General features: G+C 35.9%; 8 protein-coding genes and 2 pseudogenes across 8 annotated transcripts; 8 read left to right on the plus strand and 2 right to left on the minus strand.

Moving 5' to 3' along the window:
- Positions 1 to 1,663: 1,663 nt before the first annotated feature.
- Positions 1,664 to 3,401, plus strand: LOC117915465 (1-aminocyclopropane-1-carboxylate oxidase homolog 1-like). The gene is made up of 3 exons (XM_034831062.1): positions 1,664 to 2,412; positions 2,619 to 2,940; positions 3,041 to 3,401. Exons 1-3 carry the CDS (start codon positions 1,892 to 1,894, stop codon positions 3,290 to 3,292), a joined length of 1,095 nt encoding a protein of 364 aa, XP_034686953.1. The 5' UTR covers positions 1,664 to 1,891; the 3' UTR covers positions 3,293 to 3,401.
- Positions 3,402 to 4,407: 1,006 nt separating this feature from the next.
- Positions 4,408 to 6,710, plus strand: LOC117915466 (1-aminocyclopropane-1-carboxylate oxidase homolog 1-like). The gene is made up of 3 exons (XM_034831064.1): positions 4,408 to 5,425; positions 5,792 to 6,113; positions 6,265 to 6,710. Exons 1-3 carry the CDS (start codon positions 4,908 to 4,910, stop codon positions 6,514 to 6,516), a joined length of 1,092 nt encoding a protein of 363 aa, XP_034686955.1. The 5' UTR covers positions 4,408 to 4,907; the 3' UTR covers positions 6,517 to 6,710.
- A 3,176-nt stretch (positions 6,711 to 9,886) lies between these two features.
- On the plus strand, positions 9,887 to 12,098 carry LOC117914898 (annotated as a pseudogene).
- Positions 12,099 to 15,283: 3,185 nt separating this feature from the next.
- Positions 15,284 to 17,398, plus strand: LOC117914897 (1-aminocyclopropane-1-carboxylate oxidase homolog 1-like). Its single transcript, XM_034830415.1, has 3 exons — positions 15,284 to 16,052; positions 16,447 to 16,768; positions 16,952 to 17,398. The coding sequence occupies exons 1-3, from the start codon at positions 15,535 to 15,537 to the stop codon at positions 17,201 to 17,203; spliced, it is 1,092 nt and encodes a 363-aa protein (XP_034686306.1). The 5' UTR covers positions 15,284 to 15,534; the 3' UTR covers positions 17,204 to 17,398.
- A 2,005-nt stretch (positions 17,399 to 19,403) lies between these two features.
- LOC117914266 (1-aminocyclopropane-1-carboxylate oxidase homolog 1-like) lies at positions 19,404 to 21,491 on the plus strand. Its single transcript, XM_034829519.1, has 3 exons — positions 19,404 to 20,088; positions 20,458 to 20,779; positions 20,958 to 21,491. Exons 1-3 carry the CDS (start codon positions 19,565 to 19,567, stop codon positions 21,207 to 21,209), a joined length of 1,098 nt encoding a protein of 365 aa, XP_034685410.1. The 5' UTR covers positions 19,404 to 19,564; the 3' UTR covers positions 21,210 to 21,491.
- A 609-nt stretch (positions 21,492 to 22,100) lies between these two features.
- Positions 22,101 to 22,472, plus strand: LOC117914508. The gene has a single exon (XM_034829858.1). It carries the CDS (start codon positions 22,101 to 22,103, stop codon positions 22,470 to 22,472), a length of 372 nt encoding a protein of 123 aa, XP_034685749.1.
- Positions 22,473 to 34,996: 12,524 nt separating this feature from the next.
- LOC117914511 lies at positions 34,997 to 36,042 on the plus strand (annotated as a pseudogene).
- Positions 36,043 to 47,341: 11,299 nt separating this feature from the next.
- LOC117914512 (secreted RxLR effector protein 161-like) lies at positions 47,342 to 48,028 on the minus strand. The gene is made up of 2 exons (XM_034829862.1): positions 47,641 to 48,028; positions 47,342 to 47,553 (listed from the first exon to the last, which is right to left on the minus strand). Exons 1-2 carry the CDS (start codon positions 48,026 to 48,028, stop codon positions 47,342 to 47,344), a joined length of 600 nt encoding a protein of 199 aa, XP_034685753.1.
- A 5,153-nt stretch (positions 48,029 to 53,181) lies between these two features.
- LOC117914265 (1-aminocyclopropane-1-carboxylate oxidase homolog 1-like) lies at positions 53,182 to 55,547 on the minus strand. The gene is made up of 3 exons (XM_034829518.1): positions 54,896 to 55,547; positions 53,893 to 54,214; positions 53,182 to 53,714 (listed from the first exon to the last, which is right to left on the minus strand). The coding sequence occupies exons 1-3, from the start codon at positions 55,417 to 55,419 to the stop codon at positions 53,463 to 53,465; spliced, it is 1,098 nt and encodes a 365-aa protein (XP_034685409.1). The 5' UTR covers positions 55,420 to 55,547; the 3' UTR covers positions 53,182 to 53,462.
- Positions 55,548 to 58,152: 2,605 nt separating this feature from the next.
- Positions 58,153 to 59,818, plus strand: LOC117914264 (1-aminocyclopropane-1-carboxylate oxidase homolog 1-like). The gene is made up of 3 exons (XM_034829517.1): positions 58,153 to 58,744; positions 58,868 to 59,189; positions 59,335 to 59,818. The coding sequence occupies exons 1-3, from the start codon at positions 58,215 to 58,217 to the stop codon at positions 59,584 to 59,586; spliced, it is 1,104 nt and encodes a 367-aa protein (XP_034685408.1). The 5' UTR covers positions 58,153 to 58,214; the 3' UTR covers positions 59,587 to 59,818.
- The last annotated feature ends 1,130 nt before the right edge of the window (positions 59,819 to 60,948 follow it).

The raw sequence follows: 60,948 nt of genomic DNA on the forward strand, positions 1-60,948 counted from the left end.
CCTGGCATTTTAGTTTGTCCCCGTTAGCTATCCGCACAGTGAACCTCTCGGTTGGCACTACGGGCAACCTCAGTTCATGGGCCAACCTCTCACTGATGAAGTTGTGAGTTGACCCACTGTCTATGAGTATGATGATTTCGTGGGAACCGATCTTGGTAGCTACACGCATGGTCTTAGGCGCGGACCATCCCGTTAATGCATGCAACGTAATCTCTGGTTCGAGGGGCTCCTCTCGATTTTCTTCCACTAGCTGTTCTTTTGTGGTGTCGTTGCAGAATTCATTGTTGCTGTCATCACGTCCTTCCAACATAAGTATTCGTGGCCCTTGGCATTTATGTCCTGCAGTAAACCGTTCATTACAATTAAAACATAAACCTTGGAGACGTCGCCGCTGCATTTCTTCCCAACTCAATCGTCTGACAGGTGCTACGGGTGCTGCATGATTTGCTAGCGGAAGAGCCAAGGGAGCTCGCACTGGTGGTGCAGGTCGTGTAACCCTCCTTTGTCTCATTAGTTGGTCATCTCTCATCCGCGCGAAGCGAATAACATCTTTCAATGTCTGTGGTTTAAACATGCGGATCCCGTCAGATATCTCAGTCTTTAAACCACCCATGAAGGTTCCCACCAGAGCCTTTTGCGTCCAGCCGGTGACCCGATTGCCTAATTGTTCAAATTCCCGTTGATATTCGCGCAAGGAACCAGTCTGTCTGATCCGTGATAGAGCTTCGTCAAAATCCTCGCAATCTGAAGGTCCAAAACGTGCCCAAAGTTCATCTTCAAAATCTGTCCATGAGAGAACTCGTCCTTCTTCTTGGAACGTCCTGCGGATCCATTGCCACCATTGATTGGCCTCCCCTTCCAAGTGATAAGAGGCCAAAGAAACCTTCTGGTTATCAGGAGTGTTTTGGAATTCAAAGAATTGATTCACACGATTGAACCACTCTGTCGGGTCATCTCCGGAGAATCGAGGAAACTCTAGTTTTTCCGTTTTTGAGGATACGACAAGTCGTCCCCCATTGTGGCCTTCACGGTATTGGTTACCATGATTTGGAGGCTGCTGATCTGCAAGGAATACATCAGAGAGACGGTTAAGAGTCTCTTCCAAATGTCGCAACCTATCTGGCATGCCGAGCTCTATCCGGTGTAGCCCCTCTTGCACTTCACCGAGCCCAGCTTCCAACAGTTCAATTCGCTCTTTATTGGTGCCCATAGTAGCCTGGCTCTGATACCAATGATAGGTCCCAAACTCAAATAATATAAAAAATTAGTAAATGGGTTTCTCTTCGAGTGAGAAAGTACCACAAAATTCTGAATAGCAAGTGATTATTCTCCACTGATATCTTCCGGCTGCTTTAAATAAGCCAAGCCATACACGGAAACCGAAATAAAAGGAAAGCTGGAAATGGAAACAGAACAATACCCATACTAAACACAAACCATGACTAACAGAAATTGACGTAAAACTCGCAACCACAACGCCACTACCACAACGCCAGTGACCCAGTCCTACCCCAGCTACATGCACTTCGCCTGCGACTCTTTCCACGTACAACTTCATCCCAAATATTTGGGATTTGGCCTAAGGGCCCTTGCTGACCGTCGTGGCTTATCAGGCTGCTATCCTCTGACTTTCTAAGAAGATATGAGGTCCCTTGATCCTCTTAACCCAGGTACGTGTCAATTTATATTCCATAGGAGGCAGCATCTCTCTTGAGAGAGTTGACCACCAAAATTCAAGACGTATGTGGCCTTGAGACAAGTTGCAATTTTTTTATCTCTTCATCCATTGGATGCAGTGGCCCGTTTGACTCTATTCCCCCTCTCATAGGCATCTTTAATTTCTTTCACCATTGCCTCTGCTCTCACACCTTTGGGTGAAATTTATAACAAAATGGTGGTCACCAGCACCAGTGAATTGCCAGGGGACTACGATCGAGCAAGTGAATTAAAGGCTTTCGATGAGTCCAAAGCTGGTGTAAAGGGACTCGTTGATGCCGGGGTCTCTCAAGTTCCCCGGATATTCATTCAACCACTGGAGAAATCGAGGGCCAATGTAAACACCCAATTCAAATTTCCAGTCATAGACCTCCAAGGCATGGATACGGATCGAGTTCAGCGCAAACAGATCGTAGACAAGGTCCGGGAGGCGTCAGAGACGTGGGGTTTCTTCAACGTGCTGAACCATGGGATCCCAGTTACCGTGCTGGAGGAGATGATGAATGGGGTACGCAGGTTTTATGAACAAGATACTGAGCTGAAGCAGGAATTTTACACCCGAGATGTGTCGAGAAAGTTGGTGTATAATAGCAATTTTGATCTATACACAGCTAAAGCAGCTAGTTGGAGGGACACCTTTTATTGCCTTATGGCTCCTCATCCTCCCAACCCACAAGACTTACCAGCGGCGTGCAGGTATGTAATAAGAGACTGCCCTAAAAATGATTGCTTAGGACAAAAGTTCGTGCTTATTTTCTCTCAAACTGCATATCATTCACCCAGATGATTTGTTCCTTGAACTGCTTTCTGTCAGATTCAATGATGTAGAGGTAATTAACTTGATATTATAGTACTTTCTCACCAAAATTCCACCTGATTTAGTGCTTTAAGTAACCTTGTAGGGATATATTGATGGAGTACAAGGAACAAGTTATGAAATTGGGGTTTAAATTGTTGGAGTTAATGTCAGAGGCTTTGGGGCTCAATCCCAACCACCTAAAAGACATGGATTGTGCAGAGGGGCTTGCCATGGTGTGTCACTACTATCCAGCATGCCCTCAGCCAGAATTAACCTTGGGCACCGGCTTCCACACTGATAACGACTTCCTTACTGTCCTACTACAAGACCAGATTGGAGGCCTCCAAGTTCTTCATCAGGATCAGTGGGTTGATGTCCCCCCAATGCCTGGAGCTCTTGTAATCAATGTTGGAGATCTTCTACAGGTAAAGTTTTGCTGTAATATGCACCGGATTTGTATGAATTACTAATTATGTCATTTGTGAATCATTAAAATATAACTTCATACATCGTTGGACTTTTCAGCTCATTACAAATGACAGGTTTAAGAGTGTAGAACACAGAGTACTGGCAAACCATACTGGGCCAAGAGTCTCAATTGCATGCTTCTTTAGCACATCCGTCCAGCCATCCTCAAAGCTTTATGGACCTATCAAGGAATTGTTATCTGAAGAGAACCCAGCAAGGTACAGGGAAACCACAGTGAGCGACTATGTTGCCCACTTCCAAGAGAAAGGGCTTGAAGGGTCCACTGCTCTGCAGCTTTTCCGGCTCTAAAAAGAGTGACTACCATACTACTGTCTCAAATACTTAATGGCTAATATCCTTGTATAAATGTGCTATTGAATATCATATTTGCCCACATATTGAAACTTGCTATGTTTTTTGAAAATTTAAGGGAAAGAAAATAAAGAGGAAAAATGGAAGGAAAGAAAATATGAAAGAAAATAAAAAATAGATTTAAAATTTAAAAAATATTTTTATGCATTTCTTTAAATTCATATCACTTAATTTCCTCCGTTATATAAAAATTAAATAATTTTAAAATGTATAAATTTCTAACCAACTTTAATTATATTTATTTATTTTTTAAAATTTTATAATGAAATCAAACATGAGAAAACCATTTTCCTTTACATTTTTTTTCTTTCCTTGATACTTTTCGGGAGCCAAACATAACTAAAACCTCTGATTTTGTAGTTGGGTAGATGCATGATTACTATGTCATATTATTTCACAATCATCAGGAGGAAAAGTTCATGCCAATATTTCATATAATCACTTGTATTCAATTTCTCCTAATTCTACGGGGTATAACTTTTTGTATTTCAATAATAAATTTTTATTTATTATAATATTTAATTATCAATAATCATGTTTTTAGATGGTTAGACAAAAATATCAAATTATGAAAATAGTTGTATCCATTGACCAAAAATAAACAACCTATTTGACTGAGTTTTTAAAAATAATTTTATATTTTTAAAAACAAATTTTAAAAAACACTAACAAACAAGCGCAAAATATCTTTAACATATTGTTTTTACATATTTTTTTTTGTTGTATTTATACTACTTTCAAAATATTTTGTTCTTTAGTTTATTGTATAACTATTTTTTATTTTAATATTTTTTCTAGCCATGTAAAGACATGACCATGGGTAATTATGGAATATAAAGAATTGTACTTACTAGTAAAATTAAGAGAAAATAAATAATATAAAATATTAGATATAATTTTTTTTTATAAAAGATATATAAAAAAATATTTAAAATTTTAAGCAAACAAAAACAGCAAAAAAGTTAGATTCGGGAAAACCCTGGCCCATCACTTTCCTAGCCATCCTTTAGTTCGGGAACCATACAAAACATGATTGTGGTTAACCAATCAGATCATAGCTCCTTATATGCCTCCTTTTGCCATAAAAGGACTTTCGAGAACACTAGAGGATCTTTTTCTTCTTCCATTACTGGCAGGAAACCCTCCATGGTCAAGCATTTAAGATATTCTTTCTTTCTCTCGCTCTTTTTATTTTTTTTCGGCCGCTTTCTCAGTTCAATCTTATTTCACTTACTATCTTGTCAGGGAGATTGGGCTTCGGTCAAGAGGGTTCCACTACTGACCCAAACCCAGCCGCACCAACAGCCGGCAGATAAAAAAATTGTCGTAATTCACCGTCCGTTGGATGCAACCGTTGATCATCTTCTTCAACCATTACAGAGTTCTCACATTTTGAAGACGGCGCTTTATTCACTGCTCAATGGCCGTTATATCGATCCTTTATCTGTGCTCAGCATAACAAGCTTAGAGTGCTGGTCAGTGGTCATTGCCTGCAACTAGTGTACTGTGGATTCAGTTGGGGGAAACCAAATCGGTGACATTTTAGAACAAAATGGTAGCCACCTGTGCCAGCGAAATTTCAGAGGAATACGATCGAGCAAGTGAATTAAAGGCCTTCGACGAGTCTAAAGCAGGCGTTAAAGGTTTAGTTGATGCTGGGGTCTCCAAAGTTCCTCGGATGTTCATTCAACCACCAGATAACTTGAGAACCTGTAGCCCCCAATTCAGTTTTCCAGTCATAGATCTCCATGGCATGGACAGCGATCCAATTCGGCGAAAGGAGATTGTTGAGATGGTCAGGGAAGCATCGGAGACGTGGGGTTTCTTCACCGTGGTGAACCATGGGATCCCTGAGAGTGTGTTGGAGGAGATGATGGATGGGACACGCCGGTTTTATGAACAGGATATTGAGGTGAAGAAGAAGTTTTACTCGCGTGATCTATCGAGAAAGGTGATATATAATAGTAATCTTAATCTTTACATATCAAAAGCAGCTAATTGGAGGGATACCTTTTATTGCCTTATGTCTCCCCAGCCTCTTAACCCACAAGAGTTGCCTGCGACATGCAGGTATGTGATAATCATTCATCATCACTCTTGCATTTTCTGTTATGAATGTTATGGAATTGTGGAATGATTTTGTTCTTTCAATTGCTTTCTCTGAGGTTTAGTAGTGTGTTTTATTATCATGTTATTTTCCAAAACAAGGAACAATGATGATAGACGTCTATTTAGAGAAGCAATCTTGCATTCCATTAGTATTTTTAGTAATATTTTGCAAAATCAGCAACATTCTGGAGAAGCGGTTTGATGTAAGGATCTGAAATTTCTTACTGTAGTGTAATCTTTTCTTGATTACAATTGAGATGCTGTATGTGGATGAAATACTTTTTGAATTTCCGAAGTCCTATGTTAAGCGCTAAAGTAATTTTGTAGAGATATATTGATGGAGTACAAGGAGAAAATTATGGGATTAGGACTTAAACTGTTGGAGTTGATATCTGAGGCTCTTTGCCTCAATCCAAACCACTTAAAAGACATGGATTGTGCGGAGGGGCTTCTCATTTTGTGTCACTATTATCCAGCTTGTCCACAGCCAGAGCTAACCATGGCCAGCACAAGGCATTCTGACAATGACTTCCTTACAATACTACTACAAGACCAGATTGGAGGCCTCCAAGTTCTTCATCAGGATCAGTGGGTTGATATTCCCCCAGTTCCTGGAGCCCTTGTGATCAATGTTGGTGATCTTCTACAGGTGAACTTTTTTGTATTATGCAACTGTTTTAATCTATGAAAATACTGCATTCTTCATATTGGTTGCATTGCATTTCTGTTACTTGTAGAAAGGCTAACACTCGTGGAACCCAAAGTGAAAATTAAAACTTTGTTTATTGTTGTCTCTTCAGCTTATAACCAATGACAGGTTTAAGAGTGTAGAACACAGAGTATTGGCGAACCGACGTGGTCCAAGAGTCTCAGTGGCATGCTTTTTCAGCACATGTCATCTGCCATCCTCAAAATTATATGGACCTATCAAGGAATTGTTATCCGAAGAGAATCCACCAAAATACAGGGAAACCACAGTGAGAGACTATGCTCTCTATTTGCGCTCAAAAGGGCTTGGTGGGACTTCTGCTCTACCACATTTCAAGCTCTAAATTGGTTACCATATTTCTGAGTGTTATGATTGTTGTCTCAAACAGTTTCCTGGATTGAATCCTTGCTTAGCAGCATATATAAAACTTTAGTGTTGAGTATGATATTTGTGGGCATATTGAAACTTGAAACCTCTGGTTTTATAAGTCATCTGAAAAATGTCAATTTAAAACAAAATATCCATGTCTCTCTTCAATTAAACTGTCTCTGTGAGATGATGGATCTGCTGTATTGGTAGTTTACACGGTTAATTGGACATGTAGTTGAACCAGAGTTCATTGAGACTAGTACAAAGCTATAGGCCAGAAACGCACCAATGAAGGTGTAGAGGAAATTTCTGCTAGTCCAGATGTGTTTCTAGATGAAGGAGCAGCAATAAAAATGTTTCCTTCATATTCCCCAATGCAGCTCCCATTTCCCCAACTAAAAAAAATATGGAAATCAGCTAGCAGCAGCAACAAAATTCATGCAGGAATAGAATCTGTCTAAGACAAGATCGGAAAAGTAAGTTGGTGTAAAGGGATGTCTAGATACTGAGGTGATTCAGATCCCTCGGACATTCACCAATAAAAGTAGTTTCAATGTGAGCAAAGCAGGCTAATTAGAAGTGTACCTCCCCCTTATGTCATCAGTCCAGAACACTGAAGAGGTGAAGTTAATTATTGAACTTAAACTACTATTGGCGGGTTCATATATTAGGGTGATAGATGGTTAAGAATTTCAGTCCAATGACTAAAAAATTCATCAAACATTGAATAATTATAAATTACAAGAACTAAAAGTCTTAGAATGTTAGTAGTTGTTTTTTATTTTTTATTTTAACTTCTTAATCGTTGGGTAGAAGATAAGAAAACTAAATAAATAAAATTGATTTTCAAAATTTTCAAACCTAAAGCTCTTCAAACCAAAAACTCTAAAAAATGTAGGAAGGAAAATATTGTAAAAAGCTTTTGATCCCGATCTTGCACTTATCTCTCAAACTTCCATTAGGTGAATTTTGGTTTCTTTACTACCCCTAGCCTCGATCTCTTTATTTTTGAGGAGTTTAAGGCTTGTTCTACTCCTCTAGGTATGTGCCCATAATGGTGCTGGGAGTGGTTTTTGCACTTATCAACAATAGCTTACTCATTGCAATTTTTCTTTCAAAGACTGTTGTTGCAGTATATCCCATGTTCTAGGCGACAGATTTTGCAACTTCTCAATCATTGACTCTCCCCAATGGAAGCCATGCCTTTTTAATTTGGTTTAAATTATGCTTTCTTCTTGGGTCAGCCTTAATGTCTTTCTGTAAAGGATAGGTAAGGGTTCCGATTCTTCATTTATTTCCTCCATTTAATTTTTTTGCCTCTTCTTATACCTTTCCTTTTTATGCCATGACGAAGGGGAGAAGGATGAGGGTATTTGATTCGTTGGAAGACTTTCTCTTAGAGTTCAATATTTCGCTTTTACTGGGTCTTTACTTTGTCAAAGATGGTGCGGTAGACCTTGTTGCTAGCAATCCTATTGAGGGAGAGTTGCTTCTCCCCAAAAGTTAATTTGAAGCTGAGCTTAGACTGCCACTTTCTCTATTGTTCAGACCTTTAGCTAGCGTTGACAGTTGTGTATTAATATAGTGAGGTTGATCATTCAGAAGAGCAAATCTCCTACAACGGAGGTTCTCACCATGGGTGAGTACTTACTACTTGCTATTGAAGTTGCTAGGTGATCGTCTCTACTAATAGATGCCAAGTTTAGTCTAACCTTTCTGATACAATAGTGATGGGTAAGTCCATTGGGTTATGCTACTAGGTATATGGTGACTTCCTCTCTCTATGATTCCCGACTTTCCTGCTTCTTTGGGCTGATTTTAGACTTTTGTTGTTTTTTCTTTTCTAATGGTGCAAGTCTTACAACTTGGATGTTTGTCGTTGTCTTACTTCTTCCGACTTGAATATGGTTAGCTTGAGAGGTCAGGTTAAGAGGATGTCGTCATGGGTGGATGGCTTCTTGAAAGGGCTATCTCAAGCTAAGTTGGAGTCGGAATTGAAAGGGTATAATGATTAGCTCTCATTAGGAGATTATGTAGCTCAAAGTGCGGCTGGAAAAGTGAGAGACTTGCTTTGACATGTTGTCCTAAGAGAAAGAAGATTTTAGTGACCTTCTCGAGGAGACGAGGTGATCCAAGGTGTTGTGTGAGATAGACTTGCTCCTTTTGTAGGAAGGGTAGGCTAAAGAGAAGGAAGACCTTTATGATAAGGTGTATAAATACTAACCAATGACCTTCTAGCCTGAGATGAGTAGAACTAAAATGAAGGATATGTCTGGAGTTGGATTGATGAGCACTTTAAACTTGGGGTTGAGTCTTTTGATCCTCTTGAGATAGGCTCGGACAATGAGTTTGATAGGTCTTTTGGACATTTCTTGGTGGATGAACTCTCATTGGGTATAGGCGGTGGTCTCACCAGGTCAAACCTAGAGGTGAGTCCTGGTCCTGGTCAATTTTTCCTTTCTATTCTTCATTTATGCTTGGGTTATTAATAGGAGTTTTTCGAGGAGGTTAGTTTGGTTGCAAATTAATTGGATACAGAGTAGGACACGGTGATTTTTCACCATCTTGACTCTTTGACTACAAATTTCTATTCTAATTAAACTCTAAAACCAAAATACGTGATAATATTAATCAAGAAAAATTGAAGATAAAATTACCATAACTTTATAATATTTTAGATGATTGTTTTTTAGAAATAAAATTGTTAATTAAATAAAATATATTAACATATATTAAAAATTGTTTTTTTTTATTTATAAAAAATACATTTTCTCTTCTGTTTTATATAATAAAAAACTAAAAATTTTAATTAAAAAAAGAAGAAGAAAATAAAACAAGTTCAAAACAATTTTAGGCATAAAAGTAAAATAACTTATTCTAATCTTGACTAAAATAAATGCCCACACAATTGAAAAGTATTAATTTAATGAATATTCTAAAAAATTTGGTGGCAAACTCTGCCCCATCACTTGCCTAGTATTCCTTTAAATTGGCAACCATTACAAAACATGTTTTGGCCAATCAATACATCTTAGCCCATTAAGTGCATCATTTTACCTTGGTTCCTATTCCCACTTACCTAATTTTTGCTAGGGGCAGAACCATGTTATAAAAGGGCTTTCGACAACATTATCTTCTTCTTTTTTTACCTTCGGTTAAGCGGGTTCCACAGCTGGCCCAAACCCAGCCCCCACGATCAACTTGCTTATAGGTGCTCCATTTTTCTCTCTTTTCTCTATTTTAATTTTAATTTAATTTAATTTATTTTATTTCTTTATTTTATTTTATTTTTTTTATTGTTTTACAGGATAAGGATTGCATTCTGGAGGCCGCTTCGGAGGAAGGACCTCGCCTGCATATGTAAAAAAAAACAAAAAAAAAGTGGTAATTCACCATTCGTTGGATGCAACCTATGATTTTTTGGTTGGCTCCGTTCATTTTCCCATCGACCATCTTCTTCAACCCTTACAGAGTTCTCACCTATTGAAGGCGGCGCTTTATTCACTGCTCAATGGCCGGTACATCGATCTTTTATTTGTGCTCGCCATAACAAGATGAGAGTGATGTCAGTGGTGGCTGGTTAAGTTCTGCTAATTAGAGTTGCCTGCAACTAGTGTACTGTAGATTCAGTTAGGGGAAACCAATTTGGTGACATTATAGAACAAAATGGTAGTCACCAGCTCCACAAAATTTTCAGAGGACTACGATCGAGCAAGTGAATTAAAGGTCTTCGATGAGTCTAAAGAGGGTGTTAAAGGTTTAGTTGATGCTGGGGTCTCCAAGGTTCCCCGGATGTTCATTCAACCACCAGATAACTTGAGAACTTGTAACACCCAATTCAATTTTCCAGTCATAGATCTCCATGGCATGGACAGCGATCCAATTCGGCGAAAGGAGATTGTTGAGATGGTCAGGGAAGCATCGGAGACGTGGGGTTTCTTCACCGTGGTGAACCATGGGATCCCTGTTAGCGTCTTGGAGGAGATGATGGATGGCGCACGCCGGTTTTATGAACAAGACAATGAGGTGAAGAAGGAGTTTTACACGCGTGATCGGACGAGAAAGGTGGTATATAATAACAATTTTGATCTCTACGTATCAAAAGCAGCTAATTGGAGAGACACCTTTTATTGCGTTATGGCCCCCCATCCTCTTAACCCACAAGAGTTGCCAGCGACATGCAGGTATGTGATAATCATTCTTCATCCCTGCTAGATTTTTTGTCATGGATATTATGTAATTGAAGAAGGATCTTGTTCTGCCAATTGCTTTCTGTGAGATAGAGTTGTGTTTTATTATCACACTATTTTGCAAAATAAGGAACATGGATACAAAGTAGATGTCTTTTCGGAGAGAAACAATTTTGCTTCCCATTATGTTCAATAATATTTTTAGCAATGTTTTGCAAAGTCAGGAACACTCCGTTTTCTTGAGAAGCAATTTAATGAAACTATTCCTGGAATATATGGTGCTATTACTAAAGGTATGGAATTTCAGTTGGTGGGCATGTCCTAATGATTTGATTGGCTAAAATAATTTAATTACTAAAGTTATATGTTAAGCACTAAAATAATTTTGTAGAGATATATTGATGGAGTACAAGGAGCAAGTCATGAGATTAGGACTTAAACTGTTGGAATTAATGTCTGAGGCTATTGGGCTCAATCCAAACCACCTAAAAGACATGGATTGTGCGGAAGGGCTTGCCATTTTGTGTCACTATTATCCAGCATGTCCACAGCCAGAGCTAACCATGGGCACCACAAAGCATTCTGACAATGACTTCCTTACCATACTACTACAAGACCAGATTGGAGGCCTCCAGGTTCTTCATCAGGATCAGTGGGTCGATGTTCCCCCAGAGCCTGGAGCCCTTGTAATTAATGTTGGTGAGCTTCTACAGGTAAACTTTTCTATATTATGAGAGAGTTTTAATCAAAGAAAATATTGCATTCTTCATATTTGTTGCATTGCATTTCTGTTACTTGCAGAAAGGGTAACACTCGTGCAACCCAAAGTTAGACACATATTATGTCATTATAAGTCGATGTTTAAAACTGACTTCGTTTATTGCTGTACTCTCCAGCTTATCACCAACGACAGGTTTAAGAGTGTAGAACAGAGTACTGGCAAACCGACGAGGTCCAAGAGTCTCAGTGGCATGCTTATTTAGCACATCTCATCTGCCATCCTCAAAATTATATGGACCTATCAAGGAATTGTTATCCAAAGAGAATCCACCAAAATACAGGGAAACCACAGTGACAGACTATGTTCTCCATTTCCGCTCAAAAGGGCTTGACGGGACTTCTGCTCTACCACAGTTCAAGCTCTAAATTGGTTACCATATTTCTGAGTGTTGTGATTATTGTCTCAAGCACTTACTGGATAGAATCCTTGCTTAGTAACATATGTAGAAATTTGGCATTGAGGATAATATTTGTGGGCATATTGAAACTTGAAACCTCTGATCATATCAAATATTTGAAAATTTTCAATGTAAAACAAAATAGCCATTACTGTATTCAATTTAAGAAATTGTCATGTGACATCCTAGTAGATTTGCTGCACTGGTAGCTTACATGTAGTTAAACTAAAGTTTGTTGAGACTTGTACTAAAATATTGGCCAGAAATGCAATTATGAAAGAACAGAGGAAAATTCTGCTACTCCAGATGTGTTCCTAGGTAAAGGAAGGAGTAGCATTAAAAAAATTTCGTCTAGATACTGAGGTGATACAGATGCAACTGACATTCATCAATGAAAGTAATTGCAATCTGTACCTCCCCTTATGTCGTCACTCCTGATGATGCACCTCTTCCACTGCAATTGCCTGCGTTATGCAGGTATCTAATAGTATCAAGTTGAGTGGATTTGGAACTTTTTTTCATCAATCCAGATCACTAAAGTGGTGAAGATAATTTTTAAACTTCAATTCCTATTTGCCGGTTGATATATTACTGTGATAGACGGTTAAGAATTTCAGTCAGAGGACAAGAAATCTCCACCCAACCCCAATGGTATGACTCCCGCCAACGTAAATTTCATGTGGTTGCCCGAAATAGAGTTGGAAAAAGGCATGGCTTTGCCAGTTTTTTTAGATAAACAAATCGATATGATCCCAGTCAATACTTGAATCAAAACCGAATCCATCTCTTAGTAGTGAAAAATTTGAGGTACGCCAAACTTATTTAATGTATTTGATTTGATTTAGATGATCAATTAGATATAAGTTAATTTAGGTCTAAATCCAATTTATTTTTGAAAGAAATTAAATCTAATTTAGATTTGAAGTTCAAAATATATTTGAAATTCCTAACTCAAAATACAAAGATGCATAAAATTAATTTGATCATAACATTATATCAATAAATTATTTTAATTGAGTCTACAAAATATATATAATTATAAAAATAAAAAAATCCATCAAACATTGAACAATTATTAATTATAAGAAATGAAAGTGAATGTTAGTTTTTTAGTTTTTAATCATTCATTAGAAGACAAGAAAACCCAAAAATTGAAAACTAAATAGATAAAATCGGTTTTCAAATGTTATGATTTGCCTCTACAAGTTCCCTTAGGAAAAGAGTTATACTTTTTCTAGAGTTAATTTATTCTTGTGGATAGTGCTAACGGCAACTTTGGGGTAAATTTTTTACAAAGAAATTCTAGTTATTGAATGAGATCTAAATAAATGTAGGTAAAATTGTCAAAAATTACTCTTAAATGCATTATGTAATCCAAACCTAGAGTATAACTACAAGAAAATTTATTGTATTATTTGGAGATGATAGATTTTTCATGTGATTTAGAAATGGTAGAAAGAGTACAAGAGAAGGAGAAGGATAATTTTTTGAATAAACCTCCTTATTGATGGATATACCAAGAAAGGTACAAGAGAAGACTCAAACAATGGAATACAAGGGAGATCTTAATATAAGAGGAAGACTTGCTTTCTTTCAATTGGAAGGAGATATTAATAAGCTTTTTTATCATGGATTTTTTACGAAATTGTTTTTTTTTCTTTTGTAGGCTTTGATGCAGAGTAACAACTTTATGATATATAATTTTTTATTCTTTCTTGAGATTATATCAACTCTTTATGAGTTTGTACGCATATTTTGTCAAGTGTTAGGTTTTCCCTCAAGCTGTGTGGATGTTGCGATTTGGAGATACTTTTATTTATATGACAAGAATAAAATTTTTAGCCCTTTCATTCCTAAACGAGGAGGTTATAAATAAATTACTAAAAAAAAAAAAATTCTCTAAAACCTAATTTTCTAAATATGAAAAATCAAACAATTGCATTTGCCAAATTCTATTCTAGAGCAAACTTGAGAAACTGCATACCATGGGTGGCATCCTCCATCATTGATGTAGTTGTTAAAACTTAAAATGCAGCTTAGTGAGTTAAACTAAAGTGCATCTAAGTGAGCTAAACTAATGCATATTTAAGTGAGCTAAACCTAAATGAATTTAAGTGAACTAAGTGAGTTATACTAAGCATGCAACTAAGTGAGTTGAAATTGAGTTAAAGTATAACTAAGGGAGTTAAACCTAAAAATAAATAAATAAATAAAATTGAAAATTTATATGGCTTGGATATTGTTTAAATTTGTTTAATATACTTAGAGGGTGCTCAAATGATGACCGAAAAAATCAAAATTCAAAACTATTGAAAAATTAGGAAGGGTACATAGATGTGAAGAATTCTCTCATTCTTTGTACCCTTCCCAATCTCATTTTTTTTTTCTAAGTTTTAAAAATTTTTTGGAACCTCATGTGACTTGAATTTTGTTTAAATAGATTCATTATACTTACGGAGTATTCAATGAATGCCCAAAAAAAATCAAAATCCAAAAATACTAAATAATTAGTATGGGTGCTAATATTGTGAGGATTCTCAATTCTCTACTTTTAACTTTTAAAAATTTTGAAAAAGTCAAAATGACTAAAAAATGAGGTGAAATTCCATATTGTTACTAATTATTATTATTTTTTTTTGTATTTTCAATATTTCAACCAATATTTTATATAATTAAATTTAAATTATAAAAATTATTTTATTAATACAATTTTCAAGTACATAACTACCTTAATGTTTGAACAATGTATACTTATTTAAATTTATTTCATTTTTTAGTTTTTTTTATAAAATTCTAATTAGGCGTACAATTCATTGAAATTATTCAATTTTTTTTTTACTTCATAAATGTTTTTTGCATTTTCAATATTCATCCAATTTTTTCCAAAAATAATTTGAATTTAAAATAAAATAAATGAACTAATTCTCAATTTATAAATTATGTCATTGAATTATTTTTTTTACAATTTATTTTAAATTTAATTTTTTTCTTCACCTCTTTGGCTTATCACTTTATATTATAAAATAAAATAAATTCTAATTTATTTTCTTTTAGAAAATATATATTTTTACAAATTATTCAATATTTTTCAATTTTTATAAAATAAAACCTCATATTACATAATTGGATGTTGTAAAAAGTTAAAATTTTTGTGTTGTATTGGATTATTTTTTGTCTGGCATTACCACCTGTATAACATGTTTTTTATTTCTTTTTTTATCTGGTATTATTTTTTTATTGTTTACAAGATAAGGATTGCATTCTGGAGGCGCTTCGGAGGAAGGACCTCGCCTGCATATGTTTAAAAAAATAATAATAAAATAAAAAATAAAAAATAAAGGGTGGTAATTCACCATTCGTTGGATGCAACCGATGATTTTTTGGTTGGCTCCGTTCATTTTCCCATCGACCATCTTCTTCAACCCCAGAGTTCTCACCTATTGAAGGCGGCGCTTTATTCACTGCTCAATGGCCGGTACATCGATCTTTTATTTGTGCTCGCCATAACAAGATTAGAGTGATGGTCAGTGGTGGCTGGTTAAGTACTGCTAATTAGAGTTGCCTGCAACTAGTGTACTGTGGATTCAGTTAGGGGAAACCAATTTGGTGACATTATAGAACAAAATGGTAGTCACCAGCTCCACAAAATTTTCAGAGGACTACGATCGAGCAAGTGAATTAAAGGCCTTCGATGAGTCTAAAGAGGGCGTTAAAGGTTTAGTTGATGCTGGGGTCTCCAAGGTTCCCCGGATGTTCATTCGACCACCAGATAACTCGAGAAACTGTAACACCCAATTCAAATTTCCGGTCATAGACCTCAATGGCATGGACAGCGATCCAATTCGGCGAAAGAAGATAGTTGAGATGGTCCGGGAAGCATCGGAGACGTGGGGTTTCTTCACCGTGGTGAACCATGGGATCCCTGTTAGTGTGTTGGAGGAGATGATGGATGGGGTGCACCGGTTTTATGAACAAGATAATGAAGTGAAGAAGGAGTTTTACACGCGTGATCTGACTAGAAAGGTGATATATAATAGCAATTTTGATCTCGACGTATCAAAAGCAGCTAATTGGAGGGACACCTTTTATTGCCTTATGGCTCCCCATCCTCTTAATCCACAAGAGTTGCCAGCGACATTCAGGTATGTGATAATCATTCTTCATCCCTGCAAGATTTTTTGTCATGCATATTATGGAATTGAAGAAGGATCTTGTTCTGCCAATTGCTTTCTGTGAGATAGAGTTGTGTTTTATTATCACACTATTTTGCAAAATAAGGAACATGGATACAAAGTAGATGCCTTTTTGTAGAAACAATTTTGCTTCCATTATGTTTAATAATATTTTTAGCAATGTTTTGCAAAGTTAGGAACACTCCGGTTTCTTGAGAAGCAATTTAATGAAACTATTCCTGGAATATATGGTACTATTACTAACGATATGGAATTTCAGTTGGTGGGCATGTCCTAATGATTTGATTGGCTAAAAAAATTTAATTACTAAAGTTATAAGTTAAGCACTAAAGTAATTTTGTAGAGATATATTGATGGAGTACAAGGAGCAAGTCATGAGATTAGGACTTAAACTGTTGGAATTAATGTCTGAGGCTATTGGGCTCAATCCAAACCACCTAAAAGACATGGATTGTGCAGAAGGGCTTGCCATTTTGTGTCACTATTATTCAGCATGTCCACAGCCAGAGCTAACCGTGGGCACCACAAATCATTCTGACAATGACTTCCTTACTATACTACTACAAGACCAGATTGGAGGCCTCCAGGTTCTTCATCAGGATCAGTGGGTCGATGTTCCCCCGAAGCCTGGAGCCCTTGTAATTAATGTTGGTGATCTTCTACAGGTAAACTTTTCTGTATCATGAGAGAGTTTTAATCAAAGAAAATATTGCATTCTTTATATTTTTTGCTTTGCATTTCTGTTATTTTCAGAAAGGGTAACACTCGTGCAACGCAAAGTTAGACACATATTATGTCATTATAAGTCGATGTTTAAAACTGACTTCGTTTATTGCTGTACTCTCCAGCTTATCACCAACGACAGGTTTAAGAGTGTAGAACACAGAGTACTGGCAAACCGACGAGGTCCAAGAGTCTCAGTGGCATGCTTTTTCAGCACATCTCATCTGCCATCCTCAAAATTATATGGACCTATCAAGGAATTGTTATCCAAAGAGAATCCACCAAAATATAGGGAAACCACAGTGAGAGACTATGTTCTCTATTACTACTCAAAAGGGCTTGATGGGACTTCTGCTCTACCGCATTTCAAGCTCTAAATTGGTTACCATATTTCTGAGTGTTGTGATTGTTGTCTCAAGCACTTACTAGATAGAATCCTTGCTTAGTAACATATGTAGAAATTTGGCGTTGAGGATAATATTTGTGGGCATATTGAAACTTGAAACCTCTGATCATATGAAATATTTGAAAATTTTCAATTTAAAACAAAATAGCCATTACTGTATTCAATTTAAGAAATTGTCAAGCGACATCCGAGTAGTTTTGCTGTATTGGTAGCTGGCATGTAGCTAAACTAAACTTTGTTAAGACTTGTACTAAAATATTGGCCAGAAATGCAATTATGGAAGAACAGAGGAAAATTCTGCTACTCCAGATGTGTTCCTAGGTAAAGGAAGAAGTAGCATTAAAAAAATTTCCTCTAGATACTGAGGTGATACAGATCCCACTGACGTTCATCAATGAAAGTAATTGCAATCTGTATCTCCCCTTATGTCATCACTCCAGATGATGCACCTCTTCCACTGCAATCACCTGCAGTCTGCGGGTAACTAATAGTATCAAGTTGAGTGGATTGGGAACTTTTTTCATCAATCCAGATCACTGAAGTGGTGAAGATAATTTTTAAACTTCAATTGCTATTGGCCGGTTGATATATTGCTGCGATACAAATCTCCACTCAACTCCTGTAAGGTATGAAGCCCGTCAACATAAATTTTATGTGGAGTGGTTGCCCCAAATAGAGTTGGAAAAAGGTGTGGTTTGATCAGTTTTTTGATAAAAAATTAACCAAATTGATATGATCCCAGTTAATACTTGAATCAAAACTGAACCTATCTTTTATTAATGAAAAAATTGAGCCAAACCGAATTTGTTTGATGTATTTAGTTCGATTTATATGATCAATTAGCTATAAGTTAATTTAGGTCTTAATTCAACTTATTTTTAAAAGAAATTAAATCCAATTTAGATTTGAAGTTTAAAATGTATTTGAAATTCCTAACTCAAAAATATAATGAATGGATAAAATTAATTTGATTGTAACCTAATATCAATTAATTATTTTGATACAATTTGCAAAATATATGTAATAATAAATATATAAAGATTCATCTAACATTGAACAATCATTAATTATAAGAAATGAAGGTGAATGTTAGTTTTTTTAAGTCTTTAATTCAAGCATTAAAAGACAAGAAAACCCAAAATTGAAAACTAAATAGATAAAATTGGTTTTCAAATTTTATGATTTGCCTTTACAAGTTCTCCTAGGAAAAGAGTTATATTTTTTCTAGAGTTATTCTATTCTTACGGATAGTGCTCACGGCAACTTTGGGGTAAATTTTCTAAAAAGAAATGCTAGTTATTGAATGAGATTTAAATAAATGTAGGCAAAATTGTCAAAAATTATTCTTAAATGCATTATGTAATCCAAATCTAGAGTATATGTACAAGAAAATTTATTATATTATTTGAAGATGATGGATTTTTCATATGATTCAAAAAGGGATGGAATGAAGGCACGAGAAAAAGAAGGATAATTTTTTGAATAAACCTCTTTATTGATGGATATATCGAGAAAGATACAAGAGAACGTTTAAATAGTATCAATATAAGAGAGAATTTGATATAAGAGGAAGATTTGCTATTCTCTTGATTGGAATGTATATTTATAAGCTTCTTGATCATAATTTTTTCCTTTTGCATGCTTTCATGCTAAGTAACAACTTTATGACATATAATTTTTTATTCCTTCTTGAGATTGTGTCAACATTTTAAAAGTTTGTACACATTTTTTTTTCAAGTATTAGGTTTTTCCTCGAGCTGTGTGGATGATACGGTTGGAAGATACTTCTATTTATATGATAAGAATAAAATTTTTAGCCCTTTCATTCCTAGATGAGGTTATATGATAAATTAGTCAATTTTTTTTTTCCTAAAACCTAATTTTCTAAATATGAACAATCAAACAATTGCATTCCCCAAATACTATTCTAGACCAAACCCTAAAAACTGCGTACCATGAGTGACATCCTCCGTTATTGATGTATTTGTTAGCCGAGGAACTAGAAAAAGGAAAAGACATGTGCATACAAGAGAAGCCCAGCGGGATACGCGCTACAAATGTAAATAGCATTTTTGAGTTCATGTCAACTCTCACTTTATACGGTTTTGGTATAACTTCCAAGGTACGCATGTCAATCAATAATTCATAGGTTTGCTTATCTCACCATAGTGGAGGGACCAGCTGTAACTTCAGATTCATTGGTGGACTTCATTCATTTTTTTATCATCAACCCAAAACAGAGGTCTCACTTGTTCCAGCAGGTCTCATGTCGATAGAGTTGCTTGTGTAAATTAATTTGGGGGAAATCAAGCTGGTGACGCTGTAGAACAAGATGGTAATCACCAGCATCAGTCATGAATTTCCGGAGGACTATGATCGAGCTAGTGAATTAAAGGCTTTCGATGAGTCTAAAACTGGTGTTAAAGGTCTAGTTGATGCCGGGGTCTCCAAAGTTCCTCGGATGTTCATTCAACCACCAGATAACTTGAGAACCTATACTACCCAGTTCAATTTTCCCGTCGTAGACCTACAAGGCATGGACAATGATCCAATTCGCCGGAACAAGATTGTTGACATGGTCAGGGATGCATCAGAGACGTGGGGTTTCTTCAACGTGGTGGACCATGGGATCCCTGTTAGCGTGTTGGAGGAGATGATGGAAGGAGTACGCCGGTTTCACGAACAAGATACTGGGGTGAAGAAGCAGTTTTACACACGTGATGCGTCGAGGAAAAAGGTGATGTACAATAGCAATTTTGATCTGTACACAGCACCAGCAGCTAATTGGAGGGACACCTTTTATTGCCGTATGGCTCCTCATCCTCCCAACCCAGAAGAATTGCCAGCATCATGTAGGTATGTTATAATCATCATTCATCCACTCACTGCAAGATTTTCTCTCTTTCATATTTTATATATATATATATATATAGCAGTTGGTACACATTATTTTATCCCCACATTATGACTTAAAATATGCTAGACCTTTGTTCCTTGAGCTTTTGAATCCAAACCTCTCTACCAGTCTGATGGAAGAAAATATCCTAAAAAAAATGTTGAGAAGAAACTTTTGAGTGTCCTTTGATCCAGCCAATTCCCGTGTCATCTCACTTTCTTCTGTATTTTTTTTTTTCTGGTTTTAATTCAGGACTTGTATGTTGACAAAATATATATTTTTTTAAATCACTAAATTCCTCCTTCTAAATGCTTGAATTAATTTTGTAGGGACATACTGATGGAGTATAAGGATCAAGTTATGAGATTAGGATTTAAATTGTTTGAGTTAATATCCGAGGCTCTGGGGCTTAATCCAAACCACCTAAAAGACATGGACTGCGCAGAGGGGCTGTCAATTTTATGTCACTACTATCCGTCGTGCCCACAGCCAGAACTAACTATGGGCACCACCAAACACGCTGACAATGACTTCCTCACTGTACTACTACAAGACCAGATTGGAGGCCTCCAAGTTCTTCATCAAGGTCAGTGGATTGATGTCCCCCCAATGCCTGGAGCGCTTGTAATTAATGTTGGAGACCTTCTACGGGTAAAGTTTTTCTGTATTATAAAAGCACTTTATTTTGTTTAAGGTAGTTTTATTCTGTATGACTACTACATTCTTCTTCATTGTTGCATTGGAATTATATGATTATTAAAATGCAATGACATAGATCATGTCATTAATTAATCTCTAAATAACCTTTTTTTGTTCTTGTGTTCTTCAGCTTATTACGAATGACAGGTTTAAAAGTGTAGAACACAGGGTACCGGCAAACCATATAGGCCCCAGAGTCTCAGTGGCATGCCTTTTTAGAACATCTATTCAGCCATCCTCCAAACTTTATGGGCCTATCAAGGAATTGTTATCTGAAGAGAATCCGCCAAAGTACAGGGAAACCACAGTGGGAGACTATGTTGCCTATTTCAATTCAAAAGGGCTTGATGGAGCTTCTGCCCTACCGCATTTCAGGCTCTAGATTGGAATGGATAGGAGAAAGGATTATCATGATGGATGGTTTACCGTATTTGCTCGTGTTATGATTGTGCCTCCTTCAGTTAATGTTGAATTTTGAATTTTGCCTTAGTATCTGCTGAAATTTGAATTTTGAAGTTAAATATTGCAACTGGAGTTTTGCACAAAATCTGCAACATCCAAATATTTTCTTGTTTTTATTTGGTCAAGATTTAGTTTCTATTTTATAGGAAGTAGTTGTTCATCATCTAATAGCTTGATTTTATGTTATTCTAATGTCATTTTAGTTACAAGCTCATGTATAAATTCAACACTCTTCATCAATAAATGTGTGTTTAGCAGCCCAAAATATATATTCTGCATAAATGTTTAATCTAAGATCAACATTGTGGTATCACAGCAGAAGTTATCTTGAGGGGCCAGTGAGTTGAGTGAGCCTGAATACCTTGAGAGTGCCTAAACACCTAAAGACTCGTGAGGTGAGTGAACCCAAAACACCACAAGTGAACCCAAAACACCATGAGTGAACCCAAACACCTTCTAAAATCATCTAGCAATGGAGGAGTCAAGTCTCACGGCTACACCATCAATTCTTGATGGAGACAATTATGAAACTTGGGCTGTTAGAATGACAATTCATCTACAAGCACTTGATGTTTGGGAAGCAGTGGAAGAAAATTATGAAGTTTCTCTCCTGGGAGCCAATCCAACTGTGGCTCAAATGAAGTTGCATAAAGAAAGAAGGACAAGAAAGGCTAAAGCGAAGGCTTGCTTGTTTGTTACAGTTTCACCATCAATTCTCATCAAAATCATGAAAATTGATTCAACTGTAGAAATTTGGGAGTATCTCAAGGAGGAATACAAAGGAAATGAAATAATCAAGAACATGTAGGTGATGAACTTGATTCGAGAATTTGAAATGAAGAAAATGAAGGAGTCTGATGCTGTTAAAGACTATGCTGCACAATTTCTTTCAATAACAGACAAAGTTAGGCTGCTTGGAAAACAATTTTCTAATGAGAAGATTGTTCAAAAGATATTGGTTACACTTCTTGGGAAATATGAAGCTATAATTTCCTTTCTGGAGAATTCAAAGGATCTGTCAACTATTAGCTTGACAGAATTATTACATTCCTTGGAGGATGTGGAACAGAGAAGACTCATAAGACAAGGAGATACTGTAGAAGGAGCATTTCAAGCAAGAATGCATAAAAATGTTGGAAAGAAGAACAAGAAGAAGAACAACAAGCCAAGCAGCAACAACTAGAAAAATGGAGTTTTTCCACCTTGTCCTCATTGCAAGAAGACAAATCATTCTCCACAAAAATGTTGGTGAATACCAGATGTGAAATGCAACAAGTGTGGTAAACAAGGACATGTGGAGAGGATTTTCAAAAATCAACAGTAGGAAGAAACTAGTGCAACAATTGACCAATGCTAGGAGGAATAATTGTTTGCAGCTGATTACTACTCAAAAACTACACATTTTAGATACTAACTTTCATGAGTTTTACACCTTTTGAGTAGTAATTATGCCTAATTTGCCCAAGTAATACATTACTACCCTTGCAAGAGATACTAATGGTTCTTTGTTGAGTTTTGGAGATATTTTAAGGTGATTTTTGAAGCATGGAGTGACAAATGGAAAATGAATGGAGGAGGGTACATAATGTGGTCATGAGGAAGAGGAAATGCACTTGGACCAAGCTTTGAAGCTTAATTGAAGGTGGTGGAGATGGATTAAACATGAAGAAATGAGAGAAATTGTAAAGAGGAGTCGGAATAGCATGATTTTCAATTTCGCATGACCATGCAAAATTTTCGCACAGTCATGCGAAATGAAACAGAAAGGAGGTGGTTGCAGCACAAAAGGAAATTGTGAGGAAGTGATTTCGCATGACCATGCGAAATTTTCGCACAGTCATGCGAAACGCTCCAGAAGAACGAAATTGAAGCTGTTGGATTTTCCACTTCGCACCATCATGCGAGATTGCTAGGGGCTCGTGCGAAAATGCATTATCTCCAGATTCCTTGATGAAGAAGCATCCAGAAGACCTCTAAAATGTTGCCAAGTGTCCTTTTTACCTTGGCCTATAAATAGAAGCGGGATTGACTCATTTAAGAACTTTTGATACATTTTCTAATTGTAGAACTTTTCATACTTCTTCTCTCTATATAATTCTCCATTTTCCTTCAATTTCTCTTATTTTCTCGGTAGCCAAACATGTCTTGTGAGATCAAATCTCCAAGCATGAGTGGCTAAATCTCGTTTTTCTCGGAGGAGGAAGGATCTAGAGGCAAGATCTATGGTGAATTAGAGAATTGAGCCTGAATTGTAAAGGTAATTAGATCCAATTGATTGATTAATTGAAATTTGGGGATTTTTCTCTTCAAATTGTCTTGAATGATTACTACAATGCAAGCTAGGTAGATTCATCAAATTCTTAATGCTAGATTTGATAAAATTGAATAGTTGCATTGTGTGAATCATTGGAAGATAGTTTAAGATGAATTGAATTTATGATTCAAATTGATCTCTTGGATTAGATTACCTAATTTTAAGAGAAATTAGATCTAGATTTAAAGCTAAATCAAAAATCGGTTTAGATGAAAATTTAGGTTTTCAATCTAACTTGATGAAAATTAGATCTCAACACCTATTCACCATGGAAATTGCTCTCTAGAAAATCCTAACTCCGAGAATCTCACATCTTATTAATTTTCTTCTCTTTTACACTTCATTTTCAATTCAATTTGAGTACATTGCTATCTTGAGATTTTATCATGCAATTTCAAGTAAATTTCACTTGATCACCATCATTTCTTATCATCTCGTTCAAGCCTTAATTACCGAGAATAATCCATCATTCTGGACGATACCTAAATACCACTATACTACGGTAGTTTGTACTAAAACCACTTTTTGATCGGGTACAAATTGCTATAGAATAGTGAATTAGGTTATAAATTTTGTTTTGATCCAATAAACGACAAAATCTGAGCGATTAAAAATGGCGCCGTTGCCGGGGATGGTGCCAAGGTGATTGAGGCATTTTCTTTGGTGAGGATTAGCTCTTGTGATCCACATCACAAGATTGGTGAAGTTCTTTTTACCAATTCTTGATTCATGCCTAATTGGTGTCTCAGCTGATTCGTGTCCAGCTGGTGCTCCTTGATTGAGGAAGTAATCAACAAAATTTATAACCTATTACACCATATACTAGGGTAGCAAAGACAAAGCTACTATAGCATAGTGGCTCTAGGATCGTTCACTGGGATGGGTTTTCACTTCACAAATGATATTATTTCAAAGATGAATTGGTGCCTTTTCATTTCAAGGTTAGCTTTAAAAGAAAACATAAAGATGTTTGAATGAAAAAAGATTGGTTTTAAACTAACCAAAAATAGTAACTGATTTTACTTACAAAGAAAAGTGTTTCTTGGAGTTTCAGATCACTAGGCTCAGATTCCTCATACAAAAAGGGAGTTCCGGTCACTTGTTTCTTTTCCTCGCATTAGAGAATTAACATATAGTTCCTTCTTCAACCGTTGTTATACAGATGCTTCCCATTAATGGGTTCAAACACTAAATCCCTCTCACTGATGCACCTTGCAATGGCTCATACCTCTCACCTAGCACTTGCCATTCAAGGTGATCTTTAACCTTGGATTACCCGTCAAAAGCTCGCAAGAGATAACTAATGGATGTCTCCTTGGAGTCCAAAAGCTTACCAAGTGTTGGCAATTCTAGAAAATCCTACCTTCAAGTCACCTCCCAGAGGCTCGCAAGGGGTAATCTAGTGAATCTCCATGGACGGAGATCACTTGCCTTACCAAGTGTTGGCCCAGGTGATTTAAAGGCGTTTTAAGTTAACTAAAAAGATAAAAACCATTAACGGGTCACACTTTTTCTTCATTAAACACTAAAACAACAAAACTTCCAATTTATGCATGTGGAAACTTACTCGGCTTTCCTCACTCCAAGAGACAAAGAGCCTAGCCTCTCATCCTCTGAGAAAAATCCTCAGAGTTTGATTTGCTAGAAAGAAAAAGAATGAGAAAACAAAAATATATATGAAAAGTAGAGCAAGTGCTCTGTATTTTACTTCCTTTGAAACTTTTACAAAAGGTTCATCACCCTCAGAACAGGCTCTTCGGGCTATATTTATACCAAAATTACATTGATGGCTATTACATAGATATTTTTGCCAAATTCCTAACTTAAAAGCTAAGGAATCCTATCATTGGTGACTTACAAGGAGAATTTGGGCATTTAGGCAACAAAAATCTAATGAAAAATATCTCCAAGTGTCGGTTACAAATATCAAGAAGCACTAAGCACCATTTCGCAGGAGAAAAATGAGGTCTGCGAAATTTCGCAGATGAACCACAAGGGCTGCGAAATTTTTTCATAGCAACCAGCTGATTTTGCACAGCTGCAAAGTTGGCTTTCATCTTGTGGTGTTTGGCTTCCATCGCATCGTGAAGCTTCAGGGGAAATCCATAGCACTGTACAAAAAGGCTGCGAAATCATTCCACAACAAAATGGTGATTTTGCAGCACTTTTCTGAATCCTTCCTTCAGCTTGGAGCAGTTGTCTTCCAAAGGCTGTAACTTCTTCATTTAAGCTCCAAATCGTACACGGTTTGAAGCATTGGATTGTTGACTTCCTAAGCTTTCAAATGACATATAGAATGCATAATTTGGACTTCAGGAAGTGCTCCAAAAGTGGCTGAAATGACTGTCATCAAGAATGCTTCATGGCTGGATTCTCTTTGCTTCCCCTCCTTGCATTTCAACTTTGCTTATGGCAAAGGGCTTCAAAGCTTTTGTTCTTCATGTTTCTGAGCTCTTCATTGATTTTCCATGGATTCCAAATAACTCTCCTCAATCTTGGATTGCTTTGGTGATCAAATTACTAACAAAAACACCAAAACTTGCACAATTTGATTAGAATTGATTGCAAGGGTCCTTAACATGTTAATTGGGTTAAAAGGCAATAACTACTACTCAAAAGTGTTTAAAAGAGTTAATTACAAGCTATCAAATAGCACTTTTTGAGTAGTAATCAATTCTCCACTTTCATCTTATTTTTCTTCCAGATTTCATTTTTCTTTTTCTTTTTCTCTTTTGTTTGTTTTGTTTTGTTTTTTTTGTTGTGTTTTGGTTTTCTTTTGTTGCTGTGTAGGTGAACCCTTGTATGCTCCATTGGGAACGAAATTCTAAGGGAAGGTTGGAAAGAACTAATTCATCTACTCAAGTGTTGAATATTGGAACTGCTACAAATACAATGGAACCTCAAGGTGAAGATCAACTAAGTCAACATGGTCCAAATGAAGAAAATTTCCATTTGTATCGATCTATGAGGGACCATATGCATCCACCAAGAATGAGTGCACCATCATGCATTGTTCCTCCTAGTGAGCAAATGATCATCCGTCCTTATTTGGTGCCACTTCTTCTTCAATTCCATGGAATGGAGAATGAGAATCCTTACACTCACATAAAGGATTTTGAAGAAGTATGTCATACTTTTCAAGAAGGGGCTGCATCAATTGATCTTATGAGGCTTAAATTGTTTCCTTTCACTCTCAAGGAAAAGGCAAAAGTGTGGCTGAATTCTTTGAGACCGTGAAGTGTCCGCTCATGGCCTGAACTACAAGCTGAATTTTTGAAGAAGTTTTTTCCAGCTCATCGTACTAGTGGACTGAAGAGACAAATTTCCAATTTTGTGGCCATGGAGAATGAAAAATTTTATGCTTGTTGGGAGAGATATATGGAGGCTGTCAATGCTTGTCCTCATCATGGTTTTGACACTTGGATGTTGGTAAGCTACTTTTATGAAGGTATGTCACCGGCTATGAAACAATTGCTAGAAACCATGTGTGGAGGAGACTTTATGAGCAAAAGTCCTGATGAAGCTTTGGATTTTCTAAACTATGTGGCTGAAATATCTAGATCATGGGATGAACCTCATGGAAAAGACTCCAGCAAAGTCAAACCCTAAAACAATGCTAAAGGAGGAATGTACACTTTGAATGAGGATGTAAATGTGCAAGTAAAAATGGCAACTCTATCAAGGAGATTGGAAGAACTTGAAGCAAGAGGAGCTAATGAAATCAAAGTGGTTAATGATGTTCCAATGCAAATTGCTCAATGCTCCATATGTCAATCCGGTGAACATCTAGTGAGCGAATGCCCCACCATACCAGCTGTTAGAGAAATGTTCATGGAGCAAGCTAATGTTGTTGGATTTGTTAAACACTCCAACAATTCTCCATTTTCAAACACTTATAATCCGGGTTGGAGGAATCATCCAAATCTATCTTGGAAGAGTGGACAAGGACAATTTTCTTCTAACATGCAAACTTCTCAACCTCAAGCTTCACCGGTAGAACAAGCTATAGTGAATTTGAGTAAAGTGATGGGTGACTTCATTGGAGATCAAAAGAGTATCAATACTCAATTAAATCAAAAGATGGATCATGTGGAGACATCTTTCAATAAGAAATTTGATAGCTTGCAAACCAATCTCACACAAAAATTTGATAATATGCAGCTTGCTATTTCCAAACTCACAAGTATGCATACGGTGCAAGAAAAAGGAAAATTCCCTTCACAACCCCAACAAAATCCAAGGGGAGTTCATGAAATCGGAGAAAAAAATGAAAATTCGGCTAAGGTAGATGAAGTGAAGGCAATCATTACCTTAAAAGGTGGCAAACAAGTTGATCAACCTATGCCAAAACCAAAAGAGAATAAAGGAGGGGAACAAGAAGAAAATGTGAAAGAACAAGAAAAAGAGAAAGAGGTGAATGAAGATGATAGACCAAAGCAAGATGAGATTGTCAATGAAGAGGTTAAGAAGAAAGATAAGCTCTTATCTCCACCTTTTCCAAAAGCTCTTCAATCAAGGAGGGTGGTAAATAATGCAACTGAGATTTTTGAAGTTCTCAAGCAAGTCAAAGTTAACATACCACTCCTAGACATGATCAAGCAAGTTCCTCCCTATGCCAAGTTCCTTAAAGATTTATGTACAATGAAGAGGGGTTTGAACATCAACAAGAAAGCTTTCTTAACTGAACAAGTTAGTGCAATCATCCAATGTTAGACTCCAATCAAATATAAAGATCCAGGGTGTCCTACCATTTCGGTGAATATTGGAGATACATATGTAGAGAAAACTCTTCTTGACTTGGGTGCAAGTGTAAATCTTCTTCCCTATTCGGTGTACAAGCAATTGGGGCTAGGGGAACTCAAACCTACTTCTATCACACTATCTTTGGCTGATAGGTTAATTAAAATTCCAAGAGAAATGATTGAAGATGTATTGGTTCAAGTGGATAAGTTTTATTATCCGGTTGATTTTATTGTCCTTGATACGGAACCAATTGCAAGAGAACCTAATCATGTTCCAATCATTCTTGGAAGACCTTTCTTAGCCACAACAAATGCTTTAATAAATTGTCGGAATGGGGTAATGCAGCTCACTTTTGGGAATATGACTCTTGAGCTGAATATTTTTCATCTATGCAAGAGACATCCAAATCAAGATGAGAATGAACAAGAAGAAGCTTGCTTGATTGATACTCTTATAGAAGAACATGTGGAAGGAATAAGGGAGGAAGAGATGGAGAAGGCTTATGAAGAATTTGAAGAAATTGAGCAAGAAGAAAAAACTGAGGAAGCTAATGAAATTACCTCCATGAATCATCCTATGCAATGGAAAGCAAAAGAAAAGCCTTTATCTCTAACCAATGATGAAGAAGAAAAGAAGGAAGGATCACCTAAGCTCGATCTCAAGCCCTTGCCAAGTGATTTAAAATATGCATACCTTGAGGAAGATAAGTTTCCAGTGGTGATCTCTTCAAAATTATCATGCCAACAAGAAGCTAGCTTGTTGGAAGTTCTAAGAAAATGCAAAGAAGCTATTGGTTGGTCCATTTCTGATCTTAAGGAATTAAGTCCTTTGGTATGCACTCACCACATTTATTTGGAGGAAAATGCTAAGCCAATTCGTCAACCTCAAAGGCGATTGAATCCTCACATGCAAGAGGTTGTTCGAAATGAGGTACTTAAGCTGTTACAAGTTGGAATTATCTACTCTATTTCATATAGCACTTGGGTGAGTCCTACTCAAGTTGTACCTAAAAATTCGGGAGTGACCGTGGTACAAAATGAAAAGGGAGAATCTATTCCCACAAGATTGACCACGGGATGGAGGGTGTGTATTGACTATCAAAAGCTGAATGCTATCACAAGAAATGATCATTTTCCTCTTCCATTCATGGACCAAGTATTGGAGAGGGTTTCGGAACATCCTTATTATTGTTTTCTTGATGGTTACTCTGGTTATTTTCAGATTGAGATTGCCTTGGAAGATCAAGAGAAGACAACATTCACTTGCCCTTTTGGTACCTATGCATATAGGAGAATGCCATTTGGTTTATGCAATGCTCCCGCAACTTTTCAAAGATGCATGCTAAGTATCTTTAGTGACATGGTGGAGAGAATCATGGAAGTTTTCATGGACGACCTTACCATCTATGGTGAGGATTTTGGAGATTGTCTCTCAAATTTGGAAACAATACTTCAAAGGTGCATTGAGAAAAATTTAGTGCTAAATTGGGAGAAATGCCATTTTATGGTAGAGAAAGGCATTGTCTTAGGTCATGTTATCTCAAGGAAAGGGATCGAAGTGGATAAAGCAAAGATTGAGATAATTGTGAATCTACCACCACCAACAAATGTTAAAGAAGTTAGACAATTCCTTGGTCATGCAGGTTTTTATACACGTTTCATCAAGGATTTCTCTAAGCTAGCAAGACCTATGTGTGCCTTACTTGCTAAGGAAGCCAAATTCAAATGGGATCAAAATTGTCAACATTGCTTTGAAGAGTTGAAGAGACTATTGGCCACTGCACCTATTGTGAGAAGACCAAATTGGGACTTGCCTTTTGAAGTTATGTGTGATGCAAGTGATCAAGCAATAGGAGCAATTCTAGGGCAAAGAGATGTGGGGAAACCTTATGTTATCTACTATGCAAGTAAAACTCTTAATGAAGCACAAAAGAACTATACCACCACTGAAATAGAGTTGCTTGCGGTTGTCTTTGCATTAGACAAGTTTAGAGCATATCTTGTTGGAGCTCCTATAGTGATCTTCACTGACCATTCAACTTTGAAATATTTAGTCAACAAGAAAGACTCTAAAGCAAGGCTAATTCGTTGGATTTTACTTTTTCAAGAATTCAATCTTGAAATAAAGGATAAGAAAGGTGTAGAGAATGTGGTAGCTGATCATCTATCCCGAATTTCTGTGGAACACATTCCGGAAAGCCCCCCCATCAATGAAGAATTTCCTGATGATGCTCTTTTGAAAGTAGACACCAATCCATGGTATGCTCATATTGCAAATTATCTAGTCACTAGAGAACTACCTAAGGAATGAACTATTCAAGAGAGAAGATTTTTCTTATCCAAGGTGCATGCATACTATTGGGATGAACCATTTTTGTACAAGTATTGTGCTGATCAACTCATTAGGAAGTGTGTACCGGAAGAAGAACAACAAGGAATTCTTATGCAATGCCATGCTTATGCTTGTGGAGGCCATTTCTCCACTCAAAAGACAGCTTTGAAGGTTCTCCAATCAGGTTTTTATTGGCCTACTGTATTTAAAGATGCACATGAAGTTTGTAAGTCTTGTGACAAGTGCCAAAGGCTTGGGAAATTGACAAAGAGACACATGATGCCACTTAATCCCATATTGGTAGTGGAATTATTTGATATATGGGGGATTGATTTCATGGGACCGTTTCCACTCTCTTTTGGATACTCCTATATCCTGGTAGGAGTTGACTATGTGTCAAAATGGGTGGAAGCAATAGCTTGTAAGCATAATGATCACAAAGTGGTTGTTAAATTTCTCAAGGAAAATATATTCACAAGGTTTGGGGTGCCAAAGGCCATTATTAGTGATGGAGGTACTCACTTTTGCAACAAGATATTCAATAACTTTCTCGCTAGATATGGAGTGAAACACAAAGTAGCCACACCTTACCATCCACAAACAAGCGGACAAGTGGAGTTAGCTAACCGTGAGATCAAGAACATCCTGATGAAAGTGGTGAATGCAAACCGCAAGGATTGGGCACTAAGACTTCATGATGCACTTTGGTCTTACCGAATTGCCTACAAAACAATTCTTGGAATGTCACCATATAGGTTGGTTTTTGGTAAGGCATGCCATCTACCAATGGAAATGGAGTATAAAGCATGGTGGGCCATAAAGAAATTGAATTTTGATATGCAAAGAGCTGGGTTGAAGAGATTCCTAGATTTGAATGAGTTAGAGGAAATGAGGAACGAAGCCTACATGAATTCAAAAATTTCTAAGGACAAACTCAAGAGATGGCATGGTCAAATTGTCCTTAGAAAAAAGTTTCAAGAGGGACAAAAGGTGCTCCTATATGATTCAAAATTGCACATCTTTCCGGGAAAGCTCAAATCTCGATGGAATGGCCCATACTTGGTTCATAAAGCGTATTCAAATGGGGTAGTCGAAATTACTAATCCAAAGAATGGATGTATCTTCAAAGTTAATGGACATCGGCTTAAACCATATATGGAACCTATGGTGCAAGAGAAGGAGGAGCTGTACCTTCTTGACCTTTCCATAAATTGAGCATTCCAGGTTTGGTGGGCTTAGTTTTCTAGAAGACTAACTAGCCCAATGATCTTGCAATTCTTTTTCTTTGATTTTTTTTGTTTTGTTTTGCTTGTGTGTTGTTATATTTTTTTAGTCATTATGAATGATCTCTTTTTAATCATATCAGTTGTGTTTTGAAGGATTTTCTGGATGGATGGAATGCATGAGGCAAAGGGAGAAGTTTGCCCTAAACCACGATCAAACATCAGGAATCTGATTACTTTCAGTTCTTGATTTTCGGAGATTTACTTGAACACTCCCGACATTTCAAGCGTTTCAGGTATTTGAATCTCACTCAACCTCTCTCTGAAATTGCAAGACGAATCTGAGTTGAATAATCTGAATCATCTTGGGAGATTGCCGCAATTTTTTTGCGAACTTCGGACAAATTGATATCTATTATTCCATTTCCCAGTTAATTCATCAAATTGTTCATTGTAATTTTTGTTCTTCTTTGTTACAGATGGGAAATCAAAAATGAAAATCATCAGACATTGAGAAAGAATTCGTGGCGATGAATGAAGGAAATGGCGAAGACACTGATCCCGAATCACCTCCGGGATTTTCCCTCTCTGAACCTCCCATTTCTAGACATCCAAACCAGAGGAATGTCGCAAGATCTTCAATGGATAAAGGAAAATCAAAGATGGTTGTTACTCCTGGAAAATTACCGATGAAGAGAACAAGAAGCGTCAGAGCTCGAACTCTTTCAAATTTTCCGACATCCCCTGCTACTTCTTCAGAGCAACATGCTGTAGTTCAATCCACTGTTGCTAAAGCCCCTGCTCCTACTCCGGTTACAAAATCTGCACCACCACCAAGCCAACCACCTCAGTTCCAATTCACGAAAGCACCGAAGAAGAAATTAACCACTGGTGTAAGGGAGGACTGCTCAGGTAGAAAATTTCATGAAGAATGTTACTATGATTTCAAGGCTTTTGCTGCATCCCCTCTTACTAAATTCTCCACGGAGCTTTGTTGTCGATATTTTTTTGGAGCCATTCATGGTGCCTAGACCATTCTTCTATCCTCGCATAATTCGGGAATTTTACCGCACCATGACCAGTAGAGGAGTATACCCACCTTCAGTGATTTATTTCGAAATTGATGGGAGACAAGGTATGCTGAATTCTGAAATGGTAGCAAGAGCTTTGGATATTCCTTTCACACCTCCAAATCCAGCTGAGTTTCAACCTATTACTCGAATTGAGGCTGCTGAGATGGTGCGGATTGTCTCTCAAAATTAATCCATCAACACACATGCAGTGCTGAGGAGAGAAATAAACTCAAAATTTTGGTTCTTGGATCATGTCCTACGCTCCAATGTCTATCCTTGCCAACATGCAATGCAAAGGCGAGAACAAATCCTAGAGGCATTATTTAGAATTATTAGTGGACAATGGTGGACACCTGTTGATTTATTCATGGCTGCCCTGTTCTACTTCGAAGATAAGGTACATCTAAAGCAATTGCAAAGAGCCAAGAAATATCTATTATTCTTCCCGCGCATGTTGGGCACCATATTGGAGTACTATGGCTTCCCTACTGAACCTGATAAAGAAAAGAAGCATCATTGTAGGGAAGTTTATACTGTTTCTAGATGGCAAGGTAGTGTGACCAAAACCGAGTCCACTCTCACAAGTGCCTCATTGACTACTGACAATGAACATCATTATGTGCCTCCTCCGAATTTGATCCTTGAAAATTTTGGCGATGGAGAAGATACACCCCCAAGACCACCAGCTGTCACCACACAAGGAGCTACTTCTACTCTCCCAAATCTGGATACAACTGCACATATTTTGGCTAGTCTTTCCTCTACCCCAAACATAGGTCCATCAGCTTCTGATGGCTATGTCCATATATCAGCTGAAGCATTCAATCAACTCTTAGCTCGCTTGGATATGATTCAAGAAAATCAAGCAAACATCCAACTCACTCAGCGACAACTTGTCCAAAGAGTTGATGAACTTACCATAGCTGTCCAGCAATGGAATTCTTCTTCTGAGAAGCCAGCTAGTGTTCATAATGCTCCTCCTCTGTCCATCCCACCTACTGTAGACCCCCATTTAGGCCATTCTTTGCTGCAGCTAATTTTGCCACGTGGAAGGGCCCCAGCGAGCCACGTGTCGCCTCCTTAGTGGCTATAAGGGAATCAGCCTTGCTTTTTGGGAAGCAAATCAGAGGCTGACACGTGGAGGGGTCTTCTAGAAGGTTCCTGCAGGCTGTTAGGAGGAGCGGAGGAGAGAGAAAGAGGCTGCAGGCTGGAGAGTAGTGCTTTTGGGGATGGTTTTCTGTAGGTTGTTAGAGGAGGGGCAGATCCGGGATAACAAAAAGAGATTTTTCTGGTGATATTTTGGAGGAGCTTTTTCTGGAGGGGGGATTTTCGGGGGTAGCGGAAGAGAGAGAGAGAAGGCTACCAGAGAGAGCTGGGAGAAGAGAAAGCTGGGGGAAGGTGACAGAGATCCTTTAGAGGAGAGGGCTTTTGTTTGGACATTTTGAGGGCAGCTGCAGAAAGGTGCGGGGGGAGATCATTTTACAAGAGGAATTTTGGAGTAGTGTTTGAGGAACGTTTGAAGCTGAACGGAATATCAACACTCTCAGGTATGAAAGCAAAAGGTTTATTGTTAGTTTTTGATTCTTATTGCTCCTCCATGGTTATTGTTGATATTGTGAATGTTGTTTAGTTTGTTGGGATGAAATCTTGTTTTTCCCGGTTGCCATTGCTGATTTTGGTATACTCTGCTTCTATTGTGAATGTGCCTGAATGTGGTGTTTAAAATGGATTTTCTCACTCTCAGAGGGTTCATGGATGGCTCATGAAATGAAACCTCTGAGAATCACTTCACTCGTTTTCTTTTATGCTTCATACTCTATCTATTTGGGCTTTGTTTCTGGGTCTTGATCAATGCTAAAGCTGTGGGAAAATGGATCCGGTTTTGGACTGTGTGCTCCTTCAAAGATCTGACATGGAGGGGGCAAGTAGAGCTGTGGCTTTCTCTGGACCACTTTCTTCATTGTTATGCTTGAACCATCTGCTAAATCAGTAGCTTGGGTTCGTGGTACTGTAGAAGAATAAGATGTCGAGTGGTGGGAACACTCATTGGTGTTACGGATGCCAGCGGTCAGTTAGACTCCGAGGCCGAGATGCAGTTTGTCCCAACTGTAATGGAGGATTTATTCAAGAACTGAATGATATGGTGAGTATTAGTCCAATAGATTTCCTTGGACTGGACGCTGATGAAGATCGTGACCGTAGGTTCGGAATTATGGAAGCATTCTCAGCTTTTATGAGGCATAGATTGGCAGGGATAAACCAAAACCATGATATCAGAGGGAGATCGGGCTCTGTTCCTGAACACGGTCAGGGGTTCCCATCATTGTTTTTTTTGGGGGTCAGATTCCTCTTAGGTTATCTGACACTGGAAGAATTGAAGTTCTTTGGAATGGACTCCATGGAATTGGTGCGACACGGGGTAATGTTGGTGACTACTTTATAGGTCCTGGACTGGAAGAATTGTCTGAGCAGCTTTCTGTTAATGATAGATGGGGTCCTCCTCCAGCATCCAGATCTTCGATTGATGCAATGCCTACAATTAAGATCACACAGAAGCATCTTCGCTCAGATTCTCATTGCCCAGTTTGCAAAGACAGATTTGAGTTGGGTTCCGAAGCAAGGAAAATGCCATGTAATCATATATATCATTCAGATTGTATTGTCCCATGGCTGGTTCAGCACAACTCTTGTCCTGTTGGCCGCCATGAATTGCCACCTCAGGGATCGAGCCGTGGTCATAGTCATCAAACCTCAAGCAGTGGAAATAGAAGTAGCAGTTATAGAAGTAATTCTAATGGAAAGGTGGAACTTGTAACTGACGGGAAAGAGAAAACTCCTGTCAAAGCAGAAACTGCAGCCCTGTTTGAGGATTTTCGAGAGCTCGGTATTCTTATCAGAAAGGGAGAACTACACAGAAACGTCTTCAGAGTAAAGCCACCTATGTGTTTCTGCAAAAATGATGCTGGTTTCCTTGTTGATGCTTTAGATTGCAGCAGCTATGATACAGGCTGCAGTCAGAGGCTACCTGGTCTTGTACTTGGATATGTAAGGCATAAGTTTTCCCAATAGAATCCAAGGACAATCGTCCCTACACACACGCTGCCATCAAGAAGTTCAGATCCAAGCCTAAGGGTAACAACCCTAGGCGTGGTGGCAGGCGAAGAAGCGGACTGTTCATATTTTAAATAAGCTGTGCATCCGGTTCAGAAACTTGAAACTTCAGAACCTTGGGAAACAGAGCTTTTACCCAAATGTCCCAGAAGAATTTTGCAAAGAAGATTTTGGAGTGCCACTTAAATTTGAAGAATGTGATCGCCCTTCTCTTTACGCACCATGCATATACCCATTCTCATCCCATCACCTTTTCTCTCTCTAGTTTCCTACACCCGTTTCTCACTAAACCTCACCACTTAATTCTCCAATTTCATTTTATATTCACCTATACAATCATACCCATTTTCTAACTCCATTATCTGCCGTACCCACGTCACATATGTCCCCTGCATGTACTCATTTGACTACAGCTTCAAAACCTATTTCTCTCTCTAGATTTCCACATTGTTCTCACCACCACATCCGTCCTAACTTTCTTTCAACTCAGTTGCCTCGTACCCACTAACCCATTCATACCCGCTTCATATGCATGGTCATAATCACCACCTCATTCTCGGTTTAATTCCTTCTCATGCCAGTGATGAACCTTTGTGCGATGGGTCTAGAGAATGGTAAGAGCCTGTACTTCTCATTTGCGAAGTCGGAGACAAAGACTCCAAGTGGGTAGTGGCACGTCCAGTGCTGACAGGCTATTACCGTAGCGAGCATTTCAAGAAGAAACCATACGACCTCTACAACGTTTGCACCAGCCTTGACGAGGCTATCCTTTGCTTTGACACCTTCCGAAACATGTATGCTCGGATGCCCTGAGGTCTCTTAATGCACAAAAGAAGTCATCCGTGTCGGTGCCGTCTTTGCTTCTGGTCTACTCAAAGCAATCCGGTTTTTACGGGTCCACACCGACGCCTCATCGATTCTGCACATGTGGGTCATTGGCTGTCGCCTTTGACAGTTCCTTCATTGTCCGCGCCCGCAACGATGCCGTGAAAATTAGTGGAATCCTCCGATGTTGTAATCAAGTCTGTCGTCGAAGATGACTCATAGATCATCACTGCTCTCACTCTCAGTCCCGATGACATATTGCTTTTCTCCTCGGGCTGTAGCAGGCAGATTAGGGTTTGGAAATTCTCATCACTCAAGTGTACTTTCTTTTGGTGGGGCGTGAGAGTCCTATGATGGGTATGACTTGTGTTGCATCAGGTGGAATGTTTGCAGTAGTAGGAGCTGATAGATGAGTCATTGTGAGGGAAGGAATCCGCATCAATGCGCAGGGCCCCACGACATCCTTGTCTGATCTAACGACTGTTCAAGTGCCCAATTTCACTGCATGGCCACTTTAGCATGGCCACCTTTCTGGGCCGCGTGTCCTTTATTTCTTTATTTATTTATCTAATTATTTCTTTATCTTCAATTTTAAAATGATTTCTAAATTTCCCGTTTTCAAATAGATTCTAATTTCTAAATTTTCAAACAATTTTAACTTTTTCAAATCTTCATCCTTAGTTTTCTTTATTATTTTCGTGGGCCTCAAAATCTCATTTTCAATAAAATTTTGCCACCCTTTTCTTCTCGGCATGAAAGTTTCATAACTTCTGTGATTTTAAAAATGTTTTAAAATAAGCAAAAATTAAATTCCGTAATTCCGAATAATGGTTTTATTGGGATTGATTCATGCAAAATAAAAACGGGCTTTGGTGGGGGCCCTACATATGAGATTTCATGATTGATTGATTATTTGATTGACTTGTTTGCCATGCTTGACTGACTTATTTCTGTTCCTTGACATGCACATAAATTATATATATTCCTTGTTCACTAATCTTGCTTCATGATAGCGCATTTGTCACTGGAGATCCAAGTACGCATCCACTTCCACCTCGGTTATCCTTTATTATATATTCTGATTCTCATATATGCATGATTGATGTGAGTATTCATTGATTTTATTCATCCATTGCCATGTCAGCTTCATTTTAATAGTAGAGACCCGACTTTAGGGACTTAGAGGGGTGCTACGGTCTTTACCGTACCTTCCCGATAAGTAACCTGACCCCCGAACCCGATCCGGTTTTTCACAGACCGCCTTTTCCAAAAATAAGGAGTCACACTTAGGGTTTTTCTTTCTTATTTTGTTTACCCTTTAAAAATAAAACAAAAATAAGTGGCGACTCCAAGTCATTTTCAAATAATAAATAAGAATCAATTTTTTCGAATTAAAAATCGAGCTCGCCATCGAGTGGGAAACGCATTGAGCCGAAATGCGGGGTCCACACCTACACAAGAGACAAATTCTACAACAAGGGAGTCCACAGTGCCCACCACCATTTTGACATCTTCCGAGATCACCCCCTCCCATCCATCTCATGCTTGAGGATAGGGAGTGTCCTCATTTTTCTCCTTGACTTCATTTTTTTTTTAGTGTTCATTTTTTATTTTTCTTCATTTCCTAGCACACTTATACTTCTATATTGTTTTGTCACAGTTATAGAAGCTGGAAAACAATGCTTTGCAGGTACTTTTCCCTTCCTTGCTTTACATTTTTTTTGGTAAACATTGAGGACAATGTTTAGTTTGGTTGGGGGGAGGATAGGAAAGGAAGGACTTTTGCTAGCATGTTGATTCTTTTGGTTGCTTGTTGATTTAGAATTGGTTGCTAGATTTTTTTGCTTGTGTATGAGCTAGTTTTTTTTAGTAATTTTGTTTTTGAGAAGATCATAGCACTTATGATTGATAAATAAGCATACCTAGCTTGAAAGAAGTTGATTTGGAATATCAGCTCATTTGCTTGATCTTAGACAACTTGTTATGTTGATTGAGTTGATTTGACTTTGAAGTTTTCATCTTCCCAAGTTTTTTTTTTTTTTTTCTAATTGAGTCTTAACACACACTGTGCACTCTAGACCCCTGATATAAGATGAAAGACTAATCTAACCCTAAGACTTGGACCCAATTGTCTTAGCAAGTTGAATCACTTTTAAATTGAGTTGAGACACCTTAAGAAAAGGCCAATGTGCCCAATTCTTCTAAAAAAAAAAAAAATAAAAAAAATAAATTTTGATTGAATAAAAAGGTTGAGTTATGCTTTCCTTGAAACCTGAGCAAGGTCCGAGGGGTATATGCCCCAAAGGTCTTTGAAACCTGGTGCCTTAAGCCATTATGGTTGGGAGCCATCGACCTCAATGCTCGCTACATGGGTGAATAGGTGGAGTATGAGCTCGATTGTAGGTGCTAAGGTATTGGATCCTAAATTGTGGAGTCCGGGGTGAAGTCTGAGGAGTTAGTGGCTGAATCAGTCCTATAAACTTGGTGCCCTATGCCTTATGGTTGGGAGTCATCGATGAATCCCCGCTACATGGACCATATACTTGGAGATACCTTTAGCATTGCATTCCTACAATAAGACCTTTGAAAAAAAAATAAAAATAAATAAAGATAGGTGCGTTCTTGACCTATGAGGGAGTGGTTTTTGTTGCTTAAGATAAATTAGGCATGGTTAGGGGGAGGAATAGTTTTGAATAATATATTAGGGGGCTAGTTTAATTTCACTCAAGACTTGTTTGGAAATATCATTTTGGGGAGTTGAAAATGGATATATCTTTGACACTTTGATTTGCATGATGTCTTTTCTATTAGAGATAGTAAATGAGCTTGAGATTTTGATGACACCTATGGATGGTGAGGTGTGTTTTATTTTTGACCATTTGTGCTATGGGATTTTCAAACACATTTTCCAAATGAGTTTAAGATTTTCTTTTTGAGTAATATTCTTTTTCTTTTTGTTATACCATTGCTAAGGGACTAGCAATGTGTTGGTTGGGGGGAATGATTACTACTCAAAAACTACACATTTTAGATACTAACTTTCATGAGTTTTACACCTTTTGAGTAGTAATTATGCCTAATTTGCCCAAGTAATACATTACTACCCTTGCAAGAGATACTAATGGTTCTTTGTTGAGTTTTGGAGATATTTTAAGGTGATTTTTGAAGCATGGAGTGACAAATGGAAAATGAATGGAGGAGGGTACATAATGTGGTCATGAGGAAGAGGAAATGCACTTGGACCAAGCTTTGAAGCTTAATTGAAGGTGGTGGAGATGGATTAAACATGAAGAAATGAGAGAAATTGTAAAGAGGAGTCGGAATAGCATGATTTTCAATTTCGCATGACCATGCGAAATTTTCGCACAGTCATGCGAAATGAAACAGAAAGGAGGTGGTTGCAGCACAAAAGGAAATTGTGAGGAAGTGATTTCGCATGACCATACGAAATTTTCGCACAGTCATGCGAAACGCTCCAGAAGAACGAAATTGAAGCTGTTGGATTTTCCACTTCGCACCATCATGCGAGATTGCTAGGGGCTCGTGCGAAAATGCATTCTCTCCAGATTTCTTGTTGAAGAAGCATCCAGAAGACCTCTAAAATGTTGCCAAGTGTCCTTTTTACCTTGACTTATAAATAGAAGCGGGATTGACTTATTTAAGAACTTTTGATACATTTTCTAATTGTAGAACTTTTCATACTTCTTCTCTCTATATAATTCTCCATTTTCCTTCAGTTTCTCTTATTTTCTCGGTAGCCAAACATGTCTTGTGAGATCAAATCTCCAAGTATGAGTGGCTAAATCTCGTTTTTCTCGGAGGAGGGAGGATCTAGAGGCAAGATCTATGGTGAATTAGAGAATTGAGCCTGAATTGTAAAGGTAATTAGATCCAATTGATTGATTAATTGACATTGAGGATTTTTCTCTTCAAATTGTCTTGAATGATTACTACAATGCAAGCTAGGTAGATTCATCAAATTCTTAATGCTAGATTTGATAAAATTGAATAGTTGCATTGTGTGAATCATTGGAAGATAGTTTAAGATGAATTGAATTTATGATTCAAATTGATCTCTTGGATTAGATTACCTAATTTTAAGAGAAATTAGATTTAGATCTAAAGCTAAATCAAAAATCGGTTTAGATGAAAATTTAGGTTTTCAATCTAACTTGATGAAAATTAGATCTCAACACCTATTCACCATGGAAATTGCTCTCTAGAAAATCCTAACTCCGAGAATCTCACATCTTATTAATTTTCTTCTATTTTACACTTCATTTTCAATTCAATTTGAATACATTGCTATCTTGAGATTTTATCATGCAATTTCAAGTAAATTTCACTTGATCACCATCATTTCTTATCATCTCGTTCAAGCCTTAATTACCGAGAATAATCCATCCTTGTGGACGATACCTAAATACCACTATACTACTGTAGTTTGTACTAAAACCACTTTTTGATCGGGTACAAATTGCTATAGAATAGTGAATTAGGTTATAAATTTTGTTTTGATCCAATAAACGACAAAATCTGAGCGATCAGCAGCCATGTGTTTTGCTAATAAAAGCACCTTTGAAAGCTGGCTTGTGGATAGTGGTTGTACAAACCACATGACAAATGATTAGGATCTTTTTAGAGAACTTGATAGAACAACTATTTCCAAAGTCAGAATTGGAAATGGTGAGTATATTCCAGTAAATGGCAAATGAATGGTTGCTATCGAAAACCAAACAGGTTTGAAACTCATTTATGATGTTTTGTTCGTGCTTGACATTGACCAAAACTTACTCAGTGTTGGACAACTCGTTGAAAAAGGATTTAAAGTTTATTTTGAAGATAAGAATTGCATTATCAAGGATGCCAAAGGCAAAAAGGTGTTTAACATAAATTCAGCACTCTTGATCAATAAATGTGTGTTCCAATAGCCCAAAATATATATTCTGCATAAGTGTTTAATCTAAGATCAACATTGTGGTATCAGAGCATAAGTTATCTTGGGCCAGTGAGTTGAGTGAGCCTGAATACCTTGAGAGTGCCTAAACACCTAAAGACCCGTGAGGTGAGTGAACCCAAATGCCTTCTAAAATCATATAGCAATGAAGTTCAAAATGTATTTGAAATTCCAAGCTCAAAAATATAATGAATGGATAAAATTAATTTGATTATAACCTAATATCAATAAATTATTTTGATACAGTTTGCAAAATATATGTAATAATAAATATAAAAGGATTCATCTAACATTGAACAATCATTAATTATAAGAAATGAAGGTGAATGTTAGTCTTTTTAAGTCTTTAATTCAAGCATTAAAAGACAAGAAAACCCAAAATTGAAAACTAAATAGATAAAATCGGTTTTCAAATGTTATGATTTGCCTTTACAAGTTCTCCTAGGAAAAGAGTTATACTTTTTCTAGAGTTATTCTTTTCTTATGGATAGTGCTCATGACAACTTTGGGGTAAATTTTCTAAAAAGATATGCTAGTTATTGAATGAGATTTAAATAAATGTAGGTAAAATTTTCAAAAATTATTCTTAAATGCATTATGTAATCCAAATCTAGAGTATATGTACAAGAAAATTTATTATATTATTTGAAGATGATGGATTTTTCATATTATTCAAAAAGAGATAGAATGAAGGCACGAGAAAAAGAAAGATAATTTTTTGAATAAACCTCTTTATTGATGGATATACTGAGAAAGATACAAGAGAACGTTTAAATAGTATTAATATAAGGGAGAATTTGATATAAGAGGAAGATTTGCTCTTCTCTTGATTGGAATGTATATTTATAAGCTTCTTGATCATAATTTTTTCCTTTTGCATACTTTCATGCTAAGTAACAACTTTATGACATATAATTTTTTATTCCTTCTTGAGATTGTGTCAACATTTTAAAAGTTTGTACACATTTTTTTTTCAAGTATTAGGTTTTTCCTCGAGCTGTGTGGATGATACGATTGGAAGATACTTCTATTTATATGATAAGAATAAAATTTTTGGCCCTTTCATTCCTAGATGAGGTTATATGGTAAATTATTCAATTTTTTTCCCCCTAAAACCTAATTTTCTAAATATGAACAATCAAACAATTGCATTCCCCAAATAGTATTGTATTAAGTTGCCTTTTTTTATTTGGAGTCTTAAAGCAACTTATTTTTAGATTTAAGTCATTTTTAAAATTATTTGTTTTTTTAATTCATCATTGTTTCTAAGACAAATTTTGTTTTAATAAAAAATTATTATTATTTTTATCTTAATCTTAAATAATCTGCTTTAAGAATTAAATTAAGAAACAGACAAAATAAATAAACAAACAACCCCATATTAAAGTAGAAAAAAAAAAATGAGTTGTCAAGAAGTGTCAATTGATTTAATGGGTATGAATATATTTAAATTTGCCAATTTCGACTTTATCAAATTCATCAACATTTGTTAAATAATTTATGTCATCTCAATTTCAATTCATATAGAAAATCAGTCACAGTACTTCAAAACATGTAGATGAATCTCAAATATGGATTATAGCTAGAGGGGATGAATACGTCTTTTTTAATCCTTTGAAAAGGTCCCTAAGATTGACTCTCCATCCTCAGATATTTTCATTGCTAATATTTTTCCAATTTAATTTTTTTTTTTATAAAAAACAAGATAAACCACACGAAACAATGAATGTATCTACACTCTCCCAAGAAAACAATACAATTCACATATAAATGTAACAACACTTTCAATAGAATGTTCATTAACTTCTAACTATTTTAAACACAAATCCAAATACCATTTAGTTCAAATAAAAATAAGTTGGAAATTATCAAACCATTTCAAGGATTACACAATGAAATTTTAGTTCAAATTCTTAATAAAATTACTCATTAAAACATGGTAATTTTTTTTAGTAAAGATAAATATAAAGAAAATTAACTAATAAAAAGATACATAGAATAAAACAATGACACCAAGATTTAATATGAAAAATCTCCGAAGAAATAAAAAAACCACGGGCGTATAAAAAAACAATGATACCCATGATATGAGTACTTTCATTCATTTCTTTCTCATGTGTTCGAGTCTATAATGTCACAAATTTGAATTAATGTTATTGTCAACAATAGAAGCCATATATCTACAACTAGATGTCATGTATAGCGCATGTTCCAGTTTTATTCCCTCATGCAACAACTGTGACACCTTTTGTAATCTTCCATGCACCATTGATGAAGGTCACATTATGTCTTTCATTATCAAGCTGTCCTACCGAAATAAGATTACGCATCAATTTTGCTACATGTCTCACCTTATGAATCTTCCACATAGAACCATTTGACATTTTCAAATGAATGTCTCCAACATCCATAATATCCAATGGTTCACCATCTCTTAAATACACCTTCCCATAATTCCCGAAAACATAGTTCTCCATAATTTCTCAGTGTACAGTTGTGTGGAAAGATGCTCCTGAGTCCAAAACCTAAGAATCAATAGGACTATCAACTGACAGAAGTAACACATCATGTATCTCCTCAATGACTGCATTCACAACATCACCTTTGTTTTCTTCTTTCGTTTTTGGTGCTCTATAGTGCTTCTTTATGTGACTTGTTTTTCCACAATTCCAACACTCCACATTCCGTCCATATCTAAAATTACTTCTTCCATTCCTCGACTTCAATCTACCTTTATTCTAGTTAAAATTTTTGTCATTCCTTCTACCCCTACTTTTGAGATTTAGGGCAACATTCGATGTTGATGCGTCATCCAAATCAATTCTATTAACCTCCTCAGTAAGAATATGATCTCCAACATCATTAAACTTCAATTTGGCACTGTCAACTTTGATAGAGAGTTTTATTTTTTATAGCAAAACATATCTCATCATATATTTTATTTCACAATAAAAAGATGATCTTTTACCATGAAATTTTTTCACAATAAAAAAATGACCTTTTACCATAATTATTTTCATAAAAAAAGGCATATTACTATAAACTTGCTTTATGACAAAAAAATAATATATTGCCATAAATTTTATTTTATAGAAAAATTATTTATTTTGCTATAAAAATTAAATTTTATGATTAAAAATAATTGTTCATAAACTTATAACAATAAACTCCCACAAATAATTTTTCGTGGAAAAAGATATTTTATAACAAAATACACTCTTTTATTCACAAAATAATTTATATATAAAAAAAAACCATATTTTTTTGTAGTGCTAGGAACTCCAATAGGAAAACCAGGCCGTGAACACTCTGGTGTGAGTTCTTATGTCACTTTGTCCTTGACACCAATGAAGTTCATCAACATATGTGTTTGCTATGCATACCGAATTTCCAGGTATTTGGGGCACAACTTGGAGGCCACCTGCTTGATGTTTTAGAAGCACACTGAAGTAGTAATTCTTAATTTGCTTGCCAAGTAGTAGCCCTTCAAGAATGTGCCATTCATTACATCCTATTCTCTTTCAAGGAATTGGTTTGGGGTTCCAAGCAGTGCCAACAAGGAGCCCCATTATCTTATCATACAATAAAACACAACCATATTCTCTCGGAAGAGCCATCTTGCTTCATGTAATAATTAACATGGCCTTTTGAATATTAAATTAAGAGAGTGATGTTACATGAGAGAAAGCTACCCTTGGTTGTGTACGTAGTTCATTGTGATCTGTGTGCTAAAACAGAAGATGAATTCAATGCCACAACAATTTGGATTGTAGAGATCAATTATTAAAGACCAAACCTTGACTTGGTTTCATTCTCTATCGGCCCTATTTAATGTTCTATTATAATAGAGTTCTCGGGTGCAGTGTTTAAAAATAAAATTTATTTTCATTGACCGATAGGAACCAGAGAAAAGAATTGAATGGGCTCACTGGCTTGCTTCCTTCTGCTTGAAGGCAGAACTAAACCATATCAGAGACATTAATCACAAAACTTGAGCACCAGCCTACCCTTTCTAAGTGGACAAGGACCCTTCTACCTTGACTAGAAATTTTGTATAACAAAATTTTTTTTGAAACCTGAAATATTTTTAACTTGTTTTCTATATTTTTAAATGTCTTAAAAATAATTTTTATATAACGCTTTATTTTTAATTGTTTTTCATATTTATATGATTATTTTTTAAATTAATTTTCAAAAAACAAGTAAAAACAATTCCAAACAACTTAAAATATGTTTTCTGAAAACACTTTTTCTTATAGAAGGTTATTTTAGAAAACAATTATTTTGGATTGAATATCACAGTGGGCAACACCTATTTAGGACAAATGTTCACTCTGAAAGTCTGAACCCCAAAAATAAGGCTTGAACCATAAGCATGCAAATGACATTCCCACAGGTGTACTCCAACAGGGAACGTATAAATAGAGTTACTGTTGCTATGGGCGATTCATGTGCTGAAAAGATTTGATCAAAGAGTATGGATGGACACCCTTTTATGAGTGTCAAACTAAATCAATAGAATATTACAAACTTAAGACAATGAACAATTATTACCTGAAGAAGATCGCCAATGTTTAGTATGTAATAAATAAAATGAAACTTTAAACTTAATGCTTTATAAATTCCAAGATCTTGACTATCATGATTTTCACAAACATAAATAACATACCTGAATCCATAACAATCTCTTTCAATTAATTCTTGATTTGAAAAAATGTAGAATTCTCCAGGATATAGGTTTCTCTCTCTTAGCCTTTTTTCTTAAAAATGAAAATTACATACCACACACGAAAAAATGGAAACCGTGTAATGCTACTTAAAATGGGTAGAGAGAGGACCCATTTCCTTTTTTTATAACTGCCAACAATTTAGTAACCGTTACTCCACTTCCCATCAAAATCAGGAGTAAAAAAAAAAAAATATCAAACTACTTCAAAAAAAGAAAAAGAAAAAGGAAACTACTTCTCTAATTGTATAACCAAAATTTTAGAGATTAGATTAGATAACTCCATTTAAATAAAAGACTAAAGGCATACACGTGTCATGTGGGACATTAGAAGAAAAATATCTAACATTCTCCCACTTGTCCCATATGACTAACTTTATTTTAGCCCCAATGAAGTCAACATTATGCGCATAAAAAACTAATCCATTTCTAACTCAAATTGGTCATCATAAATACTATGGTCAAATGAATCACTAGTATGAGTCATGGCGGTTGTACATCAATAAGGCGACATAGTCCCTTCCATGTACTACAACACTAGCAATCCAATCAACCATGGTTCATAAATGAGAAGTATCCAAAATTGGTCCAACAAAAAATGTCTTTGTAAAAGACTTCCTATTATCATTTATCCAATCTCATAGATGTACGTACAAAATGGAAAACAAGAAAAATTAGAAACATGATTAATGAGATCTCAAAATGTCTAATAACATAAACAAACATTTGCAATCCAAACATAATAGGCATCAAGGGTTACAATCAAGACCCATTCTTTTAACATGTTCTTTAAATGTCTTTGGTGGTAACCCTTTAGTTAGTGGATCTGCAACCATGAGCTCAGTATTAATATGTTCAATAGACACCTGTTGTTTCTGAACTTCCTCCTTAACGGCAAAATACTTTAACTCCATGTGTTTAGCACCATTAGAGTATTTGTCGTTCTTGGAGAAAAATACAGCTGCAGAATTATCACAATAAATCTTCAACGGCTTCTTAATAGTGTCGACAATAGCAAGCCCTCAGATAAAATTTCGCAGCCATAAACCATGAATCGTGGCCTCAAAGCATGCCACAAATTTAGCTTCCATTGTGGATGCAGCAATAATAGTCTGTTTATCACTTTTCCATGAAATTGCTGCCCCAGCCAATAGATATATATAACCAAAAGTTGATTTTCTACTATCAACACATCCAGCAAAGTCTGAATCTGTGTAGCCAATCACCTCCAAATTATCAGACCTCTTAAAAGTAAGCATACAATCTTTTGTTCCCCTCAAGTACCTCATCACTTTCTTCGCAGCTTTCCAATGATTCATTCCAGAATTACTTTGGTATCTGCCCAACATACCAACTGCAAAACTGATGTCTGGCCTGGTGCAAGTTTGTGCATACATCAAACTTCCTACAACATAAGCATAAGGAATTCTTTCCATCTGTTTACATTCCCATTCATTTTGTGGACATTGCATGAGACTAAATTTATCCCCTTTCTGAATTGGGGCTACACTAACTGAACAGTTCTCCATACCAAATCTCTCTAAGATTGTTTCAATATATTGGTTTTGAGACAACCCCAACAAACCATGTGAGCGATCACAGAATATTTCTATTCCAATCACATAAGTTGCCTCACCCATATCTTTCATTTCAAAATTCTCAGAGAGGAATTTCTTGATTGTGTGTAATAAACCAAGATCACTACTGGCAAGCAAAATATCATCAACATATAAAATCAGAAATTAAAACTTGCTCCCACAAACCTTTAGGTACACCGATCAACGGTGTTTTCCTTAAATCCGAAGGAAGTAATAGTATCATTGAATTTAAGATACCATTGTCTAGAAGCTTGTTTAAGTCCATATATTGACTTATTTAATTTGCAAACCATCTGTTCTTTTCCCTTTATGGAGAAACCTTCAAGTTGATCCATATAAACCTTTTCTTCTAAACTCCCATTAAGAAAAGCAGTTTTCACATCCATTTGGTGTAGCTCTAAATCAAAATGAGCAACTAAAGCCATAATGATTCTAAGTGAGTCTTTCTTGGATACAAGAGAGAAGGTCTCCTTATAATCAATACCCACTTTCTGAGTGAAACCTTTAGCCACAAGTCTAGCTTTATGTCGTTCGATATTGCCTTTTGAGTCGCATTTGGTCTTAAAGACCCATTTACAACCAACTGTTTTATATCCTTCAGGCAATTCGACAAGTTCCCAAACTTTGTTTTGATCCATTGATTTCAACTCATCATTCATGGCATCAATCTATTTGTCAGAATCACTACAGCTAATGGCTTGTGAAAATGAAACCGGGTCTTTACTTGTCCCAATATCATAATCAGATTCTTGTAAATAAACCACATAATCATCAGAAATAGCAGGTCTATGTTCTCTTTGAGACCTTAATGTTGATTGTTGTGGTCCTTCCATAATTGGTTCATTAGTGATAATCTCATTGGAGAGTGACTGATCATTAATTTGTTGTTCAACATTGCCAAATGATTCTACAATTGAAGGAGCAACAATTTCTTTAGAAGTTATGGGTAGTGGGACTTGCACCCTAACTTCTTGAATATTTGTTTTTTTGTAATTGATCACTTCCACGGATTTCACCATTCTCAATGAATCTGGAATTACTCGTTTAAAAAATTTTCATACTATGATTAGGACAATAAAACCTATACCCTTTGGATTTCATTGGATAACCAATAAAGTAACCACTAATGGTTTTGAAATCCAATTTCTTTTCATGTGGATTATAAATCCTAGCCTCCGTTGGGCAACCCCAAACATGCAAGTGCCTTAAACTTGGTTTCCTTCCTGTCCACAGTTCAAAAGGAGTCTTTGGAACTGTTTTAGTAGGAACCCTATTCAATAAATAAACAACGGTCTTAAGGGCTTCCATCCATAATGAAATGGGTAAAGAAGAATTACTTAACATACTCCTAACCATATCCATCAATGTACGATTACACCTTTCAGCCACTCCATTCTGCTGAGGCGTACCTGGCATAGTGTATTAGGAGTTTAGCAAATGGGCCAGGGCATTGACCCAATCCATCATTTCTACCATAATATTCACCACCTCTATCTGATCTGATAATTTTCACTTTTTTTTTTATCTAATTACCTTTTAACCTCAACAATGTACACCTCTAGGGCATCCATTGCTTGAGATTTTTCATGCAATAAATAGATATAATAATAACGTGAAAAATCATCAATGAAAGTAATAAAATATTTTTCTTTACCAATAGATGACGAGTTAAACGGCCCACAAATGTCCGTATGGACAATTTCAAGAAGTTTTCCACTTCTTGTAGCACCCTTCTTTGTATGTTTGGTTTGTTTTCCCTTAATATAATCCACACACACATTGAGATCAGTAAAATCTAGGTTATGCAAAATCCCATCTTTCACTAATCTCTTCATTCTTTCTTTGGATATATGACCCAAACGTTTGTGCCACAAGTAAGAAGAACTTTCATTGATCAGGTTACGTTTAGTTCCAACATTATGATGCAGGGTTAGAAGGCTTTCAACAAAACGATTATTAAGATTCAGTTTATACAAACCATCACATAATCTTTCGGAACCAACAAAAGAAGAATTTTTAAACAAACTGAATCTTCTATTACGAAATGAAAATGAATAACCTTCAAGGTCAAGTTTAGACATAGAAACCAAATTACGAGAAATAGAAGGAACATAAAGAGTTTGAAACAAATCTAGATAACAATCAATGTCTAGAAATAAACGAAATGTCCCGGTAGCAACCACTGGAACTTTGACTCCATTTCCCACAACTATGGAACTTTCATTTTGGTTTAAAGTCTAGATTGTAAGGAAGCCCTGCATCGAATTAGAAACATGAACAGTGGAATCTGAGTCAATCCACCAAGTATTAGAAGGAACTTCAGTAAGATTTGATTCGAAACATACGTAAGCTAAAGGCTTACCTTTCTTCTCAAACCATGCCTTATGTTTGTGGCAATCTCTCTGAACATGCCCAAACTTCTTACAGAAACGACACTTGATACTGTTTTGTCCCATTTCATGAACCTCTATTCTTTGAGTTGGCCCATTGATTTTAGGTGGTTATGCCCTTTTGCCTTTCTTAGGTTTCTTTCACTTCTTACTAGCTCCTTTACTTATAAGGTGAATTGAATGATTTCCTTGTTGCTTAAGTCTTGTCTCTTCTTGAACAAGCATACTGGCCAATTCATTTACATTCCATTTGTCCTTAATAATGTTGTAATGAATTTGAAATGGCCCATATTGAAGAGGCAAGGAGTTCAAAATAAATTGAACAAGAAAAGACTCATCCACATTCATTCCAAGAGCCTTCAGTTTAGTAGCTAGATTTGACATCTCAAGGATGTGCTCATGCATCCCACAAGTACCATCAAACTTCATGGTGGTAAGTTCAGCCATTAATGTCCCAGTAAGAGACTTGTCAGCTGAACGAAAATGTTCTTCCACAGTCTTAAAAAATTCCTTAGCAGTGTCACGTTTAGGAAGTGTTGACTTAATGTTGTTTGCTATACTCATTCGCATAAACATAATGCTCAATCTGTTCGATCTTTCCCAAGAATGACTTAAAGTTTTTTCTTCCGCGCTACTTTCCTTAGTAATAGCAGGCGGTTTCTCAGTCCGAAGTGCCAAATCAAGATCCAATACACCTAGGTGAAACTGGACTTGCTCAGACCAGTTTGAGAAATTTGTTCCATTAAGGATCGGAACAGATAAAGCGTGCGAATGAAGCGAAACAGGAACTAAAACTGCAATTAAATATATGCTCACACATTAATGCTTTGAGTTAAATAATAAATAATAAAGAGTACTACTGTAACACATCTTTGGATTAAAATTACAACATACAAAATTAAACTTTTGACTATTATGGTGATTCCCTTTCACCTATCAAAAATAATTAATAATGTATCCATAATCCGATAGGTCCGTTACCTTTGGGTATCCGAATCCAACTCTCAATTAAGGGTACACATTAATTATTTTTCCTCAGTATATTAATCACAAGAAAAGTGGTGCACCTTTGGGCCAAGCCAAAATATTCTCATGATCAAAGATACATATAAATATCTATTCAAAAATTTGCAAAGCTATTTTCTTAATACCTGGGATATTAGTATTAAGATCCAAAATACAATTAAAACCTATGACTTTCTAGTTGGTTCACTTTGGTGATCACCAAACTATTTCATAAAATAGGATTTCGAGTTGAAATAATCACTTTGCAAAACAATTTATCATCAATCACATCACATTATCATCTAAACAATTTCATATATGTGACAATTTCATGTTCATATAAACTATAGAAAATAATTATAACATATCAATACAAGAAATGTCACTTATAAAATCTAGACATGAATCAGATTTGTAAATGATATACATTCCGTGCACTGTGTTATATACTGTAGAACAAATTATGGGCAATATTATCAATTTACTAAAAGATAGGCATGTAGCATGTAGCATCACGTGGAAAAAAAAATTGCATGAAAATTATGTGATTTGTTCAATAAATTAAAGTAGCCAACAATATCACTAGAAATTCTCATGGAAATAGCATCATATATGAATTACCCAGCAAAATAAAATCCCACTTATCTAGGAATTAGTTAGTCACTGGATAATATGTAATAAATAATGTAAATAAAATAAATAAATAAAATTTTAATTTGTCTTATATTTTGCGGGTATTTTTCTACCACTCCTTTAATGTGATTTGCAGATCTTTATTCGACATCATGAAGAAGAGCCACAAAATTTCCAAATCCTAGTAGTTTCTGTCTTTGGCTTTATTCTGGTTGAATTTTTTGTGTCTACTAGAAGATGGTTGCTGCATAACTTCATCTATATGTCTGCTATTATTTTAGGATATGAAGAGATTTGAAACTAATTCTCAAATGGACCCAAGTGAGTGTATCCCGTGTGAATCCGCTTTCTCCATGTTGTCCAATATCCTAATGGTGACCAGCTTTTCACTACTGCTGCTGCTGCTCATCATTGTGAAATACAGGTGCATCCATTCAAGGATGCCAAAATGGCCCATTTGAGGGAAATTTAGGTGGTTTCTATTTTGCTGTGTTTGGTTACCGAAAATATTAAGAAAAAAACTTCCCCAAATAATTGATTCCAGCAAATAGATCATAACGGAAAATCATGAAAGTCTTAACCTTGCTCTAATACTACATGTAATAAATAAAATGAAACTTTAAACTTAATGCTTTATAAATTCCAAGATCTTGACTATCATGATTTTCACAAACATAAATAACATATCTGAATCCATAGCAATCTCTTTCAATTAATTCTTGATCTGAAAAAATGCAGAATTCTCCAGGATATAGGTTTCTCTCTCTTAGCCCTTTTTCTTAAAAATGAAAATTACATACCACACACGAAAAGATGGAAACCATGTAATGCTACTTAAAATGGGTAGAGAGAGGACCCATTTCCTTTTTTTACAACTGCCAACAATTTAGTAACCGCTACTCCACTTCCCATCAAAGTTGGGAGTTAAAAAAAAAAAAATAGGAAACTACTTCTCTAATTGTATAACCAAAATTTTAGAGATTAGATTAGATAACTCCATTTAAATAAAAGACTAAAGCCATACACGTGTCATGTGGGACATTAGAAGAAAAATATCTAACATAGTAGTTAGTGTCGCTCTAGGCATGGAGGGAATATTGATCCGTTATTGATATTGAACACCACGTCTCTACAAATGCTGCTACTCAAGAATCTTATCTATTAACTAAAGGAGGGACAATCATAACACTAGCAAATACGGTAAACCATCCATCATGATAATCCTTTCTCCTATCCATTCCAATCTAGAGCCTGAAATGCGGTAGGGCAGAAGTTCCATCAAGCCCTTTTGAATTGAAATAGGCAACATAGTCTCCCACTGTGGTTTCCCTGTACTTTGGTGGATTCTCTTCAGATAGCAATTCCTTGATAGGCCCATAAAGTTTGGAGGATGGCTGAATAGATGTGCTAAAAAAGCATGCCACTGAGACTCTGGGGCCTATATGGTTTGCCAGTACCCTGTGTTCTACACTTTTAAACCTGTCATTCGTAATAAGCTGAAGAACACAAGAACAAACAAAGGTTATTTAGAGATTGATTAATGACATGATCTATGTCATTGCATTTTAATAATCATATAATTCCAATGCAACAATGAAGAAGAATGTAGTAGTCATACAGAATAAAACTACCTTAAACAAAATAAAGTGCTTTTATAATACAGAAAAACTTTACCTGTAGAAGATCTCCAACATTAATTACAAGCGCTCCAGGCATTGGGGGGACATCAATCCACTGACCTTGATGAAGAACTTGGAGGCCTCCAATCTGGTCTTGTAGTAGTACAGTGAGGAAGTCATTGTCAGCGTGTTTGGTGGTGCCCATAGTTAGTTCTGGCTGTGGGCATGACGGATAGTAGTGACATAAAATTGACAGCCCCTCTGCGCAGTCCATGTCTTTTAGGTGGTTTGGATTAAGCCCCAGAGCCTCGGATATTAACTCAAACAATTTAAATCCTAATCTCATAACTTGATCCTTATACTCTATCAGTATGTCCCTACAAAATTAACTCAAGCATTTAAAAGGAGGAATTTATTGATTCAAAAAAAGCAGAAGTTATTTTGTCAATATACAAGTCCTGAATTAAAACCAGAAAAAAAAAAATACAGAAGAAAGTATGATGACACGGGAATTGGCCGGATCGAAGGACACTCAAAAGTTTCTTCTCAATATTTTCTTTTAGGATTTTTTCTTCCATCAAACTAATAGAGAGGTTTGGATTCAAAAGCTCAAGGAACAAAGGTCTAACATATTTTAAGTCATAATGTGGGGATAAAATAATGTGTACCAATTGTTGGGATTGAGCCACATGGACCCACCATGGCTGGTGCTTAGCGCTTTTGAAGGGAAGGCCAGAGGCCTAGGACTGTGGCCCTTCAAATCCACCAATTGTTTATTTGTTCTTGGTTGGACATATGGTTTTGTCATAGTCTCGATTCCTCCAGGGGATGCCTCATTAAGGAACAAATAAACAATTGATGGATTTGAGGGGCCACGGTCCTGGGCCTCTGGCCTTCCCTAAGCGCCAACCATGGTGGGTCCATGTGGCTCAATCCCAACAGCAACTGCTATATATATATATATATATATAAAATACGAAAGATGCTATATATGTATAAAATACGAAAGAGAGAAAATCTTGCAGTGAGTGGATGAATGATCGATGATTATAGCATACCTGCATGCTGCTGGCAATTCTTCTGGGTTGGGAGGATGAGGAGCCATGAGGCAATAAAAGGTGTCCCTCCAATTAGCTGCTGGTGCTGTGTACAGATCAAAATTGCTATTGTACACCATCTTTTTCCTCGACGCATCACGTGTGTAAAACTGCTTCTTCACCTCAGTATCTTGTTCGTAAAACCGGCGTACTCCTTCCATCATCTCCTCCAACACGCTAACAGGGATCCCATGGTTCACCACGTTGAAGAAACCCCATGTCTCTGATGCATCCCTGACCATGTCAACAATCTTGTTCCGGCGAATTGGATCATTGTCCATGCCTTGTAGGTCTACGACGGGAAAATTGAACTGGGTAGTATAGGTTCTCAAGTTATCTGGTGGTTGAATGAACATCCGAGGAACTTTGGAGACCCCGGCATCAACTAGACCTTTAACACCAGTTTTAGACTCATCGAAAGCCTTTAATTCACTGGCTCGATCATAGTCCTCCGGAAATTCATGACTGATGCTGGTGATTACCATCTTGTTCTACAGCGTCACCAGATTGATTTCCCCCAAATTAATTTACACAAGCAACTCTATCGACATGAGACCTGCTGGAACAAGTGAGAGCTCTGTGCCGATGAGAAGAAAATGAATGAAGTCCACCAATGAATCTGAAGTTACAGCTGGTCCCCCCACTATGGTGAGATAAGCAAGCCTATGAATTATTGATTGACTTGGGTACCTTGGAATACCAAAACCGTATAAAGTGAGAGTCTTGACATGAAACTCAAAAATGCTATTTACATTTGTAGCGCGTATCCCGCTGGGCTTCTCTTTGTATGCACATGTCTTTTCCTTCAAATACATCAATAACGGAGGATGTCACTCATGGTATGCAGTTTTTAGAGTTTGATAATTTTTGCTAATAATTTATGTTTTTATGCGGATCTTACCCAAAGTTGAACTACCTTTTCTCATTGTAGTTGTTTTAAAATTCAATTTAGGGCGGCTGGTAGAAATTCAAAAAGGTAGCTAGACTAGGGGATTTTTGACAAAGAGTATAATAATTTTAAAAAATAATTTTTAAACTATCATTATAAAAAAAAAAAAAATTCTAAATCTATTGTAGTTTTTACCAATAGGAAGGATAATTTTTAAAATCGTTTATTCAAAAAAAATTATCTTGAAATACGATTTCTAAAATTCATTATTTAAAAAATTTATACGGGATGATTTTTATTCTATTTTTTTTTTCTTGAAGAGATGATTTCTTAAAAATTAAGAGAAATTGTATCTTTAAGAGACTATTTTTCCATAAAAATTTCTTCTCTTTAAGATTAAAACTAAACAAAATTATTTATTTTGTAAATAATTATTTAATAAATTAATAACAATTTATTTTTATAAACTCATTTTTCACATAAAATTAATAATAATTTTTTTTATCATAACAATATCACATTAAATTAATTTTATTAGTTATAATTAATTAAATTAATTTAAAGAAAAAATTGAAGATTAAAAAGAAAATATTTTTTAAATCAATATCTAAATATTAAATATAATTTATATCTTTATAAATATTATTGTTGTTAAAAATGTATATATATATATATATATATATATATTTTTGGTGAAAATAATTTCTCCCAACCAATTATTTCTTTTTTGAGAAAATTTAATGACAAAAAAAATCTTAAAAAGGAATTTTAGAAATTATATTTTCAAAAGATGATTTTTTTGATATATTTTTTTAAAAGAAAATAATCATCTTTTAAAGGAAATAACGTTCTTTTCCTATTTCCTAAAAACTACGGACTGTAATTGGTAAAAAATCTAGCAAAATCTTAGAATTGACTTGTAGGCCTCCAAGATGTTGCCTTTGTGGCCTTTATGAAGACACTTGGCAATTCACAATCCACCGAATGCAACAACCGACTCGTGAGCTCTGGAACTCGAGAGGAATGACCGGATTTTTTATAATTGTACGGTGAATTAAAATTAAATTTTAAAAATAGGATTCATTGAAAATATTTACATTTTTTATTTTGAAAAATATTTTTTAAAAGAACATCTTTCATTTTTTTTACATTAATTATATATGTTAAAAAAAATTGAATTTATATTAAATGTGTTTCTTCAATATACCTTTCATAATTTTTATATTAATAATAAATATTAAAAAAATTTAAATTTATATTATAAACGTCTCTTCAAAAGACACCTTTTACAATTGTATAAAATCAAATTTATCTTAAAAATATATTTTAAAGAGACATTTTTTATGATTTTCATATCAGTTGCATAGTAAAAAAATTGAATTTATATTAAAGATGTGTATTTAAGAGACACTTTTTACAATTTTAAAAAATTAAATTTATATTAAAAATGTATTGAAGAGACACCTTCAATAATTCTTGTATCAGTCATCTATTGAAATAATTGAATTTATATTAAAAGTATTTTTTCAAAAGATACATTCTACAATTTTATAAAATTAAATTTATATTAAAAGGTTTTCCTTCAAGAGACACTTTTAGTATAGATTTAATTTTGTGATAGATGATTAATATAAAAATCGTGAAAAGTATTTTTTCAAAAGACACATTTAGTATAAATTCAATTTTGTGAAATTGTACAAAACACCTTCAATGTAAATTTATTTATTTTTTTCACTGTGTAACTGATAAGAAAATTGTGGGAGATGTCTTTTCAAGAGACATCTTTAATATAAATTTGATTTTATGGTATTGTGGAAATGATATTTCTTTAATATAAATTCAATTTTTTTTTAACATATATGACTAATAAAAAAATGTTTTTTAAAAGGACATCTTTAATATAAATTCAATTTTATAGAATTATAGAAGATGTATCTTAAAGAGATACTTTTAATATAAATTCAATTTTTTTTAACAGGCATCGTTGATATAAAAAATATGGAAGGTGTCTTTTCAAGAAAACATTTTAAAGTGATAAAAAACGCTCTAGATTTATCAATAGTTTTATAACTACATATTTTAAGAATTTTTTTTGAAAGTACCATTTTTTAAGAATTATTTTTGAAAATAGCCTTACAAGTTAAAAAAAGCCCAAGAATGACCACCCAACACACCACGTGTATCTATTCAGAATTTCACAGTTCCTCGTCCATGAATGTCGTAGATAAGGCTAATACGTAGTTGGATTTTTTTATTTTTTATTTTTTATTTATAAATAGTATTATTTTAAAAGCAAGTGAGAATATAACTGCACTAGTGGTGTGTTGAATGGGAGTGTTTTTAGGGGTGAATTGCATTGAAAGAGATCAATTTTGTGACATTTAGAACAAGATGGTTGTCACCAGCTTCAGTGAATCTCCAATGGCGACTCAAGCTGACTACGATCGATTTAGTGAATTAAAGGCTTTTGATGAGACCAAAGCAGGTGTCAAAGGACTGGTTGATGCCGGGGTCTCCCAAGTTCCCCGGATTTTCATTCAACCCCCGGATGACTTCACAACTGGTGACACCAAATTCAGTTTTCCAGTCATAGACCTTCAAGACATGAACACAGATCCAGCTCGACGGAAGGAGATCGTGGACATGGTCCGAGACGCATCGGAGACGTGGGGTTTCTTCAACGAGGTAAACCATGGAATCTCCGTCACTGTTTTGGAGGAGATGAAGGATGGTGTACGCAGGTTTTATGAACAAGATACAGAGGTCAAGAAGCAGTATTACTCGCGTGATTTGGAGAGGAAGGTCGTGTATAACAGCAATTTTGATCTGTACAAAGCACCAGCAGCTAATTGGAGGGATACCTTTTATTTTCTTATGGCTCCTCAACCCCCCGACCCTCAAGAGTTGCCACCGGCTTTCAGGTATGTCCTATGACAGTAGCCCAAAATTAATTTGGTGCTAGGACAAAAATTGTTCATCATCAACTGCAACATTTTTTGCCATGGATGCTATACAGAATACCTAAGTGCCCAAGTGATTTGTAGGGATATATTGATAGAGTACAAGGATGAAGTTATGAAACTAGGCTTTAAATTGTTGGAGTTGGACTCTGAGGCCCTGGGGCTGAAAGCAAACCACCTAAAAGATATGGATTGTGCTGAGGGACTGGCCATGCTGTGTCACTACTATCCTGCATGCCCCCAGCCAGAACTAACCATGGGCACCACCAAGCACGCTGACAACGACTTTCTTACCGTCCTACTACAAGACGAGATTGGAGGCCTCCAAGTTCTTCATCAGGATCAGTGGGTTGATGTTCCCCCAATGCCTGGAGCCCTTGTTATTAATATTGGAGACCTTTTACAGGTAAATTTACTGTATTATCTACTTCATTATTTTGTTTAAGGGAGTCGTGATAGAAATGCAGTCACATATGCAAACCAGAGTGAAATATAAATTATGTTAATAATCAATGATTAAGAATAAACTTTTTTATGGTTGTACTTTGCAGCTTATAACAAATGACAGGTTTAAAAGTGTTGAACACCGAGTGCTGGCAAGCCACAAGGGCCCAAGAGTTTCTGTGGCATGCTTTTTTAGCACTGCTCTTCTTCCATCCTTGAAACTTTACGGACCTATCAAGGAATTGTTATCTAAAGAGAATCCGCCCAAGTATAGGGAAATTACGGTCAGAGATTTTGTTGCCTATTTCAATGCAAAAGGACTTGACGGGACTTCTGTCCTGGAGCATTTCAAACTCTAGACTGGCAGTGGAGATGAAGAAGCCTTTATGCGATGGACGGTTGTTTACCATACTTGGTTTTTTTTTTTTTTTTTTTTCTCTCTCTTTTTGTGTGGCTAGAAAAGATCCTGATTGGCAGCCTATATACATATGAACTGTTGAATTTCATATTTAATGTGTGTGACATCTTGGAATTTTACATGAGTTGCGTTAAAATACCAGTTGGTTAGTATCATTTGTCATTTTGGTTAAATAAGCAAGCCTCCCTGGATTCTGTTTAAGGGTGCCAACAGTGAACTCTTGTGCTATAGACTATAGTAAGGATTGTCAAACTTCTGAGATAAGCCTCACATTGAATGGCCTCTGTTCTGTGGAGCCCCTACATTATGTTGCGTTATTGATGCGGATGTGCTACCCACCATAGACTTATAGAGCAGGAAAAACTAATAAGCGTAACTAATTTCGAGTCAATGACTCAATGGGCAGATCCTCATGCCTTCAGGGCCAACCACGAATGCTTGTACTAGTAGGATTATAGATCTTTCGAGATAAAACCCTGACCTTATGGCACATGTGCTTGCTTTTGGAGTCTTTAGAGTTGGCTGTTATTGTTGGTATAGGTGCATTGACAATTTTATATGCAATTCTTATATGTTGGTAGAGTCCAAAATAGTCAATTTTTGAAACTTTTACTCTCAATCCCATGTATAATTCAATTAATGTGGAACCCTCCTTTCTAGACCAAAAAACTAAATTTTTGGTGGATGGTCTTCAAAATGAAAACCCAAATTTGTATAATTCTGCCCTATTTTACAACCTTGTATTCTATCCTTTATGCATTGCATTTCTCGCGCTCCATCTCAATTGCTGAAGAAAACTTCTAGATCTATTTTAGAAATTAATTAGAAAGAAGTGAGACGGTTTGTTAGTTTCATTATGTTCTGTGTACACCTCATTTCCATTCTCTAAAATAATATTCAAATACACCTCATGATCCTTTTAAACATATTTTTGAAGGAATTTAAGCTTGGGTGCAAAGAAAAATATAAAATCATCAAATTTTGAAAATGTACACTCAATTTAAAGCATGCAAAGGACGACTTTTAATAAACTTATAAACTTTAAGTGTCTGAAAGGTTTGAAATGACTCGACATGATTATATCTTTCTTAAATGAGATCATCAAGTGATTTGTACTTGATTTTATCTCATCTCCTTGAAAACTTGAAATATGAACTTAATTAAATCTTTAGTTCCAATAAACCTTGTTTTGTTATCATTAAAATTTGATTAGAAGAACCTTAGGCTCACAATTATTTTTAAGGTACTTGAGATCTCACAATTGAATGCTATTTCTTTGGACTCCCATATTATAATGCAAGCC

The sequence above is a fragment of the Vitis riparia genome, chromosome 5 (genome assembly GCF_004353265.1).
Source record: "Vitis riparia cultivar Riparia Gloire de Montpellier isolate 1030 chromosome 5, EGFV_Vit.rip_1.0, whole genome shotgun sequence".
NCBI classification, from domain to species: domain Eukaryota; kingdom Viridiplantae; phylum Streptophyta; class Magnoliopsida; order Vitales; family Vitaceae; genus Vitis; species Vitis riparia.

Bases quoted from the DNA above. Each gene is read 5' to 3' on its own strand.
- LOC117914264 (XM_034829517.1), top strand. From the start codon at position 58,215: ATGGTTGTCACCAGCTTCAGTGAATCTCCAATGGCGACTCAAGCTGAC. The intron at 58,745-58,867 runs GTATGTCCTATG...AGTGATTTGTAG, and splicing joins GAGTTGCCACCGGCTTTCAG to GGATATATTGATAGAGTACA. The intron at 59,190-59,334 runs GTAAATTTACTG...TGTACTTTGCAG, and splicing joins ATATTGGAGACCTTTTACAG to CTTATAACAAATGACAGGTT.
- LOC117914265 (XM_034829518.1), bottom strand. From the start codon at position 55,419: ATGGTAATCACCAGCATCAGTCATGAATTTCCGGAGGACTATGATCGA. The intron at 54,215-54,895 runs GTATGCTATAAT...TTAATTTTGTAG, and splicing joins GAATTGCCAGCAGCATGCAG to GGACATACTGATAGAGTATA. The intron at 53,715-53,892 runs GTAAAGTTTTTC...TGTGTTCTTCAG, and splicing joins ATGTTGGAGATCTTCTACAG to CTTATTACGAATGACAGGTT.
- LOC117915466 (XM_034831064.1), top strand. From the start codon at position 4,908: ATGGTAGCCACCTGTGCCAGCGAAATTTCAGAGGAATACGATCGAGCA. The intron at 5,426-5,791 runs GTATGTGATAAT...GTAATTTTGTAG, and splicing joins GAGTTGCCTGCGACATGCAG to AGATATATTGATGGAGTACA. The intron at 6,114-6,264 runs GTGAACTTTTTT...TTGTCTCTTCAG, and splicing joins ATGTTGGTGATCTTCTACAG to CTTATAACCAATGACAGGTT.
- LOC117914512 (XM_034829862.1), bottom strand. From the start codon at position 48,028: ATGGAAAGAATTCCTTATGCTTATGTTGTAGGAAGTTTGATGTATGCA. The intron at 47,554-47,640 runs GTTTATGGCTGC...ATAATTCTGCAG, and splicing joins CTTTGAGGCCACGATTCATG to CTGTATTTTTCTCCAAGAAC.
- LOC117915465 (XM_034831062.1), top strand. From the start codon at position 1,892: ATGGTGGTCACCAGCACCAGTGAATTGCCAGGGGACTACGATCGAGCA. The intron at 2,413-2,618 runs GTATGTAATAAG...GTAACCTTGTAG, and splicing joins GACTTACCAGCGGCGTGCAG to GGATATATTGATGGAGTACA. The intron at 2,941-3,040 runs GTAAAGTTTTGC...TGGACTTTTCAG, and splicing joins ATGTTGGAGATCTTCTACAG to CTCATTACAAATGACAGGTT.
- LOC117914508 (XM_034829858.1), top strand. From the start codon at position 22,101: ATGAACTTGATTCGAGAATTTGAAATGAAGAAAATGAAGGAGTCTGAT.
- LOC117914897 (XM_034830415.1), top strand. From the start codon at position 15,535: ATGGTAGTCACCAGCTCCACAAAATTTTCAGAGGACTACGATCGAGCA. The intron at 16,053-16,446 runs GTATGTGATAAT...GTAATTTTGTAG, and splicing joins GAGTTGCCAGCGACATTCAG to AGATATATTGATGGAGTACA. The intron at 16,769-16,951 runs GTAAACTTTTCT...TGTACTCTCCAG, and splicing joins ATGTTGGTGATCTTCTACAG to CTTATCACCAACGACAGGTT.
- LOC117914266 (XM_034829519.1), top strand. From the start codon at position 19,565: ATGGTAATCACCAGCATCAGTCATGAATTTCCGGAGGACTATGATCGA. The intron at 20,089-20,457 runs GTATGTTATAAT...TTAATTTTGTAG, and splicing joins GAATTGCCAGCATCATGTAG to GGACATACTGATGGAGTATA. The intron at 20,780-20,957 runs GTAAAGTTTTTC...TGTGTTCTTCAG, and splicing joins ATGTTGGAGACCTTCTACGG to CTTATTACGAATGACAGGTT.